This window comes from Ovis canadensis, chromosome 23, assembly GCF_042477335.2.
Source record: "Ovis canadensis isolate MfBH-ARS-UI-01 breed Bighorn chromosome 23, ARS-UI_OviCan_v2, whole genome shotgun sequence".
Classification (NCBI taxonomy): Eukaryota; Metazoa; Chordata; class Mammalia; order Artiodactyla; family Bovidae; genus Ovis; species Ovis canadensis.
Window position 1 is genome coordinate 3,864,381 of NC_091267.1, and position 69,871 is coordinate 3,934,251.

Genomic DNA, 69,871 nt, shown 5'->3' on the forward strand with positions numbered 1-69,871 from the left:
CCATGCGAGTTCCTCGGGGGCCTCTCGGGATTCCTCTCCCGTCGATGCCGGGGCCTAAGACCTTGTGTGGAGTCGGGGCCGGAACCTGAGGATTCCTCTCCAGTGCTGACATGGATCTTGGGGTACTTCTGGAGTCTCCCCAGGGGAGTCAGTCCTCGTCTCGAATGCGGGCATGCACTTGCGCTTTCCTCCAGAGCGGTAGCAGCAGTGTCACGCAGTCCGCCGCGTGGATCAAAGGATGTTTGGTTTTCCCTCGAGTCTTTCCCACGAGGCTTTCCCACGAGTCTGTCCCACGTGCACACGTGGTGGGAGTCGATCCTCGGCTTGAACGTCAAGGCAGTGCAGGGAAAACAGGTTCCTCTGGAATGGACTGACACATCTGGGGGACTCTTGGAATGGTGGCACGACCCTGGAGTTCCTCTCGCCTTTCCTGTGGAGAGCGCCTCCTCTTGAGATGCGACGGGAACGCCGGGAATTCTTTCCCTACGAAACAGGGAAAGGATCCCTCATCTCGAGCTAGGAGGTGGAAACGGGGCTCCCCTGGATGTGTGCGGGACACACGTGCTTCCTCTCGAGTGGAGACGGGTATGTTGGGGAACTTCTTGCGTTGCAGCAAGGGTGTGAAGGACCCTTTGGAAGTTGCAGTGGTTAGACGTGATTAGCCTCGAGAAGCCTCAGCGGAAATGGGCCTCATCTCGCCTGGAGGGCAAAACCTCGTGGATTTTCTCGAGTTGCGGCAGGTGCTCTCGACTTACGACGGGGACCTCAGGGACCCGCTCTGGTGGCCTCAGGAAAGGCCAGTCCCCATGCGAGTTCCTCGGGGGCCTCTCGGGATTCCTCTCCCGTCGATGCCGGGGCCTAAGACCTTGTGTGGAGTCGGGGCCGGAACCTGAGGATTCCTCTCCAGTGCTGACATGGATCTTGGGGTACTTCTGAAGTCTCCCCAGGGGAGTCAGTCCTCGTCTCGAATGCGGGCATGCACTTGCGCTTTCCTCCAGAGCGGTAGCAGCAGTGTCACGCAGTCCGCCGCGTAGACCAAAGGATCTATGGTTTTCCCTCGAGTCTTTCCCACGAGGCTTTCCCACGAGGCTTTCCCACAGGGCTGTCCCACGTGCACACGTGGTGGGAGTCGATCCTCGGCTTGAACGTCAAGGCAGTGCAGGGAAAACAGGTTCCTCTGGAAAGGACTGACACATCTGGGGGACTCTTGGAATGGTGTCACGACCCTGGAGTTCCTCTCGCCTTTCCTGTGGAGAGCGCCTCCTCTTGAGATGCGACGGGAACGCCGGGAATTCTTTCCCTACGAAACAGGGAAAGGATCCCTCATCTCGAGCTAGGAGGCGAAAACGGGTCTCCCCTGGATGTGTGCGGGACCCACGTGCTTCCTCTCGAGTGGAGACGGGTATGTCGGGGAACTTCTTGAGTTGCAGCAATGGTGTGAAGGACCCTTTGGAAGTTCCAGTGGTTAGATGTGATTGGCCTCGAGAAGCCTCAGCGGAAATGGGCCTCATCTCGCCTGGAGGGCAAAACCTCCTGGATTTTCTCGAGTTGCGGCAGGTGCTCTCGAATTACGACGGGGACCTCAGGGAACCGCTCTGGTGGCCTCAGGAAAGGCCAGTCCCCGTGCGAGTTCCTCGGGGGCCTCTGGGGATTCCTCTCCCGTCGATGCCGGGGCCTAAGACCTTGTGTGGAGTGGGGGCCGGAACCTGAGGATTCCTCTCCAGTGCTGACATGGATCTTGGGGTACTTCTGGAGTCTCCCCAGTGGCGTCAGTCCTCGTCTCGAATGCGGGCATGCATTGAGCTTTCCTCCAGAGCGGTAGCAGCAGTGTCACGCAGTCCGCAGCATGGATCAAAGGATCTATGGTTTTCCCTCGAGTCTTTCCCAGAGGCTTTCCCACGAGGCTTTCCCACAGGGCTGTCCCACGTGCACACGTGGTGGGAGTCGATCCTCGGCTTGAACGTCAAGGCAGTGCAGGGAAAACAGGTTCCTCTGGAATGGACTGACACATATGGGGGACTCTTGGAATGGTGGCACGACCCTGGAGTTCCTCTCGCATTTCCTGTGGAGAGCGCCTCCTCTTGAGATGCGACGGGAATGCCGGGAATTCTTTCCCTACGAAACAGGGAAAGGATCCCTCATCTCGAGCTAGGAGGCGGAAACGGGGCTCCCCTGGATGTGTGCGGGACACCACGTGCTTCCTCTCGAGTGGAGACGGGTATGTCGGGGAACTTCTTGAGTTGCAGCAAGGGTGTGAAGGACCCTTTGGAAGTTCCAGTGGTTAGTCGTGATTAGCCTTGAGAAGCCTCAGCGGAAATGGGCCTCATCTCGCCTGGAGGGCAAAACCGCCTGGATTTTCTCGAGTTGCGGCAGGTGCTCTCGACTTACGACGGGGACCTCAGGGACCCGCTCTGGTGGCCTCAGGAAAGGCCAGTCCCCATGCGAGTTCCTCGGGGGCCTCTCGGGATTCCTCTCCCGTCGATGCCGGGGCCTAAGACCTTGTGTGGAGTCGGGGCCGGAACCTGAGGATTCCTCTCCAGTGCTGACAAGGATCTTGGGGTACTTCTGAAGTCTCCCCAGGGGAGTCAGTCCTCGTCTCGAATGCGGGCATGCACTTGCGCTTTCCTCCAGAGCGGTAGCAGCAGTGTCACGCAGTCCGCCGCGTGGATCAAAGGATCTATGGTTTTCCCTCGAGTCTTTCCCACGAGGCTTTCCCACGAGGCTTTCCCACAGGGCTGTCCCACGTGCACACGTGGTGGGAGTCGATCCTCGGCTTGAACGTCAAGGCAGTGCAGGGAAAACAGGTTCCTCTGGAATGGACTGACACATCTGGGGGACTCTTGGAATGGTGGCACGACCCTGGAGTTCCTCTCGCCTTTCCTGTGGAGAGCGCCTCCTCTTGAGATGCGACGGGAACGCCGGGAATTCTTTCCCTACGAAACAGGGAAAGGATCCCTCATCTCGAGCTAGGAGGCGGAAACGGGGCTCCCCTGGATGTGTGCGGGACACCACGTGCTTCCTCTCGAGTGGAGACGGGTATGTCGGGGAACTTCTTGAGTTGCAGCAATGGTGTGAAGGACCCTTTGGAAGTTCCAGTGGTTAGATGTGATTGGCCTCGAGAAGCCTCAGCGGAAATGGGCCTCATCTCGCCTGGAGGGCAAAACCTCCTGGATTTTCTCGAGTTGCGGCAGGTGCTCTCGACTTACGACGGGGACCTCAGGGAACCGCTCTGGTGGCCTCAGGAAAGGCCAGTCCCCATGCGAGTTCCTCGGGGGCCTCTCGGGATTCCTCTCCCGTCGATGCCGGGGCCTAAGACCTTGTGTGGAGTCGGGGCCGGAACCTGAGGATTCCTCTCCAGTGCTGACATGGATCTTGGGGTACTTCTGGAGTCTCCCCAGGGGAGTCAGTCCTCGTCTCGAATGCGGGCATGCACTTGCGCTTTCCTCCAGAGCGGTAGCAGCAGTGTCACGCAGTCCGCCGCGTGGATCAAAGGATGTTTGGTTTTCCCTCGAGTCTTTCCCACGAGGCTTTCCCACGAGTCTGTCCCACGTGCACACGTGGTGGGAGTCGATCCTCGGCTTGAACGTCAAGGCAGTGGAGGGAAAACAGTTTCCTCTGGAATGGACTGACACATCTGGGGGACTCTTGGAATGGTGGCACGACCCTGGAGTTCCTCTCGCCTTTCCTGTGGAGAGCGCCTCCTCTTGAGATGCGACGGGAACGCCGGGAATTCTTTCCCTACGAAACAGGGAAAGGATCCCTCATCTCGAGCTAGGAGGTGGAAACGGGGCTCCCCTGGATGTGTGCGGGACACACGTGCTTCCTCTCGAGTGGAGACGGGTATGTCGGGGAACTGCTTGAGTTGCAGCAAGGGTGTGAAGGACCCTTTGGAAGTTCCAGTGGTTAGACGTGATTGGCCTCGAGAAGCCTCAGCGGAAATGGGCCTCATCTCGCCTGGAGGGCAAAACCTCCTGGATTTTTTCGAGTTGCGGCAGGTGCTCTCGACTTACGACGGGGACCTCAGGGACCCGCTCTGGTGGCCTCAGGAAAGGCCAGTCCCCATGCGAGTTCCTCGGGGGCCTCTCGGGATTCCTCTCCCGTCGATGCCGGGGCCTAAGACCTTGTGTGGAGTCGGGGCCGGAACCTGAGGATTCCTCTCCAGTGCTGACATGGATCTTGGGGTCCTTCTGAAGTCTCCCCAGGGGAGTCAGTCCTCGTCTCGAATGCGGGCATGCACTTGCGCTTTCCTCCAGAGCGGTAGCAGCAGTGTCACGCAGTCCGCCGCGTAGACCAAAGGATCTATGGTTTTCCCTCGAGTCTTTCCCACGAGGCTTTCCCACGAGGCTTTCCCACAGGGCTGTCCCACGTGCACACGTGGTGGGAGTCGATCCTCGGCTTGAACGTCAAGGCAGTGCAGGGAAAACAGGTTCCTCTGGAATGGACTGACACATCTGGGGGACTCTTGGAATGGTGTCACGACCCTGGAGTTCCTCTCGCATTTCCTGTGGAGAGCGCATCCTCTTGAGATGCGACGGGAACGCCGGGAATTCTTTCCCTACGAAACAGGGAAAGGATCCCTCATCTCGAGCTAGGAGGCGAAAACGGGTCTCCCCTGGATGTGTGCGGGACCCACGTGCTTCCTCTCGAGTGGAGACGGGTATGTCGGGGAACTTCTTGAGTTGCAGCAATGGTGTGAAGGACCCTTTGGAAGTTCCAGTGGTTAGACGTGATTGGCTTCGAGAAGCCTCAGCGGAAATGGGCCTCATCTCGCCTGGAGGGCAAAACCTCCTGGATTTTCTCGAGTTGCGGCAGGTGCTCTCGACTTACGACGGGGACCTCAGGGACCCGCTCTGGTGGCCTCAGGAAAGGCCAGTCCCCATGCGAGTTCCTCGGGGGCCTCTCGGGATTCCTCTCCCGTCGATGCCGGGGCCTAAGACCTTGTGTGGAGTCGGGGCCGGAACCTGAGGATTCCTCTCCAGTGCTGACATGGATCTTGGGGTCCTTCTGAAGTCTCCCCAGGGGAGTCAGTCCTCGTCTCGAATGCGGGCATGCATTTGCGCTTTCCTCCAGAGCGGTAGCAGCAGTGTCACGCAGTCCGCCGCGTAGACCAAAGGATCTATGGTTTTCCCTCGAGTCTTTCCCACGAGGCTTTCCCACGAGGCTTTCCCACAGGGCTGTCCCACGTGCACACGTGGTGGGAGTCGATCCTCGGCTTGAACGTCAAGGCAGTGCAGGGAAAACAGGTTCCTCTGGAATGGACTGACACATCTGGGGGACTCTTGGAATGGTGTCACGACCCTGGAGTTCCTCTCGCATTTCCTGTGGAGAGCGCATCCTCTTGAGATGCGACGGGAACGCCGGGAATTCTTTCCCTACGAAACAGGGAAAGGATCCCTCATCTCGAGCTAGGAGGCGAAAACGGGGCTCCCCTGGATGTGTGCGGGACCCACGTGCTTCCTCTCGAGTGGAGACGGGTATGTCGGGGAACTTCTTGAGTTGCAGCAATGGTGTGAAGGACCCTTTGGAAGTTCCAGTGGTTAGACGTGATTAGCCTCGAGAAGCCTCAGCGGAAATGGGCCTCATCTCGCCTGGAGGGCAAAACCTCCTGGATTTTCTCGAGTTGCGGCAGGTGCTCTCGAATTACGACGGGGACCTCAGGGAACCGCTCTGGTGGCCTCAGGAAAGGCCAGTCCCCGTGCGAGTTCCTCGGGGGCCTCTGGGGATTCCTCTCCCGTCGATGCCGGGGCCTAAGACCTTGTGTGGAGTCGGGGCCGGAACCTGAGGATTCCTCTCCAGTGCTGACATGGATCTTGGGGTACGTCTGGAGTCTCCCCAGTGGCGTCATTCCTCGTCTCGAATGCGGGCATGCATTGAGCTTTCCTCCAGAGCGGTAGCAGCAGTGTCACGCAGTCCGCAGCATGGATCAAAGGATCTATGGTTTTCCCTCGAGTCTTTCCCAGAGGCTTTCCCACGAGGCTTTCCCACAGGGCTGTCCCACGTGCACACTTGGTGGGAGTCGATCCTCGGCTTGAACGTCAAGGCAGTGCAGGGAAAACAGGTTCCTCTGGAATGGACTGACACATATGGGGGACTCTTGGAATGGTGGCACCACCCTGGAGTTCCTCTCGCATTTCCTGTGGAGAGCGCCTCCTCTTGAGATGCGACGGGAATGCCGGGAATTCTTTCCCTATGAAACAGGGAAAGGATCCCTCATCTCGAGCTAGGAGGCGGAAACGGGGCTCCCCTGGATGTGTGCGGGACACCACGTGCTTCCTCTCGAGTGGAGACGGGTATGTCGGGGAACTTCTTGAGTTGCAGCAAGGGTGTGAAGGACCCTTTGGAAGTTCCAGTGGTTAGTCGTGATTAGCCTTGAGAAGCCTCAGCGGAAATGGGCCTCATCTCGCCTGGAGGGCAAAACCGCCTGGATTTTCTCGAGTTGCGGCAGGTGCTCTCGACTTACGACGGGGACCTCAGGGACCCGCTCTGGTGGCCTCAGGAAAGGCCAGTCCCCATGCGAGTTCCTCGGGGGCGTCTCGGGATTCCTCTCCCGTCGATGCCGGGGCCTAAGACCTTGTGTGGAATCGTGGCGGGAACCTGAGGATTCCTCTCCAGTGCTGACATGGATCTTGGGGTACTTCTGGAGTCTCCCCAGGGGAGTCAGTCCTCGTCTCGAATGCGGGCATGCACTTGCGCTTTCCTCCAGAGCGGTAGCAGCAGTGTCACGCAGTCCGCCGCGTGGATCAAAGGATCTATGGTTTTCCCTCGAGTCTTTCCCAGAGGCTTTCCCACGAGGCTTTCCCACAGGGCTGTCCCACGTGCACACGTGGTGGGAGTCGATCCTCGGCTTGAACGTCAAGGCAGTGCAGGGAAAACAGGTTCCTCTGGAATGGACTGACACATATGGGGGACTCTTGGAATGGTGGCACGACCCTGGAGTTCCTCTCGCATTTCCTGTGGAGAGCGCCTCCTCTTGAGATGCGACGGGAATGCCGGGAATTCTTTCCCTACGAAACAGGGAAAGGATCCCTCATCTCGAGCTAGGAGGCGGAAACGGGGCTCCCCTGGATGTGTGCGGGACACCACGTGCTTCCTCTCGAGTGGAGACGGGTATGTCGGGGAACTTCTTGAGTTGCAGCAAGGGTGTGAAGGACCCTTTGGAAGTTCCAGTGGTTAGTCGTGATTAGCCTCGAGAAGCCTCAGTGGAAATGGGCCTCATCTCGCCTGGAGGGCAAAACCGCCTGGATTTTCTCGAGTTGCGGCAGGGGCTCTCGACTTACGACGGGGACCTCAGGGACCCGCTCTGGTGGCCTCAGGAAAGGCCAGTCCCCATGCGAGTTCCTCGGGGGCCTCTCGGGATTCCTCTCCCGTCGATGCCGGGGCCTAAGACCTTGTGTGGAGTCGGGGCCGGAACCTGAGGATTCCTCTCCAGTGCTGACATGGATCTTGGGGTACTTCTGGAGTCTCCCCAGGGGAGTCAGTCCTCGTCTCGAATGCGGGCATGCACTTGCGCTTTCCTCCAGAGCGGTAGCAGCAGTGTCACGCAGTCCGCCGCGTGGATCAAAGGATCTATGGTTTTCCCTCGAGTCTTTCCCACGAGGCTTTCCCACGAGGCTTTCCCACAGGGCTGTCCCACGTGCACACGTGGTGGGAGTCGATCCTCGGCTTGAACGTCAAGGCAGTGCAGGTAAAACAGGTTCCTCTGGAATGGACTGACACATCTGGGGGACTCTTGGAATGGTGGCACGACCCTGGAGTTCCTCTCGCCTTTCCTGTGGAGAGCGCCTCCTCTTGAGATGCGACGGCAATGCCGGGAATTCTTTCCCTACGAAACAGGGAAAGGATCCCTCATCTCGAACTAGGAGGCGGAAACGGGGCTCCCCTGGATGTGTGCGGGACACCACGTGCTTCCTCTCGAGTGGAGACGGGTATGTCGGAGAACTTCTTGAGTTGCAGCAAGGGTGTGAAGGACCCTTTGGAAGTTCCAGTGGTTAGATGTGATTGGCCTCGAGAAGCCTCAGCGGAAATGGGCCTCATCTCGCCTGGAGGGCAAAACCTCCTGGATTTTCTCGAGTTGCGGCAGGTGCTCTCGACTTACGACGGGGACCTCAGGGACCCGCTCTGGTGGCCTCAGGAAAGGCCAGTCCCCATGCGAGTTCCTCGGGGGCGTCTCGGGATTTCTCTCCCGTTGATGCCGGGGCCTAAGACCTTGTGTGGAGTCGGGGCCCGAACCTGAGGATTCCTCTCCAGTGCTGACATGGATCTTGGGGTACTTCTGGAGTCTCCCCAGGGGAGTCAGTCCTCGTCTCGAATGCGGGCATGCACTTGCGCTTTCCTCCAGAGCGGTAGCAGCAGTGTCACGCAGTCCACCACGTGGATCAAAGGATCTATGGTTTTCCCTCGAGTCTTTCCCACGAGGCTTTCCCACGAGGCTTTCCCACAGGGCTGTCCCACGTGCACACGTGGTGGCAGTCGATCCTCGGCTTGAACGTCAAGGCAGTTCAGGGAAAACAGGTTCCTCTGGAATGGACTGACACATCTAGGGGACTCTTGGAATGGTGGCACGACCCTTCAGTTCCTCTCGCCTTTCCTGTGGAGAGCGCCTCCTCTTGAGATGCGACGGGAACGCCGGGAATTCTTTCCCTACGAAACAGGGAAAGGATCCCTCATCTCGAGCTAGGAGGCGGAAACGGGGCTACCCTGGATGTGTGCGGGACCCCACGTGCTTCCTCTCGAGTGGAGACGGGTATGTCGGGGAACTGCTTGAGTTGCAGCAAGGGTGTGAAGGACCCTTTGGAAGTTCCAGTGGTTAGACGTGATTAGCCTCGAGAAGCCTCAGCGGAAATGGGCCTCATCTCGCCTGGAGGGCAAAACCTCCTGGATTTTCTCGAGTTGCGGCAGGTGCTCTCGACTTACGACGGGGACCTCAGGGACCCGCTCTGGTGGCCTCAGGAAAGGCCAGTCCCCATGCGAGTTCCTCGGGGGCGTCTCGGGATTCCTCTCCCGTCGATGCCGGGGCCTAAGACCTTGTGTGGAGTCGGGGCCGGAACCTGAGGATTCCTCTCCAGTGCAGACATGGATCTTGGGGTACGTCTGGAGTCTCCCCAGGGGAGTCAGTCCTCGTCTCGAATGCGGGCATGCACTTGCGCTTTCCTCCAGAGCAGTAGCAGCAGTGTCACCCAGAAAGCCGCGTGGAACAAAGGATCTATGGTTTTCCCTCGAGTCTTTCCCACGAGGCTTTCCCACGAGGCTTTCCCACAGGGCTGTCCCACGTGCACACGTGGCGGGAGTCGATCCTCGGCTTGCACGTCAAGGCAGTGCAGGGAAAACAGGTTCCTCTGGAATGGACTGACACATCTGGGGGACTCTTGGAATGGTGTCACGACCCTGGAGTTCCTCTCGCCTTTCCTGTGGAGAGCGCCTCCTCTTGAGATGCGACTGGAACGCCAGGAATTCTTTCCCTACGAAAAAGGGAAGGATCCCTCATCTCGAGCTAGGAGGCGGAAACGGGGCTCCCCTGGATGTGTGAGGGACCCCACGTGCTTCCTCTCGAGTGGAGACGGGTATGTCGGGGAACTTCTTGAGTTGCAGCAATGGTGTGAAGGACCCTTTGGAAGTTCCAGTGGTTAGATGTGATTGGCCTCGAGTAGCCTCAGCAGAAATGGGCCTCATCTCGCCTGGAAGGCACAACCTCCTGGATTTTCTCGAGTTGCGGAAGGTGCTCTCGACTTACAACGGGGACCTCAGGGACCCGCTCTGGTGACCTCAGGAAAGGCCCGTCCCCATGCGAGTTCCTCGGGGGCGTCTCGGGATTCCTCTCCCGTCGATGCCGGGGCCTAAGACCTTGTGTGGAGTCGGGGCCGGAACCTGAGGATTCCTCTCCAGTGCTGACATGGATCTTGGGGTAAGTCTGGAGTCTCCCCAGGGGAGTCAGTCCTCGTCTCGAATGCGGACATGCACTTGCGCTTTCCTCCAGAGCAGTAGCAGCAGTGTCACGCAGTCCGCCGCGTGGATCAAAGGATCTATGGTTTTCCCTCGAGTCTTTCCCACGAGGCTTTCCCACGAGGCTTTCCCACAGGGCTGTCCCACGTGCACACGTGGTGGGAGTCGATCCTCGGCTTGCACGTCAAGGCAGTGCAGGGAAAACAGGTTCCTCTGGAATGGACTGACACATCTGGGGGACTCTTGGAATGGTGTCACGACCCTGGAGTTCCTCTCGCCTTTCCTGTGGAGAGCGCGTCCTCTTGAGATGCGACTGGAACGCCGGGAATTCTTTCGCTACGAAAAAGGGAAGGATCCCTCATCTCGAGCTAGGAGGCCGAAACGGGGCTCCCCTGGATGTGTGAGGGACCCCACGTGCTTCCTCTCGAGTGGAGACGGGTATGTCGGGGAACTTCTTGAGTTGCAGCAATGGTGTGAAGGACCCTTTGGAAGTTCCAGTGGTTAGATGTGATTGGCCTCGAGAAGCCTCAGCAGAAATGGGCCTCATCTCGCCTGGAGGGCAAAACCTCCTGGATTTTCTCGAGTTGCGGAAGGTGCTCTCGACTTACGACGGGGACCTCACGGACCCGCTCTGGTGGCCTCAGGAAAGGCCAGTCCCCATGCGAGTTCCTCGGGGGCCTCTCGGGATTCCTCTCCCGTCGATGCCGGGGCCTAAGACCTTGTGTGGAGTCGGGGACGGAACCTGAGGATTCCTCTCCAGTGCTGACATGGATCTTGGGGTACGTCTGGAGTCTCCCCAGGGGAGTCAGTCCTCGTCTCGAATGCGGGCATGCACTTGCGCTTTCCTCCAGAGCGGTAGCAGCAGTGTCACGCAGTCCGCCGCGTGGATCAAAGGATCTATGGTTTTCCCTCGAGTTTTTTCCACGAGGCTTTCCCACGAGGCTTTCCCACAGGGCTGTCCCACGTGCACACGTGGTGAGAGTCGATCCTTGGCTTGAACGTCAAGGCAGTGCAGGGAAAACAGGTTCCTCTGGAATGGACTGACACATCTGGGGGACTCTTGGAATGGTGGCACGACCCTGGAGTTCCTCTCGCCTTTCCTGTGGAGAGCGCCTCCTCTTGAGATGCGACGGGAACGCCGGGAAATCTTTCCCTACGAAACAGGGAAAGGATCCCTCATCTCGAGCTAGGAGTCGGAAACGGAGCTCCCCTGTATGTGGGCGGGACACCACGTGCTTCCTCTCGAGTGGAGACGGGTATGTCGGGGAACTTCTTGAGTTGCAGCAAGGGTGTGAAGGACCCTTTGGAAGTTCCAGTGGTTAGACGTGATTAGCCTCGAGAAGCCTCAGCGGAAATGGGCCTCATCTCGCCTGGAGGGCAAAACCTCCTGGATTTTCTCGAGTTGCGGCAGGTGCTCTCGACTTACGACGGGGACCTCAGGGACCCGCTCTGGTGGCCTCAGGAAAGGCCAGTCCCCATGCGAGTTCTTCGGGGGCCTCTCGGGATTCCTCTCCCGTCGATGCCGGGGCCTAAGACCTTGTGTGGAGTCGGGGCCGGAACCTGAGGATTCCTCTCCAGTGCTGACATGGATCTTGGGGTACTTCTGGAGTCTCCCCAGGGGAATCAGTCCTCGTCTCGAATGCGGGCATGCACTTACGCTTTCCACCAGAGCGGTAGCAGCAGTGTCACGCAGTCCACCCAATGGATCAAAGGATCTATGGTTTTCCCTCGAGTCTTTTCCACGAGGCTTTCCCACGAGGCTTTCCCACAGGGCTGTCCCACGTGCACACGTGGTGGGAGTCGATCCTCGGCTTGAACGTCAAGGCAGTGCAGGGAAAACAGGTTCCTCTGGAATGGACTGACACATCTGGGGGACTCTTGGAATGGTGGCACGACCCTGGAGTTCCTCTCGCCTTTCCTGTGGAGAGCGCCTCCTCTTGAGATGCGACGGGAATGCCGGGAATTCTTTCCCTACGAAACAGGGAAAGGATCCCTCTTCTCGAGCTAGGAGGCGGAAACGGGGCTCCCCTGGATGTGTGCGGGACACCACGTGCTTCCTCTCGAGTGGAGACGGGTATGTCGGGAAACTGCTTGAGTTGCAGCAAGGGTGTGAAGGACCCTTTGGAAGTTCCAGTGGTTAGACGTGATTAGCCTCGAGAAGCCTCAGCGGAAATGGGCCTCATCTCGCCTGGAGGGCAAAACCTCCTGGATTTTCTCGAGTTGCGGCAGGTGCTCTCGACTTACGACGGGGACCTCAGGGACCCGCTCTGGTGGCCTCAGGAAAGGCCAGTCCCCATGCGAGTTCCTCGGGGGCCTCTCGGGATTCCTCTCCCGTCGATGCCGGGGCCTAAGACCTTGTGTCGAGTCGGGGCCGGAACCTGAGGATTCCTCTCCAGTGCTGACATGGATCTTGGGGTACGTCTGGAGTCTCCCCAGGGGAGTCAGTCCTCGTCTCGAATGCGGGCATGCACTTGCTCTTTCCTCCAGAGCAGTAGCAGCAGTGTCACGCAGTCCGCCGCGTGGATCAAAGGATCTATGGTTTTCCCTCGAGTCTTTCCCACGAGGCTTTCCCACGAGTCTTTCCCACAGGGCTGTCCCACGTGCACACGTGGTGTGAGTCAGTCCTCTGTTGAACGTCAAGGCAGTGCAGGGAAAACAGGTTCCTCTGGAATGGACTGACACATCTGGGGGACTCTTGGAATGGTGGCACGACCCTGGAGTTCCTCTCGCCTTTCCTGTGGAGAGCGCCTCCTCTTGAGATGCGACGGGAACGCCGGGAATTCTTTCCCTACGAAACAGGGAAAGGATCCCTCATCTCGAGCTAAGAGGCGGAAACGTGGCTCCCCTGGATGTGTGCGGGACACCACGTGCTTCCTCTCGAGTGGAGACGGGTATGTCGGGGAACTTCTTGAGTTGCAGCAAGGGTGTGAAGGACCCTTTGGAAGTTCCAGTGGTTAGATGTGATTGGCGTCGAGAAGCCTCAGCGGAAATGGGCCTCATCTCGCCTGGAGGGCAAAACCTCCTGGATTTTCTCGAGTTGTGGCTGGTGCTCTCGACTTACGACGGGGACCTCAGGGACCCGCTCTGGTGGCCTCAGGAAAGGCCAGTCCCCATGCGAGTTCCTCGGGGGCCTCTCGGGATTCCTCTCCCGTCGATGCCGGGGCCTAAGACCTTGTGTGGAGGCGGGGCCGGAACCTGAGGATTCCTCTCCAGTGCTGACATGGATCTTGGGGTACTTCTGGAGTCTCCCCAGGGGAGTAAGTCCTCGTCTCGAATGCGGGCATGCACTTGCGCTTTCCTTCAGAGCGGTAGCAGCAGTGTCACGCAGTCCACCCAATGGATCAAAGGATCTATGGTTTTCCCTCGAGTCTTTCCCACGAGGCTTTCCCACGAGGCTTTCCCACAGGGCTGTCCCACGTGCACACGTGGTGGGAGTCGATCCTCGGCTTGAACGTCAAGGCAGTTCAGGGAAAACAGGTTCCTCTGGAATGGACTGACACATCTAGGGGACTCTTGGAATGGTGGCACGACCCTTCAGTTCCTCTCGCCTTTCCTGTGGAGAGCGCCTCCTCTTGAGATGCGACGGGAACGACGGGAATTCTTTCCCTACGAAACAGGGAAAGGATCCCTCTTCTCGAGCTAGGAGGCGGAAACGGGGCTCCCCTGGATGTGTGCGGGACACCACGTGCTTCCTCTCGAGTGGAGACGGGTATGTCGGGGAACTGCTTGAGTTGCAGCAAGGGTGTGAAGGACCCTTTGGAAGTTCCAGTGGTTAGACGTGATTAGCCTCGAGAAGCCTCAGCGGAAATGGGCCTCATCTCGCCTGGAGGGCAAAACCTCCTGGATTTTCTCGAGTTGCGGTAGGTGCTCTCGACTTACGACGGGGACCTCAGGGACCCGCTCTGGTGGCCTCAGGAAAGGCCAGTCCCCATGCGAGTTCCTCGGGGGCGTCTCGGGATTCCTCTCCCGTCGATGCCGGGGCCTAAGACCTTGTGTGGAGTCGGGGCCGGAACCTGAGGATTCCTCTCCAGTGCTGACATGGATCTTGGGGTACTTCTGGAGTCTCCCCAGGGGAGTCAGTCCTCGTCTCGAATGCGGGCATGCACTTGCGCTTTCCTCCAGCGCGGTAGCAGCAGTGTCACGCAGTCCGCCGCGTGGATCAAAGGATCTATGGTTTTCCCTCGAGTCTTTCCCAGGAGGCTTTCCCAAGAGGCTTTCCCACAGGGCTGTCCCATGTGCACACGTGGTGGGAGTCGATCCTCGGCTTGAACGTCAAGGCAGTGCAGGGAAAACAGGTTCCTCTGGAATGGACTGACACATTTGGGGGTCTCTTGGAATGGTGGCACGACCCTGGAGTTCCTCTCGCCTTTCCTGTGGAGAGCGCCTCCTCTTGAGATGCGACGGGAACGCCGGGAATTCTTTCCCTACGAAACAGGGAAAGGATCCCTCATTTCGAGCTAGGAGGCGGAAACGGGGCACCCCTGGATGTGTGCGGGACCCCACGTGCTTCCTCTCGAGTGGAGACGGGTATGTCGGGGAACTTCTTGAGTTGCAGCAAGGGTGTGAAGGACCCTTTGAAGTTCCAGTGGTGAGATGTGATTGGCCTCGAGAAGCCTCAGCGGAAATGGGCCTCATCTCGCCTGGAGGGCAAAACCTCCTGGATTTTCTCGAGTTGCGGCAGGTGCTCTCGACTTACGACGGGGACCTCAGGGACCCGCTCTGGTGGCCTCAGGAAAGGCCAGTCCCCATGCGAGTTCCTCGGGGGCCTCTCGGGATTCCTCTCCCGTCGATGCCGGGGCCTAAGACCTTGTGTGGAGTCGGGGCCGGAACCTGAGGATTCCTCTCCAGTGCTGACATGGATCTTGGGGTACTTCTGGAGTCTCCCCAGGGGAGTCAGTCCTCCTCTCGAATGCGGGCATGCACTTGCGCTTTCCTCCAGAGCGGTAGCAGCAGTGTCACGCAGTCCGCCATGTGGATCAAAGGATCTATGGTTTTCCCTCGAGTCTTTCCCACGAGGCTTTCCCACGAGGCTTTCCCACAGGGCTGTCCCACGTGCACACGTGGTGGGAGTCGATCCTCGGCTTGAACGTCAAGGCACTGCAGGGAAAACAGGTTCCTCTGGAATGGACTGACACATCTGGGGGACTCTTGGAATGGTGTCTCGACCCTGGAGTTCCTCTCGCCTTTCCTGTGGAGAGCGCCTCCTCTTGAGATGCGACGGGTACGCCGGGAATTCTTTCCCTACGAAACAGGGAAAGGATCCCTCATCTCGAGGTAGGAGGCGGAAACGGGGCTCCCCTGGATGTGTGCGGGACACCACGTGCTACCTCTCGAGTGGAGACGGGTATGTCGGGGAACTTCTTGAGTTGCAGCAAGGGTGTGAAGAACCCTTTGGAAGTTCCAGTGGTTAGATGTGATTGGCCTCGAGAAGCCTCAGCGGAAATGGGCCTCATCTCTCCTGGAGGGCAAAACCTCCTGGATTTTCGCGAGTTGCGGCAGGTGCTCTCGACTTACGACGGGGACCTCAGGGAACCGCTCTGGTGGCCTCAGGAAAGGCCAGTCCCCATGCGAGTTCCTCGGGGGCTTCTCGGGATTCCTCTCCCGTCGATGCCGGGCCTAAGACCTTGTGTGGAGTCGGGGCCGGAACCTGAGGATTCCTCTCCAGTGCTGACATGAATCTTGGGGTACTTCTGTAGTCTCCCCAGGGGAGTCAGTCCTCTTGTCGAATGCGGGCATGCACTTGCGCTTTCCTCCAGAGCGGTAGCAGCAGTGTCACGCAGTCCTCCGCGTGGATCAAAGGATCTATGGTTTTCCCTCGAGTCTTTCCCACGAGGCTTTCCCATGAGGCTTTCCACAGGGCTGTCCCACGTGCACACGTGGTGGGAGTCGATCCTCGGCTTGAACGTCAAGGCAGTGCAGGGAAAACAGGTTCCTCTGGAATGGACTGACACATCTGGGGGACTCTTGGAATGGTGTCACGACCATGGAGTTCCTCTCTCCTTTCCTGTGGAGAGCGCCTCCTCTTGAGATGCGACGGGAACGCCGGGAATTCTTTCCCTACGAAACAGGGAAAGGATCCCTCATCTCGAGTAAGGAGGCGGAAACGGGGCTCCCCTGGATGTGTGCGGGACCCCAAGTGCTTCCTCTCGAGTGGAGACGGGTATGTCGGGGAACTTCTTGAGTTGCAGCAAGGGTGTGAAGGACCCTTTGGAAGTTCCAGTGGTTAGACGTGATTAGCCTCGAGAAGCCTCAGTAGAAATGGGCCTCATCTCGCCTGGAGGGCAAAACCTCCTGGATTTTCTCGAGTTGCGGCAGGTGCTCTCGACTTACGACGGGGACCTCAGGGACCCGCTCTGGTGGCCTCAGGAAAGGCCAGTCCCCATGCCAGTTCCTCGGGGGCCTCTGGGGATTCCTCTCCCTTCGATGCCGGGGCCTAAGTCCTTGTGTGGAGTCGGGGCCGGAACCTGAGCATTCCTCTCCAGGGCTGACATGGATCTTGGGGTACTTCTGGAGTCTCCCCAGGGGAGTCAGTCCTAGTCTCGAATGCGGGCATGCACTTGCGCTTTCCTCCAGAGCGGTAGCAGCAGTGTCACACAGTCCGCCGCATGGATCAAAGGATCTATGGTTTTCCCTCGAGTCTTTCCCACGAGGCTTTCCCACGAGGCTTTCCCACAGGGCTGTCCCACGTGCACACGTGGTGGGAGTCGATCCTCGGCTTGAACGTCAAGGCAGTGTAGGGAAAACAGGTTCCTCTGAAATGGACTGACACATCTGGGGGACTCTTGGAATGGTGGCATGACCCTGGAGTTCCTCTCGCCTTTCCTGTGGAGAGCGCCTCCTCTTGAGATGCGACGGGAACGCCGGGAATTCTTTCCCTACGAAACAGGGAAAGGATCCCTCATCTCGAGCTAGGAGGCGGAAACGGGGCTCCCCTGTATGTGGGCGGGACACCACGTGCTTCCTCTCGAGTGGAGACGGGTATGTCGGGGAACTTCTTGAGTTGCAGCAAGGGTGTGAAGAACCCTTTGGAAGTTCCAGTGGATAGATGTGATTGGCCTCGAGAAGCCTCAGCGGAAATGGGCCTCATCTCTCCTGGAGGGCAAAACCTCCTGGATTTTCGCGAGTTGCGGCAGGTGCTCTCGACTTACGACGGGGACCTCAGGGAATCGCTCTGGTGGCCTCAGGAAAGGCCAGTCCCCATGCGAGTTCCTCGGGGGCTTCTCGGGATTCCTCTCCCGTCGATGCCGGGCCTAAGACCTTGTGTGGAGTCGGGGCCGGAACCTGAGGATTCCTCTCCAGTGCTGACATGAATCTTGGGGTACTTCTGTAGTCTCCCCAGGGGAGTCAGTCCTCTTGTCGAATGCGGGCATGCACTTGCGCTTTCCTCCAGAGCGGTAGCAGCAGTGTCACGCAGTCCTCCGCGTAGATCAAAGGATCTATGGTTTTCCCTCGAGTCTTTCCCACGAGGCTTTCCCACGAGGCTTTCCACAGGGCTGTCCCACGTGCACACGTGGTGGGAGTCGATCCTCGGCTTGAACGTCAAGGCAGTGCAGGGAAAACAGGTTCCTCTGGAATGGATTGACACATCTGGGGGACTCTTGGAATGGTGTCACGACCATGGAGTTCCTCTCTCCTTTCCTGTGGAGAGCGCCTCCTCTTGAGATGCGACGGGAACGCCGGGAATTCTTTCCCTACGAAACAGGGAAAGGATCCCTCATCTCGAGTAAGGAGGCGGAAACGGGGCTCCCCTGGATGTGTGCGGGACCCCAAGTGCTTCCTCTCGAGTGGAGACGGGTATGTCGTGGAACTTCTTGAGTTGCAGCAAGGGTGTGAAGGACCCTTTGGAAGTTCCAGTGGTTAGACGTGATTAGCCTCGAGAAGCCTCAGTAGAAATGGGCCTCATCTCGCCTGGAGGGCAAAACCTCCTGGATTTTCTCGAGTTGCGGCAGGTGCTCTCGACTTACGACGGGGACCTCAGGGACCCGCTCTGGTGGCCTCAGGAAAGGCCAGTCCCCATGCGAGTTCCTCGGGGGCCTCTGGGGATTCCTCTCCCTTCGATGCCGGGGCCTAAGTCCTTGTGTGGAGTCGGGGCCGGAACCTGAGCATTCCTCTCCAGGGCTGACATGGATCTTGGGGTACTTCTGGAGTCTCCCCAGGGGAGTCAGTCCTAGTCTCGAATGCGGGCATGCACTTGCGCTTTCCTCCAGAGCGGTAGCAGCAGTGTCACGGAGTCCGCCGCATGGATCAAAGGATCTATGGTTTTCCCTCGAGTCTTTCCCACGAGGCTTTCCCACGAGGCTTTCCCACAGGGCTGTCCCACGTGCACACGTGGTGGGAGTCGATCCTCGGCTTGAACGTCAAGGCAGTGCAGGGAAAACAGGTTCCTCTGGAATGGACTGACACATCTGGGGGACTCTTGGAATGGTGTCACGACCCTGGAGTTCCTCTCGCCTTTCCTGTGGAGAGCGCCTCCTCTTAAGATGCGACGGGAACACCGGGAATTCGTTCCCTACGAAACAGGGAAAGGATCCCTCATCTCGAGCTCGGAGGCGGAAACGGGGCTCCCCTGGATGTGTGCGGGACACCACGTGCTTCCTCTCGAGTGGAGACGGGTATGTCGGGGAACTTCTTGAGTTGCAGCAAGGGTGTGAAGGACCCTTTGGATGTTCCAGTGGTTAGATCTGATTGGCCTCGAGAAGCCTCAGCGGAAATGGAGCTCATCTCGCCTGGAGGGCAAAACCTCCTGGATTTTCTCGAGTTGCGGCTGGTGCTCTCGACTTACGACGGGGACCTCAGGGAACCGCTCTGGTGGCCTCAGGAAAGGCCAGTCCCCATGCGAGTTCCTCGGGGGCCTCTCGGGATTCCTCTCCCGTCGATGCCGGGGCCTAAGACCTTGTGTGGAGTCGGGGCCGGAACCTGAGGATTCCTCTCCAGTGCTTACATGGATCTTGGGGTACTTCTGGAGTCTCCCCAGGGGAGTCAGTCCTCGTCTCGAATGCGGGCATGCACTTGCGCTTTCCTCCAGAGCGGTAGCAGCAGTGTCACGCAGTCCGCCGCGTGGATCAAAGGATCTATGGTTTTCCCTCGAGTCTTTCCCACGAGGCTTTCCCACGAGGCTTTCCCACAGGGCTGTCCCACGTGCACACGTGCTGGTAGTCGATCCTCGGCTTGAACGTCAAGGCAGTGCAGGGAAAACAGGTTCCTCTGGAATGGACTGACACATCTGGGGGACTCTTGGAATGGTGGCACGACCCTGGAGTTCCTCTCGCCTTTCCTGTGGAGAGGGCCTCCTCTTGAGATGCGACGGGAACGCCGGGAATTCTTTCACTACGAAACAGGGAAAGGATCCCTCATCTCGAGCTAGGAGGCGGAAACGGGGCTCCCCTGGATGTGTGCGGGACACCACGTGCTTCCTCTCGAGTGGAGACGGGTATGTCGGGGAACTTCTTGAGTTGCAGCAAGGGTGTGAAGGACCCTTTGGAAGTTCCAGTGGTTAGACGTGATTGGCCTCGAGAAGCCTCAGCGGAAATGGGCCTCATCTCGCCTGGAGGGCAAAACCTCCTGGATTTTCTCGAGTTGCGGCAGGTGCTCTCGACTTACGACGGGGACCTCAGGGACCCGCTCTGGTGGCCTCAGGAAAGGCCAGTCCCCATGCGAGTTCCTCGGGGGCCTCTCGGGATTCCTCTCCCGTCGATGCCGGGGCCTAAGACCTTGTGTGGAGTCGGGACCGGAACCTGAGGATTCCTCTCCAGTGCTGACATGGATCTTGGGGTACTTCTGGAGTCTCCCCAGGGGAGTCAGTCCTCGTCTCGAATGCGGGCATGCACTTGCGCTTTCCTCCAGAGCGGTAGCAGCAGTGTCACGCAGTCCGCCGCGTGGATCAAAGGATCTATGGTTTTCCCTCGAGTCTTTCCCACGAGGCTTTCCCACGAGGCTTTCCCACAGGGCTGTCCCACGTGCACACGTGGTGGGAGTCGATCCTCGGCTTGAACGTCAAGGCAGTGCAGGGAAAACAGGTTCCTCGGGAATGGACTGACACATCTGGGGGACTCTTGGAATGGTGGCACGACCCTGGAGTTCCTCTCGCCTTTCCTGTGGAGAGCGCCTCCTCTTGAGATGCGACGGGAACGCCGGGAATTCTTTCCCTACGAAACAGGGAAAGGATCCCTCATCTCGAGCTAGGAGGCGGAAACGGGGCTCCCCTGGATGTGTGCGGGACCCCACGTGCTTCCTCTCGAGTGCAGACGGGTATGTCGGGGAACTTCTTGAGTTGCAGCAAGGGTGTGAAGGACCCTTTGGAAGTTCCAGTGGTTAGACGTGATTGGCCTCTAGAAGCCTCAGCGGAAATGGGCCTCATCTCGCCTGGATGGCAAAACCTCCTGGATTTTCTCGAGTTGCGGCAGGTGCTCTCGACTTACGACGGGGACCTCAGGGACCCGCTCTGGTGGCCTCAGGAAAGGCCAGTCCCCTTGCGAGTTCCTCGGGGGCCTCTCGGGATTCCTCTCCCGTCGATGCCGGGGCCTAAGACCTTGTGTGGAGTCGGGGCCGGAACCTGAGGATTCCTCTCCAGTGCTGACATGGATCTTGGGGTACTTCTGGAGTCTCCCCAGGGGAGTCAGTCCTCGTCTCGAATGCGGGCATGCACTTGCGCTTCCCTCCAGAGCGGTAGCAGCAGTGTCACGCAGTCCGCCACGTGGATCAAAGGATCTATGGTTTTCCCTCGAGTCTTTCCCACGAGGCTTTCCCACGAGGCTTTCCCACAGGGCTGTCCCACGTGCACACGTGGTGGGAGTCGATCCTCGGCTTGAACGTCAAGGCAGTGCAGGGAAAACAGGTTCCTCTGGAATGGACTGACACATCTGGGGGACTCTTGGAATGGTGGCACGACCCTGGAGTTCCTCTCGCCTATCCTGTGGAGAGGGCCTCCTCTTGAGATGCGACGGGAACGCCGGGAATTCTTTCCCTACGAAACGAGGAAAGGATCCCTCATCTCGAGCTAGGAGGCGGAAACGGGGCTCCCCTGGTGTGTGCGGGACCCCACGTGCTTCCTCTCGAGTGGAGACGGGTATGTCGGGGAACTTCTTGAGTTGCACCAAGGGTGTGAAGGACCCTTTGGAAGTTCCAGTGGTTAGATGTGATTGGCCTCGAGAAGCCTCAGCGGAAATGGGCCTCATCTCGCCTGGAGGGCAAAACCTCCTGGATTTTCTCGAGTTGCGGCAGGTGCTCTCGACTTACGACGGGGACCTCAGGGAACCGCTCTGGTGGCCTCAGGAAAGGCCAGTCCCCATGCGAGTTCCTCGGGGGCCTCTCGGGATTCCTCTCCCGTCGATGCCGGGGCCTAAGACCTTGTGTGGAGTCGGGACCGGAACCTGAGGATTCCTCTCCAGTGCTGACATGGATCTTGGGGTACTTCTGGAGTCTCCCCAGGGGAGTCAGTCCTCGTCTCGAATGCGGGCATGCACTTGCGCTTTCCTCCAGAGCGGTAGCAGCAGTGTCACGCAGTCCGCCGCGTGGATCAAAGGATTTATGGTTTTCCCTCGAGTCTTTCCCACGAGGCTTTCCCACGAGGCTTTCCCACAGGGCTGTCCCACGTGCACACGTGGTGGGATTCGATCCTCGGCTTGAACGTCAAGGCAGTGCAGGGAAAACAGGTTCCTCTGGAATGGACTGACACATCTGGGGGACTCTTGGAATGGTGGCACGACCCTGGAGTTCCTCTCGCCTTTCCTGTGGAGAGCGCCTCCTCTTGAGATGCGACGGGAACGCCGGGAATTCTTTCCCTACGAAACAGGGAAAGGATCCCTCATCTCGAGCTAGGAGGCGGAAACGGGGCTCCCCTCGATGTGTGCGGGACCCCACGTGCTTCCTCTCGAGTGGAGACGGGTATGTCGGGGAACTTCTTGAGTTGCAGCAAGGGTGTGAAGGACCCTTTGGAAGTTCCAGTGGTTAGACGTGATTGGCCTCGAGAAGCCTCAGCGGAAATGGGCCTCATGTCGCCTGGAGGGCAAAACCTCCTGGATTTTCTCGAGTTGCGGCAGGTGCTCTCGACTTACGACGGGGACCTCAGGGACCCGCTCTGGTGGCCTCAGGAAAGGCCAGTCCCCATGCGAGTTCCTCGGGGGCGTCTCGGGATTCCTCTCCCGTCGATGCCGGGGCCTAAGACCTTGTGTGGAGTCGGGGCCGGAACCTGAGGATTCCTCTCCAGTGCTGACATGGATCTTGGGGTACTTCTGGAGTCTCCCCAGGGGAGTCAGTCCTCGTCTCGAATGCGGGCATGCACTTGCGCTTTCCTCCAGAGCGGTAGCAGCAGTGTCACGCAGTCCGCCGCGTGGATCAAAGGATCTATGGTTTTCCCTCGAGTCTTTCCCACGAGGCTTTCCCACGAGGCTTTCCCTCAGGGCTGTCCCACGTGCTCACGTGGTGGGAGTCGATCCTCGGCTTGAACGTCAAGGCAGTGCAGGGAAAACAGGTTCCTCTGGAATGGACTGACACATCTGGTGGACTCTTGGAATGGTGGCATGACCCTGGAGTTCCTCTCTCCTTTCCTGTGGAGAGCGCCACCTCTTGAGATGCGACGGGAACGCCGGAAATTCTTTCCCTACGAAACAGGGAAAGGATCCCTCATCTCAAACTAGGAGGCGGAAACGGGGCTCCCCTGGATGTGTGCGGGACACCACGTGCTTCCTCTCGAGTGGAGACGGGTATGTCGGGGAACTTCTGGACTTGCAGCAAGTGTGTGAAGGACCCTTTCGAAGTTTCAGTGGTTAGACGTGATTGGCCTCGAGAAGCCTCAGCGGAAATGGGCCTCATCTCGCCTGGAGGGCAAAACCTCCTGGATTTTCTCGAGTTGCGGCAGGTGCTCTCGACTTACGACGGGGACCTCAGGGACCCGCTCTGGTGGCCTCAGGAAAGGCCAGTCCCCATGCGAGTTCCTCGGGGGCCTCTCGGGATTCCTCTCCCGTCGATGCCGGGGCCTAAGACCTTGTGTGGAGTCGGGGCCGGAACCTGAGGATTCCTCTCCAGTGCTGACATGGATCTTGGGGTACTTCTGCAGTCTCCCCAGGGGAGTCAGTCCTCGTCTCGAATGCGGGCATGCACTTGCTCTTTCCTCCAGAGCGGTAGCAGCAGTGTCACGCAGTCCGCCGCGTGGATCAAAGGATCTATGGTTTTCCCTCGAGTCTTTCCCACGAGGCTTTCCCACGAGGCTTTCCCACAGGGCTGTCCCACGTGCACACGTGGTGGGAGTCGATCCTCGGCTTGAACGTCAAGGCAGTGCAGGGAAAACAGGTTCCTCTGGAATGGACTGACACATCTGGGGGACTCTTGGAATGGTGGCATGACCCTGGAGTTCCTCTCGCCTTTCTGTGGAGAGCGCCACCTCTTGAGATGCGACGGGAACGCCGGAAATTCTTTCCCTACGAAACAGGGAAAGGATCCCTCATCTCGAACTAGGAGGCGGAAACGGGGCTCCCCTGGATGTGTGCGGGACAACACGTGCTTCCTCTCGAGTGCAGACGGTTTTGTCGGGGAACTTCTGGACTTGCAGCAAGGGTGTGAAGGACCCTTTGGAAGTTCCAGTGGTTAGAGGTGATTGGCCTCGAGAAGCCTCAGCGGAAATGGGCCTCATCTCGCCTGGAGGGCAAAACCTCCTGGATTTTCTCGAGTTGCGGCAGGTGCTCTCGACTAACGACGGGGACATCAGGGACCCGCTCTGGTGGCCTCAGGAAAGGCCAGTCCCCATGCGAGTTCCTTGGGGGCGTCTCGGGATTCCTCTCCCGTCGATGCCGGGTCCTAAGACGTTGTGTGGAGTCGGGGCCGGAACCTGAGGATTCCTCTCCAGTGCTGACATGGATCTTGGGGTACTTCTGGAGTCTCCCCAGGGGAGTCAGTGCTCGTCTCGAATGCGGGCATGCACTTGCGCTTTCCTCCAGAGCGGTAGCAGCAGTGTCACGCAGTCCGCCGCGTGGATCAAAGGATCTATGGTTTTCCCTCGAGTCTTTCCCACGAGGCTTTCCCACGAGGCTTTCCCACAGGGCTGTCCCACGTGCACACGTGGTGGGAGTCGATCCTCGGCTTGAACGTCAAGGCAGTGCAGGGAAAACAGGTTCCTCTGGAATGGACTGACACATCTGGGGGACTCTTGGAATGGTGTCTCGACACTGGAGTTCCTCTCGCCTTTCCTGTGGAGAGCGCCTCCTCTTGAGATGCGACGCGAACGCCGGGAAATCTTTCCCTACGAAACAGGGAAAGGATCCCTCATCTCGAGCTAGGAGGCGGAAACGGGGCTCCCCTGGATGTGTGCGGGACCCACGTGCTTCCTCTCGAGTGGAGACGGGTATGTCGGGGAACTTCTTGAGTTGCAGCAAGGGTGTGAAGGACCCTTTGGAAGTTCCAGTGGTTAGACGTGATTAGCCTCGAGAAGCCTCAGCGGAAATGGGCCTCATCTCGCCTGGAGGGCAAAACCTCCTGGATTTTCTCGAGTTCCGGCAGGTGCTCTCGACTTACGACGGGGACCTCAGGGACCCGCTCTTGTGGCCTCAGGAAAGGCCAGTCCCCATGCGAGTTCCTCGGGGGCCTCTCGGGATTCCTCTCCCGTCGATGCCGGGGCCTAAGACCTTGTGTGGAGTCGGGGCCGGAACCTGAGGTTTCCTCTCCAGTGCTGACATGGATCTTGGGGTACTTCTGGAGTCTCCCCAGGGGAGTCAGTCCTCGTCTCGAATGCGGGCATGCACTTGCGCTTTCCTCCAGAGCGGTAGCAGCAGTGTCACGCAGTCCGCCGCGTGGATCAAAGGATCTATGGTTTTCCCTCGAGTCTTTCCCACGAGGCTTTCCCACGAGGCTTTCCCACAGGGCTGTCCCACGTGCACACGTGGTGGGAGTCGATCCTCGGCTTGAACGTCAAGGCAGTGCAGGGAAAACAGGTTCCTCTGGAATGGACTGACACATCTGGGGGACTCTTGGAATGGTGGCATGACCCTGCAGTTCCTCTCGCCTTTCCTGTGGAGAGCGCCTCCTCTTGAGATGCGACGGGAACGCCGGGAATTCTTTCCCTACGAAACAGGGAAAGGATCCCTCATCTCGAGCTAGGAGGCGGAAACGGGGCTCCCCTGGATGTGTGCGGGACACCACGTGCTTCCTCTCGAGTGGAGACGGGTATGTTGGGGAACTTATTGACTTGCAGCAAGGGTGTGAAGGACCCTTTGGAAGTTCCAGTGGTTAGATGTGATTGGCCTCGAGAAGCCTCAGCGGAAATGGGCCTCATATCGCCTGGAGGGCAAAACCTCCTGGATTTTCTCGAGTTGTGGCAGGTGCTCTCGACTTACGACGGGGACCTCAGGGAACCGCTCTGGTGGCCTCAGGAAAGGCCAGTCCCCATGCGAGTTCCTCGGGGGCCTCTCGGGATTCCTCTCCCGTCGATGCCGGGGCCTAAGACCCTGTGTGGAGTCGGGGCCGGAACCTGAGGATTCCTCTCCAGTGCTGACATGGATCTTGGGGTACTTCTGGAGTCTCCCCAGGGGAGTCAGTCCTCGTCTCGAATGCGGGCATGCACTTGCGCTTTCCTCCAGAGCGGTAGCAGCAGTGTCACGCAGTCCGCGGCGTGGATCAAAGGATCGATGGTTTTCCCTCGAGTCTTTCCCACGAGGCTTTCCCACGAGGCTTTCCCACAGGGCAGTCCCACGTGCACACGTGGTGGGAGTCGATCCTCGGCTTGAACGTCAAGGCTGTGCAGGGAAAACAGGTTCCTCTGGAATGGACTGACACGTCTGGGGGAATCTTGGAATGGTGGCACGACCCTGGAGTTCCTCTCGCCTTTCCTGTGGAGAGCGCCTCCTCTTGAGATGCGACGGGAACGCCGGGAATTCTTTCCCTACGAAACAGGGAAAGGATCCCTCATCTCGAGCTACGAGGCCGAAACGGGGCTCCCCTGGATGTGTGCGGGACCCCACGTGCTTCCTCTCGAGTGGAGACGGGTATGTCGGGGAACTTCTTGAGTTGCAGCAAGGGTGTGAAGGACCCTTTGGAAGTTCCAGTGGTTAGATGTGATTGGCCTCGAGAAGCCTCAGCGGAAATGGGCCTCATCTCGCCTGGAGGGCAAAACCTCCTGGATTTTCTCGAGTTGCGGCAGGTGCTCTCGACTTACGACGGGGACCTCAGGGACCCGCTCTGGTGGCCTCAGGAAAGGCCAGTCCCCATGCGAGTTCCTCGGGGGCGTCTCGGGATTCCTCTCCCGTCGATGCCGGGGCCTAAGACCTTGTGTGGAGTCGGGGCCGGAACCTGAGGATTCCTCTCCAGTGCTGACATGGATCTTGGGGTACTTCTGCAGTCTCCCCAGGGGAGTCAGTCCTCGTCTCGAATGCGGGCATGCACTTGCTCTTTCCTCCAGAGCGGTAGCAGGAGTGTCACGCAGTCCGCCGCGTGGATCAAAGGATCTATGGTTTTCCCTCGAGTCTTTCCTTCGAGTCTTTCCCACGAGGCTTTCCCACAGGGCAGTCCCACGTGCACACGTGGTGGGAGTCGATCCTCGGCTTGAACGTCAAGGCTGTGCAGGGAAAACAGGTTCCTCTGGAATGGACTGACACGTCTGGGGGAATCTTGGAATGGTGGCACGACCCTGGAGTTCCTCTCGCCTTTCCTGTGGAGAGCGCCTCCTCTTGAGATGCGACGGGAACGCCGGGAATTCTTTCCCTACGAAACAGGGAAAGGATCCCTCATCTCGAGTTAGGAGGCGGAAACGGGGCTCCCCTGGATGTGTGCGGGACCCCACGTGCTTCCTCTCGAGTGGAGACGGGTATGTCGGGGAACTTCTTGAGTTGCAGCAATGGTGTGAAGGACCCTTTGGAAGTTCCAGTGGTTAGATGTGATTGGCCTCGAGAAGCCTCAGCGGAAATGGGCCTCATCTCACCTGGAGGGCAAAACCTCCTGGATTTTCTAGAGTTGCGTCAGGTGCTCTCGACTTACGACGGGGACCTCAGGGAACCGCTCTGGTGGGCTCACGAAAGGCCAGTCCCCATGCGAGTTCCTCGGGGGCGTCTCGGGATTCCTCTCCCGTCGATGCCGGGGCCTAAGACCTTGTGTGGAGTCGGGGCCGGAACCTGAGGATTCCTCTCCAGTGCTGACATGGATCTTGGGGTACTTCTGGAGTCTCCCCAGGGGAGTCAGTCCTCGTCTCGTTTGCGGGCATGCATTGCGCTTTCCTCCAGAGCGGTAGCAGCAGTGTCACGCATTCCCCGCGTGGATCAAAGGATCTATGGTTTTCCCTCGAGTCTTTCCCACGAGGCTTTCCCACGAGGCTTTCCCACAGGGCTGTCCCACGTGCACACGTGGTGGGAGTCGATCCTCGGCTTGAACGTCAAGGCAGTGCAGGGAAAACAGGTTTCTATGGAATGGACTGACACATCTGGGGGACTCTTGGAATGGTGGCACGACCCTGGAGTTCCTCTCGCCTTTCCTGTGGAGAGCGCCTCCTCTTGAGATGCGACGGGAACGCTGGAAATTCTTTCCCTACGAAACAGGGAAAGGATCCCTCATCTCGAGCTAGGAGGCGGAAACAGGGCTCCTCTGGATGTGTACGGGACGCACGTGCTTCCTCTCGAGTGGAGACGGGTATGTCGGGGAACTTCTTGAGTTGCAGCAAGGGTGTGAAGGACCCTTTGGAAGTTCCAGTGGTTAGACGTGATTAGCCTCGAGAAGCCTCAGCGGAAATGGGCCTCATCTCGCCTGGAGGGCAAAACCTCCTGGATTTTCTCGAGTTGCGGCAGGTGCTCTCGACTTACGACGGGGACCTCAGGGACCCGCTCTGGTGGCCTCAGGAAAGGCCAGTCCCCATGCGAGTTCCTCGGGGGCCTCTCGGGATTCCTCTCCCGTCGATGCCGGGGCCTAAGACCTTGTGTGGAGTCGGGGCCGGAACCTGAGGATTCCTCTCCAGTGCTGACATGGATCCTGGGGTACTTCTGGAGTCTCCCCAGGGGAGTCAGTCCTCGTCTCGAATGCGGGCATGCACTTGCGCTTTCCTCCAGAGCGGTAGCAGCAGTGTCACGCAGTCCGCCGCGTGGATCAAAGGATGTTTGGTTTTCCCTCGAGTCTTTCCCACGAGGCTTTCCCACGAGTCTGTCCCACGTGCACACGTGGTGGGAGTCGATCCTCGGCTTGAACGTCAAGGCAGTGCAGGGAAAACAGGTTCCTCTGGAATGGACTGACACATCTGGGGGACTCTTGGAATGGTGGCACGACCCTGGAGTTCCTCTCGCCTTTCCTGTGGAGAGCGCCTCCTCTTGAGATGCGACGGGAACGCCGGGAATTCTTTCCCTTCGAAACAGGGAAAGGATTCCTCATCTCGAGCTAGGAGGCGGAAACGGGGCTCTCCTGGATGTGTGCGGGACGCACGTGCTTCCTCTCGAGTGGAGACGGGTATGTCGGGGAACTTCTTGAGTTGCAGCAAGGGTGTGAAGGACCCTTTGGAAGTTGCAGTGGTTAGACGTGATTAGCCTCGAGAAGCCTCAGCGGAAATGGGCCTCATCTCGCCTGGAGGGCAAAACCTCGTGGATTTTCTCGAGTTGCGGCAGGTGCTCTCGACTTACGACGGGGACCTCAGGGACCCGCTCTGGTGGCCTCAGGAAAGGCCAGTCCCCATGCGAGTTCCTCGGGGGCCTCTCGGGATTCCTCTCCCGTCGATGCCGGGGCCTAAGACCTTGTGTGGAGTCGGGGCCGGAACCTGAGGATTCCTCTCCAGTGCTGACATGGATCTTGGGGTACTTCTGAAGTCTCCCCAGGGGAGTCAGTCCTCGTCTCGAATGCGGGCATGCACTTGCGCTTTCCTCCAGAGCGGTAGCAGCAGTGTCACGCAGTCCGCCGCGTAGACCAAAGGATCTATGGTTTTCCCTCGAGTCTTTCCCACGAGGCTTTCCCACGAGGCTTTCCCACAGGGCTGTCCCACGTGCACACGTGGTGGGAGTCGATCCTCGGCTTGAACGTCAAGGCAGTGCAGGGAAAACAGGTTCCTCTGGAATGGACTGACACATCTGGGGGACTCTTGGAATGGTGTCACGACCCTGGAGTTCCTCTCGCCTTTCCTGTGGAGAGCGCCTCCTCTTGAGATGCGACGGGAACGCCGGGAATTCTTTCCCTACGAAACAGGGAAAGGATCCCTCATCTCGAGCTAGGAGGCGAAAACGGGTCTCCCCTGGATGTGTGCGGGACCCACGTGCTTCCTCTCGAGTGGAGACGGGTATGTCGGGGAACTTCTTGAGTTGCAGCAATGGTGTGAAGGACCCTTTGGAAGTTCCAGTGGTTAGATGTGATTGGCCTCGAGAAGCCTCAGCGGAAATGGGCCTCATCTCGCCTGGAGGGCAAAACCTCCTGGATTTTCTCGAGTTGCGGCAGGTGCTCTCGAATTACGACGGGGACCTCAGGGAACCGCTCTGGTGGCCTCAGGAAAGGCCAGTCCCCGTGCGAGTTCCTCGGGGGCCTCTGGGGATTCCTCTCCCGTCGATGCCGGGGCCTAAGACCTTGTGTGGAGTCGGGGCCGGAACCTGAGGATTCCTCTCCAGTGCTGACATGGATCTTGGGGTACTTCTGGAGTCTCCCCAGTGGCGTCAGTCCTCGTCTCGAATGCGGGCATGCATTGAGCTTTCCTCCAGAGCGGTAGCAGCAGTGTCACGCAGTCCGCAGCATGGATCAAAGGATCTATGGTTTTCCCTCGAGTCTTTCCCAGAGGCTTTCCCACGAGGCTTTCCCACAGGGCTGTCCCACGTGCACACGTGGTGGGAGTCGATCCTCGGCTTGAACGTCAAGCAGTGCAGGGAAAACAGGTTCCTCTGGAATGGACTGACACATATGGGGGACTCTTGGAATGGTGGCACGACCCTGGAGTTCCTCTCGCATTTCCTGTGGAGAGCGCCTCCTCTTGAGATGCGCCGGGAATGCCGGGAATTCTTTCCCTACGAAACAGGGAAAGGATCCCTCATCTCGAGCTAGGAGGCGGAAACGGGGCTCCCCTGGATGTGTGCGGGACACCACGTGCTTCCTCTCGAGTGGAGACGGGTATGTCGGGGAACTTCTTGAGTTGCAGCAAGGGTGTGAAGGACCCTTTGGAAGTTCCAGTGGTTAGTCGTGATTAGCCTTGAGAAGCCTCAGCGGAAATGGGCCTCATCTCGCCTGGAGGGCAAAACCGCCTGGATTTTCTCGAGTTGCGGCAGGTGCTCTCGACTTACGACGGGGACCTCAGGGACCCGCTCTGGTGGCCTCAGGAAAGGCCAGTCCCCATGCGAGTTCCTCGGGGGCCTCTCGGGATTCCTCTCCCGTCGATGCCAGGGCCTAAGTCCTTCTGTGGAGTCGGGGCCGGAACCTGAGGATTCCTCTCCATTGCTGACATGGATCTTGGGGTACTTCTGGAGTCTCCCCAGGGGAGTCAGTCCTCGTCTCGAATGCGGGCATGCACTTGCGCTTTCCTCCAGAGCGGTAGCAGCAGTGTCACGCAGTCCGCCGCGTGGATCAAAGGATGTTTGGTTTTCCCTCGAGTCTTTCCCACGAGGCTTTCCCACGAGTCTGTCCCACGTGCACACGTGGTGGGAGTCGATCCTCGGCTTGAACGTCAAGGCAGTGCAGGGAAAACAGGTTCCTCTGGAATGGACTGACACATCTGGGGGACTCTTGGAATGGTGGCACGACCCTGGAGTTCCTCTCGCCTTTCCTGTGGAGAGCGCCTCCTCTTGAGATGCGACGGGAACGCCGGGAATTCTTTCCCTACGAAACAGGGAAAGGATCCCTCATTTCGAGCTAGGAGGTGGAAACGGGGCTCCCCTGGATGTGTGCGGGACACACGTGCTTCCTCTCGAGTGGAGACGGGTATGTTGGGGAACTTCTTGCGTTGCAGCAAGGGTGTGAAGGACCCTTTGGAAGTTGCAGTGGTTAGACGTGATTAGCCTCGAGAAGCCTCAGCGGAAATGGGCCTCATCTCGCCTGGAGGGCAAAACCTCGTGGATTTTCTCGAGTTGCGGCAGGTGCTCTCGACTTACGACGGGGACCTCAGGGACCCGCTCTGGTGGCCTCAGGAAAGGCCAGTCCCCATGCGAGTTCCTCGGGGGCCTCTGGGGATTCCTCTCCCGTCGATGCCGGGGCCTAAGACCTTGTGTGGAGTCGGGGCCGGAACCTGAGGATTCCTCTCCAGTGCTGACATGGATCTTGGGGTACTTCTGAAGTCTCCCCAGGGGAGTCAGTCCTCGTCTCGAATGCGGGCATGCACTTGCGCTTTCCTCCAGAGCGGTAGCAGCAGTGTCACGCAGTCCGCCCAATGGATCAAAGGATCTATGGTTTTCCCACGAGTCTTTTCCACGAGGCTTTCCCACGAGGCTTTCCCACAGGGCTGTCCCACGTGCACACGTGGTGGGAGTCGATCCTCGGCTTGAACGTCAAGGCAGTGCAGGGAAAACAGGTTCCTCTGGAATGGACTGACACATCTGGGGAATCGTGGAATGGTGGCACGACCCTGGAGTTCCTCTCGCCTTTCCTGTGGAGAGCGCCTCCTCTTGAGATGCGACGGGAACGCCGGGAATTCTTTAACTACGAAACAGGGAAAGGATCCCTCATCTCGAGCTTGGAGGCGGAAACGGGGCTCCCCTGGATGTGTGCGGGACCCCACGTGCTTCCTCTCGAGTGGAGACGGGTATGTCGGGGAACTTCTTGAGTTGCAGCAATGGTGTGAAGGACCCTTTGGAAGTTCCAGTGGTTAGATGTGATTGGCCTCGAGAAGCCTCAGCGGAAATGGGCCTCATCTCGCCTGGAGGGCAAAACCTCCTGGATTTTCTCGAGTTGCAGCAGGTGCTCTCGACTTACGACGGGGACCTCAGGGACCCGCTCTGGTGGCCTCAGGAAAGGCCAGTCCCCATGCGAGTTCCTCGGGGGCCTCTCGGGATTTCTCTCCCGTTGATGCCGGGGCCTAAGACCTTGTGTGGAGTCGGGGCCGGAACCTGAGGATTCCTCTCCAGTGCTGACATGGATCTTGGGGTACTTCTGGAGTCTCCCCAGGGGAGTCAGTCCTCGGCTCGAATGCGGGCATGCACTTGCGCTTTCCTCCAGAGCGGTAGCAGCAGTGTCACGCAGTCCGCCGCGTGGATCAAAGGATCTATGGTTTTCCCTCGAGTCTTTCCCACGAGGCTTTCCCACGAGGCTTTCCCACAGGGCTGTCCCACGTGCACACGTGGTGGGAGTCGATCCTCGGCTTGAACGTCAAGGCAGTTCAGGGAAAACAGGTTCCTCTGGAATGAACTGACACATCTGGGGGACTCTTGGAATGGTGGCACGACCCTTCAGTTCCTCTCGCCTTTCCTGTGGAGAGCGCCTCCTCTTGAGATGCGACGGGAACGCCGGGAATTCTTTCCCTACGAAACAGGGAAAGGTTCCCTCATCTCGAGCTAGGAGGCGGAAACGGTGCTCCCCTGGATGTGTGCGTGACCCCACGTGCTTCCTCTCGAGTGCAGACGGGTATGTCGGGGAACTTCTTGAGTTGCAGCAAGGGTGTGAAGGACCCTTTGGAAGTTCCAGTGGTTAGACGTGATTAGCCTCGAGACGCCTCAGCGGAAATGGGCCTCATCTCGCCTGGAGGGCAAAACCTCCTGGATTTTCTCGAGTTGCGGCAGGTGCTCTCGACTTACGACGGGGACCTCAGGGACCCGCTCTGGTGGCCTCAGGAAAGGCCAGTCCCCATGAGAGTTCCTCGGGGGCCTCTGGGGATTCCTCTCCCGTCGATGCCGGGGCCTAAGTCCTTGTGTGGAGTCGGGGTCGGAACCTGAGGATTCCTCTCCAGTGCTGACATGGATCTTGGGGTTCTTCTGGAGTCTCCCCAGGGGAGTCAGTCTTCGTCTCGAATGCGGGCATGCACTTGCGCTTTCCTCCAGAGCGGTCGCAGCAGTGTCACGCAGTCCGCCGCGTGGATCAAAGGATCTATGGTTTTCCCTCGAGTCTTTTCCACGAGGCTTTCCCACGAGGCTTTCCCACAGGGCTGTCCCACGTGCACACGTGGTGGGAGTCGATCCTTGGCTTGAACGTCAAGGCAGTGCAGGGAAAACAGGTTCCTCTGGAATGGACTGACACATCTGGGGGACTCTTGGAATGGTGGCACGACCCTGGAGTTCCTCTCGCCTTTCCTGTGGAGAGCGCCTCCTCTTGAGATGCGACGGGAACGACGGGAATTCTTTCCCTACGAAACTGGGAAAGGATCCCTCATCTCGAGCTAGGAGGCGGAAACGGGGCTCCCCTGGATGTGTGCGGGACCCCACGTGCTTCCTCTCGAGTGGAGACGGGTATGTCGGGGAACTTCTTGAGTTGCAGCAATGGTGTGAAGGACCCTTTGGAAGTTCCAGTGGTTAGATGTGATTGGCCTCGAGAAGCCTCAGCGGAAATGGGCCTCATCTCGCCTGGAGGGCAAAACCTCCTGGATTTTCTCGAGTTGCGGCAGGTGCTCTCGACTTACGACGGGGACCTCAGGGACCCGCTCTGGTGGCCTCAGGAAAGGCCAGTCCCCATGCGAGTTCCTCGGGGGCGTCTCGGGATTCCTCTCCCGTCGATGCCAGGGCCTAAGACCTTGTGTGGAATCGTGGCGGGAACCTGAGGATTCCTCTCCAGTGCTGACATGGATCTTGGGGTACTTCTGGAGTCTCCCCAGGGGAGTCAGTCCTCGTCTCGAATGCGGGCATGCACTTGCGCTTTCCTCCAGAGCGGTAGCAGGAGTGTCACGCAGTCCGCCGCGTGGATCAAAGGATCTATGGTTTTCCCTCGAGTCTTTCCCAGAGGCTTTCCCACGAGGCTTTCCCACAGGGCTGTCCCACGTGCACACGTGGTGGGAGTCGATCCTCGGCTTGAACGTCAAGGCAGTGCAGGGAAAACAGGTTCCTCTGGAATGGACTGACACATATGGGGGACTCTTGGAATGGTGGCACGACCCTGGAGTTCCTCTCGCATTTCCTGTGGAGAGCGCCTCCTCTTGAGATGCGACGGGAATGCCGGGAATTCTTTCCCTACGAAACAGGGAAAGGATCCCTCATCTCGAGCTATGAGGCGGAAACGGGGCTCCCCTGGATGTGTGCGGGACACCACGTGCTTCCTCTCGAGTGGAGACTGGTATGTCGGGGAACTTCTTGAGTTGCAGCAAGGGTGTGAAGGACCCTTTGGAAGTTCCAGTGGTTAGTCGTGATTAGCCTCGAGAAGCCTCAGTGGAAATGGGCCTCATCTCGCCTGGAGGGCAAAACCGCCTGGATTTTCTCGAGTTGCGGCAGGTGCTCTCGACTTACGACGGGGACCTCAGGGACCCGCTCTGGTGGCCTCAGGAAAGGCCAGTCCCCATGCGAGTTCCTCGGGGGCCTCTGGGGATTCCTCTCCCGTCGATGCCGGGGCCTAAGACCTTGTGTGGAGTCGGGGCCGGAACCTGAGGATTCCTCTCCAGTGCTGACATGGATCTTGGGGTACTTCTGGAGTCTCCCCAGGGGAGTCAGTCCTCGTCTCGAATGCGGGCATGCACTTGCGCTTTCCTCCAGAGCGGTAGCAGCAGTGTCACGCAGTCCGCCGCGTGGATCAAAGGATCTATGGTTTTCCCTCGAGTCTTTCCCTCGAGGCTTTCCCACGAGGCTTTCCCACAGGGCTGTCCCACGTGCACACGTGGTGGGAGTCGATCCTCGGCTTGAACGTCAAGGCAGTGCAGGGAAAACAGGTTCCTCTGTAATGGACTGACACATCTGGGGGACTCTTGGAATGGTGGCACGACCCTGGAGTTCCTCTCGCCTTTCCTGTGGAGAGGGCCTCCTCTTGAGATGCGACGGGAACGCCGGGAATTCTTTCCCTACGAAACAGGGAAAGGATCCCTCATCTCGAGCTAGGAGGCGGAAACGGGGCTCCCCTGGATGTGTGCGGGACCCCACGTGCTTCCTCTCGAGTGGAGACGGGTATGTCGGGGAACTTCTTGAGTTGCAGCAAGGGTGTGAAGGAACTTTTGGAAGTTCCAGTGGTTAGATGTGATTGGCCTCGAGAAGCCTCAGCGGAAATGGGCCTCATCTCGCCTGGAGGGCAAAACCTCCTGGATTTTCTCGAGTTGCGGCAGGTGCTCTCGACTTACGACGGGGACCTCAGGGACCCGCTCTGGTGGCCTCAGGAAAGGCCAGTCCCCATGCGAGTTCCTCGGGGGCGTCTCGGGATTTCTCTCCCGTTGATGCCGGGGCCTAAGACCTTGTGTGGAGTCGGGGCCCGAACCTGAGGATTCCTCTCCAGTGCTGACATGGATCTTGGGGTACTTCTGGAGTCTCCCCCGGGGAGTAAGTCCTCGTCTCGAATGCGGGCATGCACTTGCGCTTTCCTCCAGAGCGGTAGCAGCAGTGTCACGCAGTCCACCGCGTGGATTAAAGGATCTATGGTTTTCCCTCGAGTCTTTCCCACGAGGCTTTCCCACGAGGCTTACCCACAGCGCTGTCCCACGTGCACACGTGGTGGGAGTCGATCCTCGGCTTGAACGTCAAGGCAGTTCAGGGAAAACAGGTTCCTCTGGAATGGACTGACACATCTAGGGGACTCTTGGAATGGTGTCACGACCCTTCAGTTCCTCTCGCCTTTCCTGTGGAGAGCGCCTCCTCTTGAGATGCGACGGGAACGCCGGGAATTCTTTCCCTACGAAACAGGGAAAGGATCCCTCTTCTCGAGCTAGGAGGCGGAAACGGGGCTCCCCTGGATGTGTGCGGGACACCACGTGCTTCCTCTCGAGTGGAGACGGGTATGTCGGGGAACTGCTTGAGTTGCAGCAAGGGTGTGAAGGACCCTTTGGAAGTTCCAGTGGTTAGACGTGATTAGCCTCGAGAAGCCTCAGCGGAAATGGGCCTCATCTCGCCTGGAGGGCAAAACCTCCTGGATTTTCTCGAGTTGCGGTAGGTGCTCTCGACTTACGACGGGGACCTCAGGGACCCGCTCTGGTGGCCTCAGGAAAGGCCAGTCCCCATGCGAGTTCCTCGGGGGCGTCTCGGGATTCCTCTCACGTCGATGCCGGGGCCTAAGACCTTGTGTGGAGTCGGGGCCGGAACCTGAGGATTCCTCTCCAGTGCTGACATGGATCTTGGGGTACTTCTGGAGTCTCCCCAGGGGAGTCAGTCCTCGTCTCGAATGCGGGCATGCACTTGCGCTTTCCTCCAGCGCGGTAGCAGCAGTGTCACGCAGTCCGCCGCGTGGATCAAAGGATCTATGTTTTTCCCTCGAGTCTTTCCCACGAGGCTTTCCCAAGAGGCTTTCCCACAGGGCTGTCCCATGTGCACACGTGGTGGGAGTCGATCCTCGGCTTGAACGTCAAGGCAGTGCAGGGAAAACAGGTTCCTCTGGAATGGACTGACACATTTGGGGGTCTCTTGGAATGGTGGCACGACCCTGGAGTTCCTCTCGCCTTTCCTGTGGAGAGCGCCTCCTCTTGAGATGCGACGGGAACGCCGGGAATTCTTTCCCTACGAAACAGGGAAAGGATCCCTCATTTCGAGCTAGGAGGCGGAAACGGGGCACCCCTGGATGTGTGCGGGACCCCACGTGCTTCCTCTCGAGTGGAGACGGGTATGTCGGGGAACTTCTTGAGTTGCAGCAAGGGTGTGAAGGACCCTTTGAAGTTCCAGTGGTGAGATGTGATTGGCCTCGAGAAGCCTCAGCGGAAATGGGCCTCATCTCGCCTGGAGGGCAAAACCTCCTGGAATTTCTCGAATTGCGGCAGTTGCTCTCGACTTACGACGGGGACCTCAGGGACCCGCTCTGGTGGCCTCAGGAAAGGCCAGTCCCCATGCGAGTTCCTCGGGGGCCTCTCGGGATTCCTCTCCCGTCGATGCCGGGGCCTAAGACCTTGTGTGGAGTCGGGGCCGGAACCTGAGGATTCCTCTCCAGTGCTGACATGGATCTTGGGGTACTTCTGGAGTCTCCCCAGGGGAGTCAGTCCTCCTCTCGAATGCGGGCATGCACTTGCGCTTTCCTCCAGAGCGGTAGCAGCAGTGTCACGCAGTCCGCCGCGTGGATCAAAGGATCTATGGTTTTCCCTCGAGTCTTTCCCACGAGGCTTTCCCACGAGGCTTTCCCACAGGGCTGTCCCACGTGCACACGTGGTGGGAGTCGATCCTCGGCTTGAACGTCAAGGCACTGCAGGGAAAACAGGTTCCTCTGGAATGGACTGACACATCTGGGGGACTCTTGGAATGGTGTCTCGACCCTGGAGTTCCTCTCGCCTTTCCTGTGGAGAGCGCCTCCTCTTGAGATGCGACGGGTACGCCGGGAATTCTTTCCCTACGAAACAGGGAAAGGATCCCTCATCTCGAGGTAGGAGGCGGAAACGGGGCTCCCCTGGATGTGTGCGGGACACCACGTGCTTCCTCTCGAGTGGAGACGGGTATGTCGGGGAACTTCTTGAGTTGCAGCAAGGGTGTGAAGAACCCTTTGGAAGTTCCAGTGGTTAGATGTGATTGGCCTCGAGAAGCCTCAGCGGAAATGGGCCTCATCTCTCCTGGAGGGCAAAACCTCCTGGATTTTCGCGAGTTGCGGCAGGTGCTCTCGACTTACGACGGGGACCTCAGGGAACCGCTCTGGTGGCCTCAGGAAAGGCCAGTCCCCATGCGAGTTCCTCAGGGGCTTCTCGGGATTCCTCTCCCGTCGATGCCGGGCCTAAGACCTTGTGTGGAGTCGGGGCCGGAACCTGAGGATTCCTCTCCAGTGCTGACATGAATCTTGGGGTACTTCTGTAGTCTCCCCAGGGGAGTCAGTCCTCTTGTCGAATGCGGGCATGCACTTGCGCTTTCCTCCAGAGCGGTAGCAGCAGTGTCACGCAGTCCTCCGCGTGGATCAAAGGATCTATGGTTTTCCCTCGAGTCTTTCCCACGAGGCTTTCCCACGAGGCTTTCCACAGGGCTGTCCCACGTGCACACGTGGTGGGAGTCGATCCTCGGCTTGAACGTCAAGGCAGTGCAGGGAAAACAGGTTCCTCTGGAATGGACTGACACATCTGGGGGACTCTTGGAATGGTGTCACGACCATGGAGTTCCTCTCTCCTTTCCTGTGGAGAGCGCCTCCTCTTGAGATGCGACGGGAACGCCGGGAATTCTTTCCCTACGAAACAGGGAAAGGATCCCTCATCTCGAGGAAGGAGGCGGAAACGGGGCTCCCCTGGATGTGTGCGGGACCCCAAGTGCTTCCTCTCGAGTGGAGACGGGTATGTCGGGGAACTTCTTGAGTTGCAGCAAGGGTGTGAAGGATCCTTTGGAAGTTCCAGTGGTTAGACGTGATTAGCCTCGAGAAGCCTCAGTAGAAATGGGCCTCATCTCGCCTGGAGGGCAAAACCTCCTGGATTTTCTCGAGTTGCGGCAGGTGCTCTCGACTTACGACGGGGACCTCAGGGACCCGCTCTGGTGGCCTCAGGAAAGGCCAGTCGCCATGCCAGTTCCTCGGGGGCCTCTGGGGATTCCTCTCCCTTCGATGCCGGGGCCTAAGTCCTTGTGTGGAGTCGGGGCCGGAACCTGAGCATTCCTCTCCAGGGCTGACATGGATCTTGGGGTACTTCTGGAGTCTCCCCAGGGGAGTCAGTCCTAGTCTCGAATGCGGGCATGCACTTGCGCTTTCCTCCAGAGCGGTAGCAGCAGTGTCACGCAGTCCGCCGCATGGATCAAAGGATCTAAGGTTTTCCCTCGAGTCTTTCCCACGAGGCTTTCCCACGAGGCTTTCCCACAGGGCTGTCCCACGTGCACACGTGGTGGGAGTCGATCCTCGGCTTGAACGTCAAGGCAGTGTAGGGAAAACAGGTTCCTCTGGAATGGACTGACACATCTGGGGGACTCTTGGAATGGTGGCATGACCCTGGAGTTCCTCTCGCCTTTCCTGTGGAGAGCGCCTCCTCTTGAGATGCGACGGGAATGCCGGGAATTCTTTCCCTACGAAACAGGGAAAGGATCCCTCATCTCGAGCTAGGAGTCGGAAACGGAGCTCCCCTGTATGTGGGCGGGACACCACGTGCTTCCTCTCGAGTGGAGACGGGTATGTCGGGGAACTTCTTGAGTTGCAGCAAGGGTGTGAAGGACCCTTTGGAAGTTCCAGTGGTTAGACGTGATTAGCCTCGAGAAGCCTCAGCGGAAATGGGCCTCATGTCGCCTGGAGGGCAAAACCTCCTGGATTTTCTCGAGTTGCGGCAGGTGCTCTCGACTTACGACGGGGACCTCAGGGACCCGCTCTGGTGGCCTCAGGAAAGGCCAGTCAGCATGCGAGTTCCTCGGGGGCCTCTCGGGATTCCTCTCCCGTCGATGCCGGGGCCTAAGACCTTGTGTGGAGTCGGGGTCGGAACCTGAGGATTCCTCTCCAGTGCTGACATGGAACTTGGGGTACGTCTGGAGTCTCCTCAGGGGAGTCAGTCCTCGTCTCGAATGCGGGTATGCACTTGCGCTTTCCTCCAGAGCGGTAGCAGCAGTGTCACGCATTCCGCCGCGTGGATCAAAGGATCTATGGTTTTCCCTCGAGTCTTTCCCACGAGGCTTTCCCAGGAGGCTTTCCCACAGGGCTGTCCCACGTGCACACGTGGTGGGAGTCGATCCTCAGCTTGAACGTCAAGGCAGTGCAGGGAAAACAGGTTCCTCTGGAATGGACTGACACATCTGGGGAACTCTTGGTATGGTGGCATGACCCTGGAGTTCCTCTCGCCTTTCCTGTGGAGAGCGCCTCCTCTTAAGATGCGACGGGAACGCCGGGAATTCTTTCCCTACGAAACAGGGAAAGGATCCCTCATCTCGAGCTAGGAGGCGGAAACGGGGCTCCCCTGGATGTGTGCGGGACCCCACGTGGTTCCTCTCGAGTGGAGACGGGTATGTCGGGGAAGTTCTTGAGTTGCAGCAAGGGTGTGAAGGACCCTTTGGAAGTTCCAGTGGTTAGATGTGATTGGCCTCGAGAAGCCTCAGCGGAAATGGGCCTCATCTCGCCTGGAGGGCAAAACCTCCTGGATTTTCTCGAGTTGCGGAAGGTGCTCTCGACTTACGACGGGGACCTCAGGGACCCGCTCTGGTGGCCTCAAGAAAGGCCAGTCCCCATGCGAGTTCCTAGGGGGCCTCTCGGGATTCCTCTCCCGTCGATGCCGGGGCCTAAGACCTTGTGTGGAGTCGGGGCCGGAACCTGAGGATTCCTCTCCAGTGCTGACATGGATCTTGGGGTACTTCTGAAGTCTCCCCAGGGGAGTAAGTCCTCGTCTCGAATGCGGGAAAGCACTTGCGCTTTCCTCCAGAGCGGTAGCAGCAGTGTCACGCAGTCCGCCGCGTGGATCAAAGGATCTATGGTTTTCCCTCGAGTCTTTCCCACGAGGCTTTCCCACGAGGCTTTCCCACAGGGCTGTCCCACGTGCACACGTGGTGGGAGTCGATCCTCGGCTTGAACGTCAAGGCAGTGCAGGGAAAACAAGTTCCTCTGGAATGGACTGACACATCTGGGGGACTCTTGGAATGGTGGCACGACCCTGGAGTTCCTCTCGCCTTTCCTGTGGAGAGCGCCTCCTCTTGAGATGCGACGGGAACGCCGGGAATTCTTTCCCTACGAAACAGCGAAAGGATTCCTCATCTCGAGCTAGGAGGCGGAAACGGGGCTCCCCTGGATGTGTGCGGGACCCCACGTGCTTCCTCTCGAGTGGAGACAGGTATGTCGGGGAACTTCTTGAGTTGCAGCAAGGGTGTGAAGGACCCTTTGGAAGTTCCAGTGGTTAGATGTGATTAGCCTCGAGAAGCCTCAGCGGAAATGGGCCTCATCTCGCCTGGAGGGCAAAACCTCCTGGATTTTCTCGAGTTGCGGCATGTGCTCACGACTTACGACGGGGACCTCAGAGACCCGCTCTGGTGGCCACAGGAAAGGTCAGTCCCCATGCGACTTCCTCGGGGGCCTCTCGGGATTCCTCTCCCGTCGATGCCGGGGCCGAAGACCTTGTGTGGAGTCGGGGCCGGAACCTGAGGATTCCTCTCCAGTGCTGACATGGATCTTGGGCTACTTCTGGAGTCTCCCCAGGGGAGTCAGTCCTCGTCTGGAATGCGGGCATGCACTTGCGCTATCCTCCAGAGCGGTAGCAGCAGTGTCAAGCAGTCCGCCGCGTGCATCAAAGGATCTATGGTTTTCCCTCGAGTCTTTCCCACGAGGCTTTCCCACGAGGCCTTCCCACAGGGCTGTCCCACGTGCACACGTGGTGGGAGTCGATCCTCGGCTTGAACGTCAAGGCAGTGCAGGGAAAACAAGTTCCTCTGGAATGGACTGACACATCTGGGGGACTCTTGCAATGGTGGCACGACCCTGGAGTTCCTTTCGCCTTTACTGTGGAGAGCGCCTCCTCTTGAGATGCGACGGGAACGCCGGGAATTCTTTCCCTACGAAGCAGGGAAAGGATCCCTCATCTCGAGCTAGGAGGCGGAAATGGGGCTCCCCTGGATGTGTGCGGAACCCCACGTGCTTTCTCTCGAGTGGAGACGGGTATGTCGGGGAACTTCTTGAGTTGCAGCAAGGGTGTGAAGGACCCTTTGGAAGTTCCAGTGATTAGAAGTGATTAGCCTCGAGAAGCCTCAGCGGAAATGGGCCTCATCTCGCCTGGAGAGCAAAACCTCCTGGATTTTCTCGAGTTGCGGCAGGTACTCTCGACTTACGACGGGGACCTCAGAGACCCGCTCTGGTGGCCTCAGGAAAGGCCAGTCCCCATGCGAGTTCCTCGGGTCCTCTCGGGATTCCTCTCCCGTCGATGCTGAGGCCTAAGACCTTGTGTGGAGTCGGGGCCGGAACGTGAGGATTCCTCTCCAGTGCTGACATGGATCTTGGGGTACTTCTGGAGTCTCCCCAGGGGAGTCAGTCCTCGTCTCGAATGCGGGCATGCACTTGCGCTTTCCTCCAGAGCGGTAGCAGCAGTGTCACGCGGTCCGCCGCGTGGATCAAAGGATCTATGTTTTTCCCTCGAGTCTTTCCCACGAGGCTTTCCCACGAGGCTTTCCCACAGGGCTGTCCCACGTGCACACGTGGTGGGAGTCGATCCTCGGCTTGAACGTCAAGGCAGTGCAGGGAAAGCAGGTTCCTCTGGAATGGACTGACACATCTGGGGGACTCTTGGAATGGTGGCACGACCCTGGAGTTCCTCTCGCCTTTCCTGTGGAGAGCGCCTCCTCTTGAGATGCGACGGGAACGCCGGGAATTCTTTCCCTACGAAACAGGGAAAGGATCCCTCATCTCGAGCTAGGAGGCGGGAACGGGGCTCCCCTGGATGTGTGCGGGACCCCACGTGCTTCCTCTCGAGTGGAGACGTGTATTTCGGGGAAGTTCTTGAGTTGCAGCAAGGGTGTGAAGGACCCTTTGGAAGTTTCAGTGGTTAGACGTGATTAGCCTCGAGAAGCCTCAGCGGAAATGGGCCTCATCTCGTCTGGAGGGCAAAACCTCCTGGATTTTCTCGAGTTGCGGCAGGTGCTCTCGACTTACGACGGGGACCTCAGGGACCCACTCTGGTGGCCTCAGAAAGGCCAGTCCCCATGCGAGTTCCTCGGGGGCCTCTCGGGATTCCTCTCCCGTCGATGCCGGGGCCTAAGACCTTGTGTGGAGTCGGGGCCGGAACCTGAGGATTCCTCTCCAGTGCTGACATGGATCTTGGGGTACTTCTGGAGTCTCCCCAGGGGAGTCAGTCCTCGTCTCGAATGCGGGCATGCACTTGCGCTTTCCTCCAGAGCGGTAGCAGCAGTGTCACGCAGTCCGCCGCGTGGATCAAAGGATCTATGGTTTTCCCTCGAGTCTTTCCCACGAGGCTTTCCCACGAGGCTTTCCCACAGGGCTGTCCCACGTGCACACGTGGTGGGAGTCGATCCTCGGCTTGAACGTCAAGGCAGTGCAGGGAAAACAGGTTCCTCTGGAATGGACTGACACATCTGGGGGACTCTTGCAATGGTGGCATGACCCTGGAGTTCCTCTCGCCTTTCCTGTGGAGAGCGCCTCCTCTTGAGATGCGACGGGAACGCCCGGAATTCTTTCCCTACGAAACAGGGAAAGGATCCCTCATCTCGAGCTAGGAGGCGGAAACGGGGCTCCCCTGGATGTGTGCGGGACCCCACGTGCTTCCTCTCGAGTGCAGACGGGTATGTCGGGGAACTTCTTGAGTTGCAGCAAGGGTGTGAAGGACCCTTTGGAAGTTCCAGTGGTTAGATGTGATTGGCCTCGAGAAGCCTCAGCGGAAATGGGCCTCATCTCGCCTGGAGGGCAAAACCTCCTGGATTTTCTCGAGTTGCGGCAGGTGCTCTCGACTTACGACGGGGACCTCAGGGACCCGCTCTGGTGGCCTCAGGAAAGGCCAGTCCCCATGCGAGTTCCTCGGGGGCCTCTCGGGATTCCTCTCCCGTCGATGCCGGGGCCTAAGACCTTGTGTGGAGTCGGGGCCGGAACCTGAGGATTCCTCTCCAGTGCTGACATGGATCTTGGGGTACTTCTGGAGTCTCCCCAGGGGAGTCAGTCCTCGTCTCGAATGCGGGCATGCACTTGCGCTTTCCTCCAGAGCGGTAGCAGCAGTGACACGCAGTCCGCCGCGTGGATCAAAGGATCTATGGTTTTCCCTCCAGTCTTTCCCACGAGGCTTTCCTCCGAGGCTTTCCCACAGGGCTGTCCCACGTGCACGCCTGGTTGGCGTCGATCCTCGGCTTGAACGTCAAGGCAGTGCAGGGAAAAAAGGTTCCTCTGGAATGGACTGACACATCTGGGGGACTCTTGCAATGGTGTCACGACCCTGGAGTTCCTCTCGCCTTTCCTGTGGAGAGCGCCTCCTCTTGAGATGCGACGGGAACGCCGGGAATTCTTTCCCTACGAAACAGGGAAAGGATCCCTCATCTCGAGCTAGGAGGCGGAAACGGGGCTCCCCTGGATGTGTGCGGGACACCACGTGCTTCCTCTCGAGTGGAGACGGGTATGTCGGGGAACTTCTTGAGTTGCAGCAATGGTGTGAAGGACCCTTTGGAAGTTCCAGTGGTTAGATGTGATTGGCCTCGAGAAGCCTCAGCGGAAATGGGCCTCATCTCGCCTGGAGGGCAAAACCTCCTGAATTTTCTCGAGTTGCGGCAGGTGCTCTCGACTTACGACGGGGACCTCAGGGAACCGCTCTGTTGGCCTCAGGAAAAGCCAGTCCCCATGCGAGTTCCTCTGGGGCGTCTCGGGATTCCTCTCCCGTCGATGCCGGGGCCTAAGACCTTGTGTGGAGTCGGGGCCGGAACCTGAGGATTCCTCTCCAGTGCTGACATGGATCTTGGGGTACTTCTGGAGTCTCCCCAGGGAAGTCAGTCCTCGTCTCGAATGCGGGCATGCATTGCGCTTTCCTCCAGAGCGGTAGCAGCAGTGTCACGCAGTCCGCCGCGTGGATCAAAGGATCTATGGTTTTCCCTCGAGTCTTTCCCACGAGGCTTTCCCACAGGGCTGTCCCACGTGCACACGTGGTGGGAGTCGATCCTCGGCTTGAACGTCAAGGCAGTGCAGGGAAAACAGGTTCCTCTGGAATGGACTGACACATCTGGGGGACTCTTGGAATGGTGGCACGACCCTGGAGTTCCGCTCGCCTTTCCTGTGGAGAGTGCCTCCTCTTGAGATGCGACAGGAACGCCGGGAATTCTTTCCCTACGAAACAGGGAAAGGATCCCTCATCTCGAGCTAGGAGGCGGAAACGGGGCTCCCCTGGATGTGTGCGGGACCCACGTGCTTCCTCTCGAGTGGAGACGGGTATGTCGGGGAACTTCTTGAGTTGCAGCAAGGGTGTGAAGGACCCTTTGGAAGTTCCAGTGGTTAGATGTGATTGGCCTCGAGAAGCCTCAGCGGAAATGGGCCTCATCTCGCCTGGAGGGCAAAACCTCCTGGATTTTCTCGAGTTGCGGCAGGTGCTCTCGACTTACGACGGGGACCTCAGGGACCCGCTCTGGTGGCCTCAGGAAAGGCCAGTCCCCATGCGAGTTCCTCGGGGGCCTCTCGGGATTCCTCTCCCGTCGATGCCATGGCCTAAGACCTTGTGTGGAGTCGGGGCCGGAACCTGAGGATTCCTCTCCAGTGCTGACATGGATCTTGGGGTACTTCTGGAGTCTCCCCAGGGGAGTCAGTCCTCGTCTCGAATGCGGGCATGCACTTGCGCTTTCCTCCAGAGCGGTAGCAGCAGTGTCACGCAGTCCGCCGCGTGGATCAAAGGATCTATGGTTTTCCCTCGAGTCTTTCCCACGAGGCTTTCTCACGAGGCTTTCCCACAGGGCTGTCCCACGTGCACAAGTGGTGGGAGTCGATCCTCGGCTTGAACGTCAAGGCAGTGCAGGGAAAACAGGTTCCTCTGGAATGGACTGACACATCTAGGGGACTCTTGGAATGGTGTCACGACCCTGGAGTTCCTCTCGCCTTTCCTGTGGAGAGCGCCTCCTCTTGAGATGCGACGGGAACGCCGGGAATTCTTTCCCTACGAAACAGGGAAAGGATCCCTCATCTCGAGCTAGGAGGCGGAAACGGGGCTCCCCTGGATGTGTGCGGGACACCACGTGCTTCCTCTCGAGTGGAGACGGGTATGTCGGGGAACTTCTTGAGTTGCAGCAATGGTGTGAAGGACCCTTTGGAAGTTCCAGTGGTTAGATGTGATTGGCCTCGAGAAGCCTCAGCGGAAATGGGCCTCATCTCGCCTGGAGGGCAAAACCTCCTGAATTTTCTCGAGTTGCGGCAGGTGCTCTCGACTTACGACGGGGACCTCAGGGAACCGCTCTGTTGGCCTCAGGAAAAGCCAGTCCCCATGCGAGTTCCTCTGGGGCGTCTCGGGATTCCTCTCCCGTCGAAGCCGGGGCCTAAGACCTTGTGTGGAGTCGGGGCCGGAACCTGAGGATTCCTCTCCAGTGCTGACATGGATCTTGGGGTACTTCTGGAGTCTCCCCAGGGAAGTCAGTCCTCGTCTCGAATGCGGGCATGCACTTGCGCTTTCCTCCAGAGCGGTAGCAGCAGTGTCACGCAGTCCGCCGCGTGGATCAAAGGATCTATGGTTTTCCCTCGAGTCTTTCCCACGAGGCTTTCTCACGAGGCTTTCCCACAGGGCTGTCCCACGTGCACAAGTGGTGGGAGTCGATCCTCGGCTTGAACGTCAAGGCAGTGCAGGGAAAACAGGTTCCTCTGGAATGGACTGACACATCTAGGGGACTCTTGGAATGGTGTCACGACCCTGGAGTTCCTCTCGCCTTTCCTGTGGAGAGCGCCTCCTCTTGAGATGCGACGGGAACGCCGGGAATTCTTTCCCTACGAAACAGGGAAAGGATCCCTCATCTCGAGCTAGGAGGCGGAAACGGGGCTCCCCTGGATGTGTGCGGGACACCACGTGCTTCCTCTCGAGTGGAGACGGGTATGTCGGGGAACTTCTTGAGTTGCAGCAATGGTGTGAAGGACCCTTTGGAAGTTCCAGTGGTTAGATGTGATTGGCCTCGAGAAGCCTCAGCGGAAATGGGCCTCATCTCGCCTGGAGGGCAAAACCTCCTGAATTTTCTCGAGTTGCGGCAGGTGCTCTCGACTTACGACGGGGACCTCAGGGAACCGCTCTGTTGGCCTCAGGAAAAGCCAGTCCCCATGCGAGTTCCTCTGGGGCGTCTCGGGATTCCTCTCCCGTCGATGCCGGGGCCTAAGACCTTGTGTGGAGTCGGGGCCGGAACCTGAGGATTCCTCTCCAGTGCTGACATGGATCTTGGGGTACTTCTGGAGTCTCCCCAGGGAAGTCAGTCCTCGTCTCGAATGCGGGCATGCATTGCGCTTTCCTCCAGAGCGGTAGCAGCAGTGTCACGCAGTCCGCCGCGTGGATCAAAGGATCTATGGTTTTCCCTCGAGTCTTTCCCACGAGGCTTTCCCACAGGGCTGTCCCACGTGCACACGTGGTGGGAGTCGATCCTCGGCTTGAACGTCAAGGCAGTGCAGGGAAAACAGGTTCCTCTGGAATGGACTGACACATCTGGGGGACTCTTGGAATGGTGGCACGACCCTGGAGTTCCGCTCGCCTTTCCTGTGGAGAGTGCCTCCTCTTGAGATGCGACAGGAACGCCGGGAATTCTTTCCCTACGAAACAGGGAAAGGATCCCTCATCTCGAGCTAGGAGGCGGAAACGGGGCTCCCCTGGATGTGTGCGGGACCCACGTGCTTCCTCTCGAGTGGAGACGGGTATGTCGGGGAACTTCTTGAGTTGCAGCAAGGGTGTGAAGGACCCTTTGGAAGTTCCAGTGGTTAGATGTGATTGGCCTCGAGAAGCCTCAGCGGAAATGGGCCTCATCTCGCCTGGAGGGCAAAACCTCCTGGATTTTCTCGAGTTGCGGCAGGTGCTCTCGACTTACGACGGGGACCTCAGGGACCCGCTCTGGTGGCCTCAGGAAAGGCCAGTCCCCATGCGAGTTCCTCGGGGGCCTCTCGGGATTCCTCTCCCGTCGATGCCATGGCCTAAGACCTTGTGTGGAGTCGGGGCCGGAACCTGAGGATTCCTCTCCAGTGCTGACATGGATCTTGGGGTACTTCTGGAGTCTCCCCAGGGGAGTCAGTCCTCGTCTCGAATGCGGGCATGCACTTGCGCTTTCCTCCAGAGCGGTAGCAGCAGTGTCACGCAGTCCGCCGCGTGGATCAAAGGATCTATGGTTTTCCCTCGAGTCTTTCCCACGAGGCTTTCCTACGAGGCTTTCCCACAGGGCTGTCCCACGTGCACACGTGGTGGGAGTCGATCCTCGGCTTGAACGTCAAGGCAGTGCAGGGAAAACAGGTTCCTCTGGAATGGACTGACACATCTAGGGGACTCTTGGAATGGTGTCACGACCCTGGAGTTCCTCTCGCCTTTCCTGTGGAGAGCGCCTCCTCTTGAGATGCGACGGGAACGCCGGGAATTCTTTCCCTACGAAACAGGGAAAGGATCCCTCATCTCGAGCTAGGAGGCGGAAACGGGGCTCCCCTGGATGTGTGCGGGACCCCACGTGCTTCCTCTTGAGTGGAGACGGGTATGTCGGGGAACTTCTTGAGTTGCAGCAATGGTGTGAAGGACCCTTTGGAAGTTCCAGTGGTTAGATGTGATTGGCCTCGAGAAGCCTCAGCGGAAATGGGCCTCATCTCGCATGGAGGGCAAAACCTCCTGAATTTTCTCGAGTTGCGGCAGGTGCTCTCGACTTACGACGGGGACCTCAGGGAACCGCTCTGTTGGCCTCAGGAAAAGCCAGTCCCCATGCGAGTTCCTCTGGGGCGTCTCGGAATTCCTCTCCCGTCGATGCCGGGGCCTAAGACCTTGTGTGGAGTCGGGGCCGGAACCTGAGGATTCCTCTCCAGTGCTGACATGGATCTTGGGGTACTTCTGGAGTCTCCCCAGGGGAGTCAGTCCTCGTCTCGAATGCGGGCATGCATTGCGCTTTCATCCAGAGCGGTAGCAGCAGTGTCACGCAGTCCGCCGCGTGGATCAAAGGATCTATGGTTTTCCCTCGAGTCTTTCCCACGAGGCTTTCCCACAGGGCTGTCCCACGTGCACACGTGGTGGGAGTCGATCCTCGGCTTGAACGTCAAGGCAGTGCAGGGAAAACAGTTTCCTCTGGAATGGACTGACACATCTGGGGGACTCTTGGAATGGTGGCACGACCCTGGAGTTCCTTTCGCCTTTCCTGTGGAGAGCGCCTCCTCTTGAGATGCGACGGGAACGCCGGGAATTCTTTCCCTACGAAACAGGGATAGGATCCCTCATCTCGAGCTAGGAGGCGGAAACGCGGCTCCCCTGGATGTATGCGGGACACCACGTGCTTCCTCTCGAGTGGAGACGGGTATGTCGGGGAACTTCTTGAGTTGCAGCAAGGGTGTGAAGGACCCTTTGGAAGTTCAAGTGGTTAGATGTGATTGGCCTCGAGAAGCCTCAGCGGAAATGGGCCTCATCTCGCCTGGAGGGCAAAACCTCCTGGATTTTCTCGAGTTGCGGCAGGTGCTCTCGACTTACGACGGGGACCTCAGGGACCCGCTCTGGTGGCCTCAGGAAAGGCCAGTCCCCATGCGAGTTCCTCTGGGGCCTCTCGGGATTCCTCTCCCGTCGATGCCGGGGCCTAAGACCTTGTGTGGAGTCGGGGCCGAAACCTGAGGATTCCTCTCCAGTGCTGACATGGATCTTGGGGTACTTCTGGAGTCTCCCCAGGGGAGTCAGACCTCGTCTCGAATGCGGGCATGCACTTGCGCTTTCCTCCAGAGCGGTAGCAGCAGTGTCACGCAGTCCGCCGCGTGGATCAAAGGATCTATGGTTTTCCCTCGAGTCTTTCCCACGAGGCTTTCCCACGAGGCTTTCCCACAGGGCTGTCCCACGTGCACACGTGGTGGGAGTCGATCCTCGGCTTGAACGTCAAGGCAGTGCAGGGAAAACAGGTTCCTCTGGAATGGACTGACACATCTGGGGGACTCTTGGAATGGTGGCACGACCCTGGAGTTCCGCTCGCCTTTCCTGTGGAGAGTGCCTCCTCTTGAGATGCGACAGGAACGCCGGGAATTCTTTCCCTACGAAACAGGGAAAGGATCCCTCATCTCGAGCTAGGAGGCGGAAACGGGGCTCCCCTGGATGTGTGCGGGACCCACGTGCTTCCTCTCGAGTGGAGACGGGTATGTCGGGGAACTTCTTGAGTTGCAGCAAGGGTGTGAAGGACCCTTTGGAAGTTCCAGTGGTTAGACGTGATTGGCCTCGAGAAGCCTCAGCGGAAATGGGCCTCATCTCGCCTGGAGGGCAAAACCTCCTGGATTTTCTCGAGTTGCGGCAGGTGCTCTGGACTTACGACGGGGACCTCAGGGACCCGCTCTGGTGGCCTCAGGAAAGGCCAGTCCCCATGCGAGTTCCTCGGGGGCCTCTCGGGATTCCTCTCCCGTCGATGCCGGGGCCTAAGACCTTGTGTGGAGTCGGGGCCGGAACCTGAGGATTCCTCTCCAGTGCTGACATGGATCTTGGGGTACTTCTGGAGTCTCCCCAGGGGAGTCAGTCCTCGTCTCGAATGCGGGCATGCACTTGCGCTTTCCTCCATACTGGTAGCAGCAGTGTCACGCAGTCCGCCGCGTGGATCAAAGGATCTATGGTTTTCCCTCGAGTCTTTCCCACGAGGCTTTCCCACGAGGCTTTCCCACAGGGCTGTCCCACGTGCACACGTGGTGGGAGTCGATCCTCGGCTTGAACGTCAAGGCAGTGCAGGGAAAACAGGTTCCTCTGGAATGGACTGACACATCTGGGGGACTCTTGGAATGGTGGCTCGACCCTGGAGTTCCTCTCGCCTTTCCTGTGGAGAGCGCCTCCTCTTGAGATGCGACGGGAACGCCGGGAATTCTTTCCCTACGAAACAGGGAAAGGATCCCTCATCTCGAGCTAGGAGGCGGAAACGGGGCTCCCCTGGATGTGTGCGGGACACCACGTGCTTCCTCTCGAGTGGAGACGGGTATGTCACGCAACTGCTTGAGTTGCAGCAAGGGTGTGAAGGACCCTTTGGAAGTTCCAGTGGTTAGATGTGATTGGCCTCGAGAAGCCTCAGCGGAAATGGGCCTCATCTCGCCTGGAGGGCAAATCCTCCTGGATTTTCTCGAGTTGCGGCAGGTGCTCTCGACTTACGACGGGGACTTCAGGGACCCGCTCTGGTGGCCTCAGGAAAGGCCAGTCCCCATGCGAGTTCCTCGGGTGCCTCTCGGGATTCCTCTCCCGTCGATGCCGGGGCCTAAGACCTTGTGTGGAGTCGGGGCCGGAACCTGAGGATTCCTCTCCAGTGCTGACATGGATCTTGGGGTACTTCTGGAGTCTCCCCAGGGGAGTCAGTCCTCGTCTCGAATGCGGGCATGCACTTGCGCTTTCCTCCACAGAGGTAGCAGCAGTGTCACGCAGTCCACCGCGTGGATCAAAGGATCTATGGTTTTCCCTCGAGTCTTTCCCACGAGGCTTTCCCACGAGGCTTTCCCACAGGGCTGTCCCACGTGCACACGTGGTGGGACTCGATCCTCGGCTTGAACGTCAAGGCAGTGCAGGGAAAACAGGTTCCTCTGGAATGGACTGACACATCTGGGGGACTCTTGGAATGGTGTCACGACCCTGGAGTTCCTCTCGCCTTTCCTGTGGAGAGCGCCTCCTCTTGAGATGCGACGGGAACGCCGGGAATTCTTTCCCTACGAAACAGGGAAAGGATCCCTCATCTCGAGCTAGGAGGCGGAAACGGGGCTCCCCTGGATGTGTGCGGGACACCACGTGCTTCCTCTCGAGTGGAGACGGGTATGTCGGGGAACTTCTTGAGTTGCAGCAAGGGTGTGAAGGACCCTTTGGAAGTTCCAGTGGTTAGACGTGATTGGCCTCGAGAAGCCTCAGCGGAAATGGGCCTCATCTCGCCTGGAGGGCAAAACCTCCTGGATTTTCTCGAGTTGCGGCAGGTGCTCTCGACTTACGACGGGGACCTCAGGGACCCGCTCTGGTGGCCTCAGGAAAGGCCAGTCCCCATGCGAGTTCCTCGGGGGCCTCTCGGGATTCCTCTCCCGTCGATGCCGGGGCCTAAGACCTTGTGTGGAGTCGGGGCCGGAACCTGAGGATTCCTCTCCAGTGCTGACATGGATCTTGGGGTACTTCTGGAGTCTCCCCAGGGGAGTCAGTCCTCGTCTCGAATGCGGGCATGCACTTGCGCTTTCCTCCAGAGCGGTAGCAGCAGTTTCACGCAGTCCGCCTCGTGGATCAAAGGATCTATGGTTTTCCCTCGAGTCTTTCCCACGAGGCTTTCCCACGAGGCTTTCCCACAGGGCTGTCCCACGTGCACACGTGGTGGGAGTCGATCCTCGGCTTGAACGTCAAGGCAGTGCAGGGAAAACAGGTTCCTCTGGAATGGACTGACACATCTGGGGGACTCTTGGAATGGTGGCACGACCCTGGAGTTCCTCTCGCCTTTCCTGTGGAGAGCGCCTCCTCTTGAGATGCGACGGGAACGCCGGGAATTCTTTCCCTACGAAACAGGGAAAGGATCCCTCATCTCGAGCTAGGAGGCGGGAACGGGGCTCCCCTGGATGTGTGCGGGACCCCACGTGCTTCCTCTCGAGTGGAGACGTGTATTTCGGGGAACTTCTTGAGTTGCAGCAAGGGTGTGAAGGACCCTTTGGAAGTTCCAGTGGTTAGACGTGATTAGCCTCGAGAAGCCTCAGCGGAAATGGGCCTCATCTCGTCTGGAGGGCAAAACCTCCTGGATTTTCTCGAGTTGCGGCAGGTGCTCTCGACTTACGACGGGGACCTCAGGGACCCGCTCTGGTGGCCTCAGAAAGGCCAGTCCCCATGCGAGTACCTCGGGGGCCTCTCGGGATTCCTCTCCCGTCGATGCCGGGGCCTAAGACCTTGTGTGGAGTCGGGGCCGGAACCTGAGGATTCCTCTCCAGTGCTGACATGGATCTTGGGGTACTTCTGGAGTCTCCCCAGGGGAGTCAGTCCTCGTCTCGAATGCGGGCATGCACTTGCGCTTTCCTCCAGAGCGGTAGCAGCAGTTTCACGCAGTCCGCCTCGTGGATCAAAGGATCTATGGTTTTCCCTCGAGTCTTTCCCACGAGGCTTTCCCACGAGGCTTTCCCACAGGGCTGTCCCACGTGCACACGTGGTGGGAGTCGATCCTCGGCTTGAACGTCAAGGCAGTGCAGGGAAAACAGGTTCCTCTGGAATGGACTGACACATCTGGGGGACTCTTGGAATGGTGGCACGACCCTGGAGTTCCTCTCGCCTTTCCTGTGGAGAGCGCCTCCTCTTGAGATGCGACGGGAACGCCGGGAATTCTTTCCCTACGAAACAGGGAAAGGATCCCTCATCTCGAGCTAGGAGGCGGGAACGGGGCTCCCCTGGATGTGTGCGGGACCCCACGTGCTTCCTCTCGAGTGTAGACGTGTATTTCGGGGAACTTCTTGAGTTGCAGCAAGGGTGTGAAGGACCCTTTGGAAGTTCCAGTGGTTAGACGTGATTAGCCTCGAGAAGCCTCAGCGGAAATGGGCCTCATCTCGTCTGGAGGGCAAAATCTCCTGGATTTTCTCGAGTTGCGGCAGGTGCTCTCGACTTACGACGGGGACCTCAGGGACCCACTCTGGTGGCCTCAGAAAGGCCAGTCCCCATGCGAGTTCCTCGGGGGCCTCTCGGGATTCCTCTCCCGTCGATGCCGGGGCCTAAGACCTTGTGTGGAGTCGGGGCCGGAACCTGAGGATTCCTCTCCAGTGCTGACATGGATCTTGGGGTACTTCTGGAGTCTCCCCAGGGGAGTCAGTCCTCGTCTCGAATGCGGGCATGCACTTGTGCTTTCCTCCAGAGCGGTAGCAGCAGTGTCACGCAGTCCGCCGCGTGGATCAAAGGATCTATGGTTTTCCCTCGAGTCTTTCCCACGAGGCTTTCCCACGAGGCTTTCCCACAGGGCTGTCCCACGTGCACACGTGGTGGGAGTCGATCCTCGGCTTGAACGTCAAGGCAGTGCAGGGAAACAGGTTCCTCTGGAATGGACTGACACATCTGGGGAACTCTTGGAATGGTGGCACGACCCTGGAGTTCCGCTCGCCTTTCCTGTGGAGAGTGCCTCCTCTTGAGATGCGACAGGAACGCTGGGAATTCTTTCCCTATGAAACAGGGAAAGGATCCCTCATCTCGAGCTAGGAGTCGGAAACGGGGCTCCCCTGGATGTGTGCGGGACACCACGTGCTTCCTCTCGAGTGGAGACGGGTATGTTGCGCAACTGCTTGAGTTGCAGCAAGGGTGTGAAGGACCCTTTGGAAGTTCCAGTGGTTAGATGTGATTAGCCTCGAGAAGCCGCTTTGGAAATGGGCCTCATCTCGCCTGGAGGGCAAAACCTCCTGGATTTTCTCGAGTTGCGGCAGGTGCTCTCGACTTACGACGGGGACCTCAGGGACCCGCTCTGGTGGCCTCAGGAAAGGCCAGTCCCCATGCGAGTTCCTCGGGGGCCTCTCGGGATTCCTCTCCCATCGATGCCGGTGCCTAAGACCTTGTGTGGAGTCGGGGCCGGAACCTGAGGATTCCTCTCCAGTGCTGACATGGATCTTGGGGTACTTCTGGAGTCTCCCAAGGGGAGTCGTCCTCGTCTCGAATGCGGGCATGCACTTGCGCTTTCCTCCAGAGCGGTAGCAGCAGTGTCACGCAGTCCGCCGCGTGGATCAAAGGATCTATGGTTTTCCCTCGAGTCTTTCCCACGAGGCTTTCCCACGAAGCTTTCCCACAGGGCTGTCCCACGAGCACACGTGGTGGGAGTCGATCCTGGGCTTGAACGTCAAGGCAGTGCAGGGAAAACATGTTCCTCTGGAATGGACTGACACATCTGGGGGACTCTTGGAATGGTGGCATGACCCTGGAGTTCCTCTCGCCTTTCCGGTGGAGAGCGCCTCCTCTTGAGATGCGACGGGAACGCCGGGAATTCTTTCCCTATGAAACAGGGAAAGGATCCCTCATCTCGAGCTAGGAGGCGGAAACGGGGCTCCCCTGGATGTGTGCGGGACACCACGTGCTTCCTCTCGAGTGCAGACGGGTATGTGGGGGAACTTCTTGAGTTGCAGCAAGGGTGTGAAGGACCCTTTGGAAGTTCCAGTGGTTAGATGTGATTGGCCTCGAGAAGCCTCAGGGGAAATGGGCCTCATCTCGCCTGGAGGGCAAAACCTCCTGGATTTTCTCGAGTTGCAGCAGGTGCTCTCGACTTACGACGGGGACCTCAGGGACCCGCTCTGGTGGCCTCATGAAAGGCCAGTACCCATGCGAGTTCCTCGGGGGCCTCTCGGGATTCCTCTCCCGTCGATGCCGGGGCCTAAGACCTTGTGTGGAGTCGGGGCCGGAACCTGAGGATTCCTCTCCAGTGCTGACATGGATCTTGGGGTACTTCTGGAGTCTTCCCAGGGGAGTCAGTCCTCGTCTCGAATGCGGGCATGCACTTGCGCTTTCCTCCAGAGCGGTATCAGCAGTGTCACGCAGTCCGCCGCGTGGATCAAAGGATCTATGGTTTTCCCTCGAGTCTTTCCCACGAGGCTTTCCCACGAGGCTTTCCCACAGGGCTGTCCCTCGTGCACACGTGGTGGGAGTCGATCCTCGGCTTGAACGTCAAGGAAGTGCAGGGAAAACAGGTTCCTCTGGAATGGACTGACACATCTGGGGGACTCTTGGAATGGTGGCACGACCCTGGAGTTCCTCTCGCCTTTCCTGTGGAGAGCGCCTCCTCTTGAGATGCGACGGGAACGCCGGGAATTCTTTCCCTACGAAACAGGGAAAGGATCACTCATCTCGAGCTAGGAGGCGGAAACGGGGCTCCCCTGGATGTTTGCGGGACACCACGTGCTTCCTCTCGAGTGGAGACGGGTAAGTCGCGGGATTGCTTGAGTTGCAGCAAGGGTGTGAAGGACCGTTTGGAAGTTCCAGTGGTTAGATGTGATTGGCCTCGAGAAGCCTCAGCGGAAATGGGCCTCATCTCGCCTGGAGGGCAAAATCTCCTGGATTTTCTCGAGTTGCGGCAGGTGCTCTCGACTTACGACGGGGACCTCAGGGACCCGCTCTGGTGGCCTCAAGAAAGGCCAGTCCCCATGCGACTTCCTCGGGGGCATCTCGGGATTCCTCTCCCGTCGATGCCGGGGCCGAAGACCTTGTGTGGAGTCGGGGCCGGAACCTGAGGATTCCTCTCAGTGCTGACATGGATCTTGGGGTACTTCTGGAGTCTCCCCAGGGGAGTCAGTCCTCGTCTGGGATGCGGACATGCACTTGCGCTTTCCTCCAGAGCGGTAGCAGCAGTGTCAAGCAGTCCGCCACGTGCATCAAAGGATCTATGATTTTCCCACGAGTCTTTCCCACGAGGCTTTCCCACGAGGCTTTCCCACAGGGCTGTCCCACGTGCACACGTGGTGGGAGTCGATTCTCGGCTTGAACGTCAAGGCAGTGCAGGGAAAACATGTTCCTCTGGAATGGACTGACATATCTGGGGGACTCTTTGAATGGTGGCACGACGCTGGAGTCCTCTCGCCTTTCCTGTGGAGAGCGCCTCCTCTTGAGATGCGACGGGAACGCCGGGAAATCTTTCCCTACGAAACAGGGAAAGGATCCCTCATCTCGAGCTAGGAGGCAGAAACGGGGCTCCCCTGGATGTGTGCGGGACCCTCGTGCTTCCTCTCGAGTGGATACGGGTATGTCGGGGAACTTCTTGAGTTGCAGAAAGAGTGTGAAGGACCCTTTGGAAGTTCCAGTGGTTAGACGTGATTAGCCTCGAGAAGCCTCAGCGGAAATGGGCCTCATCTCGCCTGGAGGGCAAAACCTCCTGGATTTTCTCGAGTTGCGGCAGGTGCTCTCGAGTAACGACTGGGACCTCAGGGACCCGCTCTGGTGGCCTCAGGAAAGGCCAGTCCCCATGCGACTTCCTCGGGGGCCTCTCGGGATTCCTCTCCCGTCGATGCCGGGGCCGAAGACCTTGTGTGGAGTCGGGGCCGGAACCTGAGGATTCCTCTCCAGTGCTGACATGGATCTTGGGGTACTTCTGGAGTCTCCCCAGGGGAGTCAGTCCTCGTCTCGAATGCGGGCATGCACTTGCGCTTTCCTCCAGACCGGTAGCAGCAGTGTCACGCAGTCCGCCGCGTGGATCAAAGGATCTATGGTTTTCCCTCGAGTCTTTCCCACGAGGCTTTCCCACGAGGCTTTCCCACAGGGCTGTCCCACGTGCACACGTGGTGGGAGTCGATCCTCGGCTTGAACGTCAAGGCAGTGCAGGGAAAACAAGTTCCTCTGGAATGGACTGACACATCTGGGGGACTCTTGGAATGGTGGCACGACCCTGGAGTTCCTCTCGCCTTTCCTGTGGAGAGCGCCTCCTCTTGAGATGCGACGGGAACGCCGGGAATTCTTTCCCTAGGAAACAGCGAAAGGATTCCTCATCTCGAGCTAGGAGGCGGAAACGGGGCTCCCCTGGATGTGTGCGGGACCCCACGTGCTTCCTCTCGAGTGGAGACAGGTATGTCGGGGAACTTCTTGAGTTGCAGCAAGGGTGTGAAGGACCCTTTGGAAGTTCCAGTGGTTAGATGTGATTAGCCTCGAGAAGCCTCAGCGGAAATGGGCCTCATCTCGCCTGGAGGGCAAAACCTCCTGGATTTTCTCGAGTTGCGGCATGTGCTCACGACTTACGACGGGGACCTCAGAGACCCGCTCTGGTGGCCACAGGAAAGGTCAGTCCCCATGCGACTTCCTCGGGGGCCTCTCGGGATTCCTCTCCCGTCGATGCCGGGGCCGAAGACCTTGTGTGGAGTCGGGGCCGGAACCTGAGGATTCCTCTCCAGTGCTGACATGTATCTTGGGGTACTTCTGGAGTCTCCCCAGGGGAGTCAGTCCTCGTCTCGAATGCGGGCATGCACTTGCGCTATCCTCCAGAGCGGTAGCAGCAGTGTCAAGCAGTCCGCCGCGTGCATCAAAGGATCTATGGTTTTCCCTCGAGTCTTTCCCACGAGGCTTTCCCACGAGGCCTTCCCACAGGGCTGTCCCACGTGCACACGTGGTGGGAGTGGATCCTCGGCTTGAACGTCAAGGCAGTGCAGGGAAAACAAGTTCCTCTGGAATGGACTGACACATCTGGGGGACTCTTGAAATGGTGGCACGACCCTAGAGTTCCTTTCGCCTTTCCTGTGGAGAGCGCCTCCTCTTGAGATGCGACGGGAACGCCGGGAATTCTTTCCCTACGAAGCAGGGAAAGGATCCCTCATCTCGAGCTAGGAGGCGGAAATGGGGCTCCCCTGGATGTGTGCGGAACCCCACGTGCTTTCTCTCGAGTGGAGACGGGTATGTCGGGGAACTTCTTGAGTTGCAGCAAGGGTGTGAAGGACCCTTTGGAAGTTCCAGTGGTTAGAAGTGATTAGCCTCGAGAAGCCTCAGCGGAAATGGGCCTCATCTCGCCTGGAGAGCAAAACCTCCTGGATTTTCTCGAGTTGCGGCAGGTACTCTCGACTTACGACGGGGACCTAAGAGACCCGCTCTGGTGGCCTCAGGAAAGGCCAGTCCCCATGCGAGTTCCTCGGGTCCTCTCTGGATTCCTCTCCCGTCGATGCTGAGGCCTAAGACCTTGTGTGGAGTCGGGGCCGGAACCTGAGGATTCCTCTCCAGTGCTGACATGGATCTTGGGGTACTTGTGGAGTCTCCCCAGGGGAGTCAGTCCTCGTCTCGAATGCGGGCATTAACTTGCGCTTTCCTCCAGAGCTGTAGCAGCAGTGTCACGCAGTCCGCCGCGTGGATCAAAGGATCTATGGTTTTGCCTCGAGTCTTTCCCACGAGGCTTTCCCACGAGGCTTTCCACAGGGCTGTCCCACGTGCACACGTGTTGGGAGTCGATCCTCGGCTTGAACGTCAAGGCAGTGCAGGGAAAACAGGTTCCTCTGGAATGGACTGACACATCTGGGGGACTCTTGGAATGGTTTCACGACCCTGGAGTTCCTCTCGCCTTTCCTGTGGAGAGCGCCTCCTCTTGAGATGCGACGGGAACGCCGGGAATTCTTTCCCTACGAAACAGGGAAAGGATCCCTCATCTCGATCTAGGGGGCGGAAATGGGGCTCCCCTGGATTTTTGCGGGACACCACGTGCTTCCTCTCGAGTGGAGACGGGTATGTCGGGGAAATTCTTGAGTTGCAGCAAGGGTGTGAAGGACCCTTTGGAAGTTCCAGTGGTTAGATGTGATTGGCCTCGAGAAGCCTCAGCGGAAATGGGCCTCATCTCGCCTGGAGGGCAAAACCTCCTGGATTTTCTCGAGTTGCGGCAGGTGCTCTCGACTTACGACCGGGACCTCAGGGACCCGCTCTGGTGGCCTCAGGAAAGGCCAGTCCCCATGCGACTTCCTCGGGGGCCTCTCGGGATTCCTCTCCCGTCGATGCCGGGGCCGAAGACCTTGTGTGGAGTCGGGGCCGGAACCTGAGGATTCCTCTCCAGTGCTGACATGGATCTTGGGGTACTTCTGGAGTCTCCCCAGGGGAGTCAGTCCTCGTCTCGAATGCGGGCATGCACTTGCGCTTTCCTCCAGAGCGGTAGCAGCAGTGTCACGCAGTCCGCCGAGTGGATCAAAGGATCTATGGTTTTCCCTCGAGTCTTTCCCACGAGGCTTTCCCACGAGGCTTTCCCACAGGGCTGTCCCACGTGCACACGTGGTGGGAGTCGATCCTCGGCTTGAACGTCAAGGCAGTGCAGGGAAAACAGGTTCCTCTGGAATGGACTGACACATCTGGGGGACTCTTGGAATGGTGGCATGACCCTGGAGTTCCTCTCGCCTTTCCTGTGGAGAGCGCCTCCTCTTGAGATGCGACGGGAACGCCGGGAATTCTTTCCCTACGAAACAGGGAAAGGATCCCTAATCTCGAGCTAGGAGGCGGAAACGGGGCTACACTGGATGTGTGCGGGACACCACGTGCTTCCTCTCGAGTGGAGACGGGTATGTCGGGGAACTTCTTGAGTTGCAGCAAGGGTGTGAAGGACCCTTTGGAAGTTCCAGTGGTTAGATGTGATTGGCCTCGAGAAGCCTCAGCGGAAATGGGCCTCATCTCGCCTGGAGGGCAAAACCTCCTGGATTTTCTCGAGTTGCGGCAGGTGTTCTCGACTTCCGATGGGGACCTCAGGGACCCGCTCTGGTGGCCTCAAAAAAGGCCAGTCCCCATGCGAGTTCCTCGGGGGCCTCTCGGGATTCCTCTCCCGTCGATGCCGGGGCCTAAGACCTTTTGTGGAGTCGGGGCCGGAACCTGAGGATTCCTCTCCAGTGCTGACATGGATCTTGGGGTACTTCTGGAGTCTCCCCAGGGGAGTCAGTCCTCGTCTCGAATGCGGGCATGCACTTGCGCTTTCCTCCAGAGCGGTAGCAGCAGTGTCACGCAGTCCGCCGCGTGGATCAAAGGATCTATGGTTTTCCCTCGAGTCTTTCCCACGAGGCTTTCCCACGAGGCTTTCCCACAGGGCTGTCCCACGTGCACACGTGGTGGGAGTCGATCCTCGGCTTGAACGTCAAGGCAGTGCAGGGAAAACAGGTTCCTCTGGAATGGACTGACAAATCTGGGGGACTCTTGGAATGGTGTCACGACCCTGGAGTTCCTCTCGCTTTCCTAGGGAGAGCGCCTCCTCTTGAGATGCGACGGGAACGCCGGGAATTCTTTCCCTACGAGACAGGGAAAGGATCCCTCATCTCGAGCTACGAGGCGGAAACGGGGCTCCCCTGGATGTGTGCGGGACCCACGTGCTTCCTCACGAGTGGAGACGGGTATGTCGGGGAACTTCTTGAGTTGCAGCAAGGGTGTCAAGGACCCTTTGGAAGTTCCAGTGGTTAGATGTGATTGGCCTCGAGAAGCCTCAGCGGAAATGGGCCTCATCTCGCCTGGAGGGCAAAACCTCCTGGATTTTCTCGAGTTGCGGCAGGTGCTCTCGACTTATGACGGGGACCTCAGGGACCCGCTCTGGTGGCCTCAGGAAAGGCCAGTCCCCATGCGAGTTCCTCGGGGGCCTCTCGGGATTCCTCTCCCGTCGATGCCGGGGCCTAAGACCTTGTGTGGAGTCGGGGCTGGAACCTGAGGATTCCTCTCCAGGGCTGACATGGATCTTGGGGTACTTCTGGAGTCTCCCCAGGGGAGTCAGTCCTCGTCTCGAATGCGGGCATGCACTTGCGCTTTCCTCCAGAGCGGTAGCAGCAGTGTCACGCAGTCCGCCGCGTGGATCAAAGGATCTATGGTTTTCCCTCGAGTCTTTCCCACGAGGCTTTCCCACGAGGCTTTCCCACAGGGCTGTCCCACGTGCACACGTGGTGGGAGTCGATCCTCGGCTTGAACGTCAAGGCAGTGCAGGGAAAACAGGTTCCTCTGGAATGGACTGACACATCTGGGGGACTCTTGGAATGGTGGCACGACCCTGGAGTTCCTCTCGCCTTTCCTGTGGAGAGCGCCTCCTCTTGAGATGCGACGGGAACGCCGGGAATTCTTTCCCTTCGAAACAGGGAAAGGATCCCTCATCTCCAGCTAGGAGGCGGAAACGGGGCTCCCCTGGATGTGTGCGGGACACCACGTGCTTCCTCTCGAGTGGAGACGGGTATGTCGGGGAACTTCTTGAGTTGCAGCAAGCGTGTGATGGACCCTTTGGTAGTTCCAGTGGTTAGATGTGATTGGCCTCGAGAAGCCTCAGCAGAAATGGGCCTCATCTCGCCTGGAGGGCAAAACCTCCTGGATTTTCTCGAGTTGCGGCAGGTGCTCTCGACTTACGACGGGGACCTCAGGGACCCGCTCTGGTGGCCTCAGGAAAGGCCAGTCCCCATGCGAGTTCCTCGGGGGCCTCTCGGGATTCCTCTCCCGTCGATGCCGGGACCTAAGACCTTGTGTGGAGTCGGGGCCGAAACCTGAGGATTCCTCTCCAGTGCTGACATGGATCTTGGGGTACTTCTGGAGTCTCCCCAGGGGAGTCAGTCCTCGTCTCGAATGCGGGCATGCACTTGCGCTTTCCTCCAGAGCGGTAGCAGCAGTGTCAAGCAATCCGCCGCGTGCATCAAAGGATCTATGGTTTTCCCTCAAGTCTTTCCCACGAGGCTTTCCCACGAGGCTTTCCCACAGGGCTGTCCCACGTGCACACGTGGTGGGAGTCGATCCTTGGCTTGAACGTCAAGGCAGTGCAGGGAAAACAGGTTCCTCTGGAATGGACTGACACATCTGGGGGACTCTTGGAATGGTGGCACGACCCTGGAGTTCCTCTCGCCTTTCCTGTGGAGAGCGTCTCCTCTTGAGATGCGACGGGAACGCCGGGAATTCTTTCCCTACGAAACAGGGAAAGGATCCCTCATCTCGAGCTAGGAGGCGGAAACGGAGCTCCCCTGGATGTGTGCGGGCCCCCACGTGCTTCCTCTCGAGTGGAGACTGTATGTCGGGGAACTTCTTGAGTTGCAGCAATGGTGTGAAGGACCCTTTGGAAGTTCCAGTGGTTAGATGTGATTGGCCTCGAGAAGCCTTAGCGGAAATGGGCCTCATCTCGCCTGGAGGGCAAAACCTCCTGGATTTTCTCGAGTTGCGGCAGGTGCTGTCGACTTACGACGGGGACCTCAGGGACCCGCTCTGGTGGCCTCAGGAAAGGCCAGTCCCCATGCGAGTTCCTCGGGGGCCTCTCAGGATTCCACTCCCGTCGATGCCGGGGCCTAAGACCTTGTGTGGAGTCGGGGCCGGAACCTGAGGATTCCTCTCCAGTGCTGACATGGATCTTGGGGTACTTCTGGAGTCTCCCCAGGGGAGTCAGTCCTCGTCTCGAATGCGGGCATGCACTTGCGCTTTCCTCCAGAGCGGTAGCAGCAGTGTCACGCAGTCCGCCGCGTGGATCAAAGGATCTATGGTTTTCCCTCGAGTCTTTCCCACGAGGCTTTCCCACAGGGCTGTCCCACGTGCACACGTGGTGGGAGTCGATCCTCGGCTTGAACGTCAAGGCAGTGCAGGGAAAACAGGTTCCTCTGGAATGGACTGACACATCTGGGGGACTCTTGGAATGGTGGCACGACCCTGGAGTTCCACTCGCCTTTCCTGTGGAGACCGCCTCCTCTTGAGATGCGACGGGAACGCCGGGAATTCTTTCCCTACGAAACAGGGAAAGGATCCCTCATCTCGAGCTAGGGGGCGGAAACGGAGCTCCCCTGGATGTGTGCGGGACCCCACGGGCTTCCTCTCGAGTGGAGACGGTATGTCGGGGAACTTCTTGAGTTGCAATAATGGTGTGAAGGACCCTTTGGAAGTTCCAGTGGTTAGATGTGATTGGCCTCGAGAAGCCTCAGCGGAAATGGGCCTCATCTCGCCTGGAGGGCAAAACCTCCTGGATTTTCTCGAGTTGCGGCAGGTGCTCTCGACTTACGACGGGGACCTCAGGGACCCGCTCTGGTGGCCTCAGGAAAGGCCAGTCCCCAGGCGAGTTCTTCGGGGGCCTCTCAGGATTCCACTCCCGTCGATGCCGGGGCCTAAGACCTTGTGTGGAGTCGGGGCCGGAACCTGAGGATTCCTCTCCAGTGATGACATGGATCTTGGGGTACTTCTGGAGTCTCCCCAGGGGAGTCAGTCCTCGTCTCGAATGCGGGCATGCACTTGCGCTTTCCTCCAGAGCGGTAGCAGCAGTGTCACGCAGTCCGCCGCGTTGATCAAAGGATCTGTGGTTTTCTCTCGAGTCTTTCCCACGAGGCTTTCCCACGAGGCTTTCCCACAGGGCTGTCCCACGTGCACACGTGGTGGGAGTCGATCCTCGGCTTGAACGTCAAGGCAGTGAAGGGAAAACAGGTTCCTCTGGAATGGACTGACACATCTGGGGGACTCTTGGAATGGTGTCACGACCCTGGAGTTCCTCTCGACTTTCCTGTGGAGAGCGCCTCCTCTTGAGATGCGACGGGAACGCCGGGAATTCTTTCCCTACGAAACAGGGAAAGGATCCCTCATCTCGAGCTAGGAGGCGGAAACGGGGCTCCCCTGGATGTGTGCGGGACCCCACGTGCTTCCTCTCGAGTGGAGACGGGTATGTCGGGGACCTTCTTGAGTTGCAGCAAGGGTGTGAAGGACCCTTTGGAAGTTCCAGTGGTTAGATGTGATTGGCCTCGAGAAGCCTCAGCGGAAATGGGCCTCATCTCGCCTGGAGGGCAAAACCTCCGAGATTTTCTAGTGTTGCGGCATGTGCTCTCGACTTACGACGAGGACCTCAGGGACCCGCTTTGGTGGCCTCAGGAAAGGCCAGTCCCCATGCGAGTTCCTCGGGGGCCTCTCGGGATTCCTCTCCCATCGATGCCGGGGCCTAAGACCTTGTGTGGAGTCGGGGCGGAACCTGAGGATTCCTCTCCACTGCTGACATGGATCTTGGGGTACTTCTGGAGTCTCCCCAGGGGAGTCAGTCCTCGTCTCGAATGCGGGCATGCACTTGCGCTTTCCTCCAGAGCGGTAGCAGCAGTGTCACGCAGTCCGCCGCGTGGATCAAAGGATCTATGGTTTTCCCTCGAGTCTTTCCCACGAGGCTTTCCCACGAGGCTTTCCCACAGGGCTGTACCACGTGCACACGTGGTGGGAGTCGATCCTTGGCTTGAACGTCAAGGCAGTGCAGGGAAAACAGGTTCCTCTGGAATGGACTGACACATCTGGGGGACTCTTGGAATGGTGGCATGACCCTGGAGTTCCTCTCGCCTTTCCTGTGGAGAGCGCCTCCTCTTGAGATGCGATGGGAACGCCGGGAATTCTTTCCCTATGAAACAGGGAAAGGATCCCTCATCTCGAGCTAGGAGGCGGAAACGGGGCTCCCCTGGATGTGTGCGGGACCCACGTGCTTCCTCTCAAGTGGAGACGGGTATGTCGGGGAACTTCTTGAGTTGCAGCAAGGGTGTGAATGACCCTTTGGAAGTTCCAGTGTTTAGACGTGATTAGCCTCGAGAAGCCTCAGCGGAAATGGGCCTCATCTCGCCTGGAGGGCAAAACCTCCTGGATTTTCTCGAGTTGCGGCAGGTGCTCTCGACTTACGACGGGGACCTCAGGGACCCGCTCTGGTGGCCTCAGGAAAGTCCAGTCCCCATGCGAGTTCCTCGGGGGCCTCTCGGGATTCCTCTCCCATCGATGCCGGGGCCTAAGACCTTGTGTGGAGTCGTAGCCGGAACCTGAGGATTCCTCTCCAGTGCTGACATGGATCTTGAGGTACTTCTGCAGTCTCCCCAGGGGAGTCAGTCCTCGTCTCGAATGCGGGCATGCACTTGCGCTTTCCTCCAGAGCGGTAGCAGCAGTGTCACGCAGTCCGCCGCGTGGATCAAAGGATCTATGTTTTTCCCTCGAGTCTTTCCCACGAGGCTTTCCCACGAGGCTTTCCCACAGGGCTGTCCCACGTGCACACGTGGTGGGAGTCGATCCTCGGCTTGAACGTCAAGGCAGTGCAGGGAAAACAGGTTCCTCTGGAATGGACTGAAACATCTGGGGGACTCTTGGAATGGTGGCACGACCCTGGAGTTCCTCTCGCCTTTCCTGTGGAGAGCGCCTCCTCTTGAGATGCGACGGGAACGCCGGGAATTCTTTCCCTACGAAACAGGGAAAGGATCCCTCATCTCGAGCTAGGAGGCGGAATCGGGGCTCCAATGGATGTGTGCGGGACCCACGTGCTTCCTCTCGAGTGGAGACGGGTATGTCGGGGAACTTCGTGAGTTGCAGCAAGGGTGTTAAGGACCCTTTGGAAGTTCCAGTGGTTAGATGTGATTAGCCTCGAGAAGCCTCAGCGGAAATGGGTCTCATCTCGCCTGGAGGGCAAAACCTCCTGGATTTTCTCGAGTTGCGGCAGGTGCTCTCGACTTACGACGGGGACCTCAGGGAACCGCTCTGGTGGCCTCAGGAAAGGCCAGTCCCCATGCGAGTTCCTCGGGGGCCTCTCGGGATTCCTCTCCCGTCGATGCCGGCGCCTAAGACCTTGTGTGGAATCGGGGCCGGAACCTGAGGATTCCTCTCCAGTGCTGACATGGATCTTGGGGTACTTCTGGAGTCTCCCCAGGGGAGTCAGTCCTCGTCTCGAATGCGGGCATGCACTTGCGCTTTCCTCCAGAGCGGTAGCAGCAGTGTCACGCAGTCCGCCGCGTGGATCAAAGGATCTATGGTTTTCCCTCGAGTCTTTCCCTCCAGGCTTTCCCACGAGTCATTCCCACAGGGCTGTCCGACGTGCACACGTGGTGGGAGTCGATCCTCGGCTTGAACGTCAAGGCAGTGCAGGGAAAACAGGTTCCTCTGGAATGGACTGACACATCTGGGGGACTCTTGGAATGGTGGCACGACCCTTGAGTTCCTCTCGCCTTTCCTGTGGAGAGCGCCTCCTCTTGAGATGCGACGGGAACGCCGGGAATTCTTTCCCTACGAGACAGGGAAAGGATCCCTCATCTCGAGCTACGAGGCGGAAACGGGGCTCCCCTGGATGTGTGCGGGACCCACGTGCTTCCTCTCGAGTGGAGACGGGTATGTCGGGGAACTTCTTGAGTTGCAGCAAGGGTGTGAAGGACCCTTTGGAAGTTCCAGTGGTTAGACGTGATTAGCCTCCAGAACCCTAAGCGGAAATGGGCCTCATCTCGCCTGGAGGGCAAAACCTCCTGGATTTTCTCGAGTTGCGGCAGGTGCACTCGACTTACGACGGGGACCTCAGGGACCCGCTCTGGTGGCCTCAGGAAAGGCCAGTCCCCATGCGAGTTCCTCGGGGGCCTCTCGGGATTCCTCTCCCGTCGATGCCGGGGCCTAAGACCTTGTGTGGAGTCGGGGCCGGAACCTGAGGATTCCTCTCCAGTGCTGACATGTATCTTGGGGTACTTCTGGAGTCTCCCCAGGGGAGTCAGTCCTCGTCTCGAATGCGGGCATGCACTTGCGCTTTCCTCCAGAGCGGTAGCAGCAGTGTCACGCAGTCCGCCGCGTGGATCAAAGGATCTATGGTTTTCCCTCGAGTCTTTCCCACGAGGCTTTCCCACAGGGCTGTCCCACGTGCACACGTGGTGGGAGTCGATCCTCGGCTTTAACGTCAAGGCAGTGCAGGGAAAACAGGTTCCTCTGGAATGGACTGACACATCTGGGGGACTCTTGGAATGGTGGCACGACCCTGGAGTTCCTCTCGCCTTTCCTGTGGAGAGCGCCTCCTCTTGAGATGCGACGGGAACGCCGGGAATTCTTTCCCTACGAAACAGGGAAAGGATCCCTCATCTCGAGCTAGGAGTCGGAAACGGGGCTCCCCTGGATGTGTGCGGGACCCCACGTGCTTCCTCTCGAGTGGAGACGGGTATGTCGGGGAACTTCTTGAGTTGCAGCAATGGTGTGAAGGACCCTTTGGAAGTTCCAGTTGTTAGATGTGATTGGCCTCGAGAAGCCTCAGCGGAAATGGGCCTCATCTCACCTGGAGGGCAAAACCTCCTGGATTTTCTAGAGTTGCGGCAGGTGCTCTCGACTTACGACGTGGACCTCAGGGACCCGCTGTGGTGGCCTCAGGAAAGGCCAGTCCACATGCGAGTTCCACAGGGGCGTCTCGGGATTCCTCTCCCGTCGATGCCGGGGCCTAAGACCTTGTGTGGAGTCGGGGCCGGAACCTGAGGATTCCTCTCCAGTGCTGACATGGATCTTGGGGTACTTCTGGAGTCTCCCCAGGGGAGTCAGTCCTCGTCTCGAATGCGGGCATGCATTGCGCTTTCCTCCAGAGCGGTAGCAGCAGTGTCACGCAGTCCGCCGCGTGGATCAAAGGATCTATGGTTTTCCCTCGAGTCTTTCCCACGAGGCTTTCCCACGAGGCTTTCCCACAGGGCTGTCCCACGTGCACACGTGGTGGGAGTCGATCCTCGGCTTGAACGTCAAGGCAGTGCAGGGAAAACAGGTTCCTCTGGAATGGACTGACACATCTGGGGGACTCTTGGAATGGTGCCACGACCCTGGAGTTCCTCTCCCCTTTCCTGTGGAGAGCGCCTCCTCTTGAGATGCGACGGGAACGCCGGGAATTCTTTCCCTACGAAACAGGGAAAGGATCCCTCATCTCGAGCAAGGAGGCGGAAACGGGGCTCCCCTGGATGTGTGCGGGACACCACGTGCTTCCTCTCGAGTGGAGACGGGTATGTCGGGGAACTTCTTGAGTTGCAGCAAGGGTGTGAAGGACCCTTTGGAAGTTCCAGTGGTTAGATGTGATTGGCCTCGAGAAGCCTCAGCGGAAATGGGCCTCATCTCGCCTGGAGGGCAAAACCTCCTGGATTTTCTCGAGTTGCGGCAGGTGCTCTCGACTTACGACGGGGACCTCAGGGACCCGCTCTGGTGGCCTCAGGAAAGGCCAATCCCCATGCGAGTTCCTCGGGGGCGTCTCGGGATTCCTCTCCCGTCGATGCCGGGGCCTAAGACCTTGTGTGGAGTCGGGGCCGGAACCTGAGGATTCCTCTCCAGTGCTGACATGGATCTTGGGGTAATTCTGGAGTCTCCCCAGGGGAGTCAGTCCTTGTCTCGAATGCGGGCATGCACTTGCGCTTTCCTCCAGAGCGGTAGCAGCAGTGTCACGCAGTCCGCCGCGTGGATCAAAGGATCTATGGTTTTCCCTCGAGTCTTTCCCACGAGGCTTTCCCACGAGGCTTTCCCACAGGGCTGTCCCACGTGCACACGTGGTGGGAGTCGATCCTCGGCTTGAACGACAAGGCAGTGCGGGGAAAACAGGTTCCTCTGGAATGGACTGACACATCTGGGGGACTCTTGGAATGGTGGCACGACTATGGAGTTCCTCTCGCCATTCCTGTGGAGAGCGCCTCCTCTTGAGATGCGACGGGAACGCCGGGAATTCATTCCCTACGAAACAGGGAAAGGATCCCTCATCTCGAGCTAGGAGGCGGAAACGGGGCTCCCCTGGATGTGTGCGGGACCCACGTGCTTCCTCTCGAGTGGAGACGGGTATGTCGGGGAACTTCTTGAGTTGCAGTAAGGGTGTGAAGGACCCTTTGGAAGTTCCAGTGGTTAGACGTGATTAGCCTCGAGAAGCCTCAGCGGAAATGGGCCTCATCTCGCCTGGAGGGCAAAACCGCCTGGATTTTCTCGAGTTGCGGCAGGTGCTATCGACTTACGACGGGGACCTCAGGGACCCGCTCTGGTGGCCTCAGGAAAGGCCAGTCCCCATGCGAGTTCCTCGGGGGCCTCTCGGGATTCCTCTCCCGTCGATGCCGGGGCCTAAGACCTTGTGTCGAGTCGGGGCCGGAACCTGAGGATTCCTCTCCAGTGGTGACATGGATCTTGGGGTATTTCTGGAGTCTCCCCAGGGGAGTCAGTCCTCGTCTCGAATGCGGGCATGCACTTGCGCTTTCCTCCAGAGCGGTAGCAGCAGTGTCACGCAGTCCGCCGCGTGGATCAAAGGATCTATGGTTTTCCCTCGAGTCTTTCCCACGAGGCTTTCCCACGAGGCTTTCCCACAGGGCTGTCCCACGTGCACACGTGGTGGGAGTCGATCCTCGGCTTGAACGTCAAGGCAGTGCAGGGAAAACAGGTTCCTCTGGAATGGACTGACACATCTGGGGGACTCTTGGAATGGTGGCACGACCCTGGAGTTCCTCTCGCCTTTCCTGTGGAGAGCGCCTCCTCTTGAGATGCGACGGGAACGCCAGGAATTCTTTCCCTACGAAACAGGGAAAGGATCCCTCATCTCGAGCTAGGAGGCGGAAACGGGGCTCCCCTGGATGTGTGCGGGACACCACGTGCTTCCTCTCGAGTGCAGACGGGTATGTCGGGGAAGTTCTTAAGTTGCAGCAAGGGTGGGAAGGACCCTTTGGAAGTTCCAGTGGTTAGATGTGATTGGCCTCGAGAAGCCTCAGCGGAAATGGGCCTCATCTCGCCTGGAAGGCAAAACCTCCTGGATTTTCTCGAGGTGCGGCAGGTGCTCTCGACTTACGACGGGGACCTCAGGGACCCGCTCTGGTGGCCTCAGGAAAGGCCAGTCTCCATGCGAGTTCCTCAGGGGCCTCTAGGGATTCCTCTCCCGTCGATGCCGGGGCCTAAGACCTTGTGTGGAGTCGTGGCCGGAACCTGAGGATTCCTCTCCAGTGCTGACATGGATCTTGGGGTACTTCTGGAGTCTCCCCAGGGGAGTCAGTCCTCGTCTCGAATGCGGGCATGCACTTGCGCTTTCCTCCAGAGCGGTAGCAGCAGTGTCACGCAGTCCGCTGCGTGGATCAAAGGATCTATGGTTTTCCCTCGAGTCTTTCCCTCGAGGCTTTCCCACGAGGCTTTCCCACAGGGCTGTCCCACGTGCACACGTGTTGGGAGTCGATCCTCTGCTTGAACGTCAAGGCAGTGCAGGGAAACAGGTTCCTCTGGAATGGACTGACACATCTGGGGGATTCTTGGAATGGTGGCACGACCCTGGAGTTCCTCTCGCCTTTCCTGTGGACAGGGCCACCTCTTGAAATGCGACGGGAACGCCGGGAATTCTTTCCCTACGAAATAGGGAAAGGATCCCTC